Source organism: Acomys minous, assembly GCF_964271855.1.
Source record: "Acomys minous genome assembly, chromosome: 7".
In the NCBI taxonomy this organism is placed as follows: Eukaryota; Metazoa; Chordata; class Mammalia; order Rodentia; family Muridae; genus Acomys; species Acomys minous.
The window spans coordinates 117,749,646-117,810,593 of record NC_140488.1 but is presented as its reverse complement, the minus strand read 5'-3'; the positions used below and the strand labels follow the sequence as shown (position 1 = coordinate 117,810,593).

The 60,948-nt window shown below is 40.7% G+C and overlaps 1 protein-coding gene across 1 annotated transcript; it reads right to left on the bottom strand.

Annotated features, from left to right (window-relative positions):
* Positions 1 to 1,052: 1,052 nt before the first annotated feature.
* On the bottom strand, positions 1,053 to 29,198 carry RP2 (RP2 activator of ARL3 GTPase). The gene is made up of 5 exons (XM_084789321.1): positions 28,906 to 29,198; positions 21,586 to 22,251; positions 16,104 to 16,218; positions 3,947 to 4,032; positions 1,053 to 3,668 (listed from the first exon to the last, which is right to left on the bottom strand). Exons 1-5 carry the CDS (start codon positions 29,005 to 29,007, stop codon positions 3,585 to 3,587), a joined length of 1,053 nt encoding a protein of 350 aa, XP_084645447.1. The 5' UTR covers positions 29,008 to 29,198; the 3' UTR covers positions 1,053 to 3,584.
* Between the last annotated feature and the right edge of the window lie 31,750 nt (positions 29,199 to 60,948).

Below are 60,948 nucleotides of genomic sequence, written 5' to 3'. Positions count from 1 at the left end.
TAATTGCCATCTATTGCAAGAAGATACTTTTAAAAGCTAAAATGTTCTCCAGGATGGGTTTTGAGAGCACCTTGATTCCAGAGCTTGGAGAACAGTCTAGAATGAGTATCTCAAATTTTAATAAGCACCAAATCACTTTTATATAGAAAACTTAAATATATCCTATATGAGAAAAAAAATTAGACATCAAGCATTATCCAACAGGAAGTAATTTTATTATTGTGTTGTCATTTCTGCTTGTTCCCAATGTTCCAAATGTTCTTAAAGTGCTTGTAGGACCTTTTTAAGTAGAAATAAACAATGTTACATTTTTAAAAAAACTAACCATTTTGCACTTTCAGTAATTGTTTTACGAACTAGGAAAGTATTACAAAGACTGGTAAATTTGACAATAAAAATACCATCTATATTTATAAACATGAAGGAAAGTTTATCATAAATTTTTGTTTTTTGAGACAGGGTCTCCCTAACCCATATATATATATATATATATATACACACACACACAATATATATATATATATATATATATATATATATATATATATTGTGTGTGTGTGTGTATGTGTGTGTGTGTGTGTGTGTGTGTGTGTGTGTGAGTGACAGGCTGGCCTGGAACTCAATATGTAACCTAGGCTGGCCTTGAATTCCCAAGTGCTGAGATGACAACTGTAAATGCTACAGCTAGCCTTTTTAAAATACGGAAGAGGAAAAAGATGCCTAATCTTAGCAAATATTCAGCCATAATAAAATGTGACTTATTTTAGCAAAGAAAACACTGTGCTGGAAATTCCTTATATTAAAATGTTACGTTTCATTTTTTCAAAGTATTCTTGTTTATCTACACATGCATATATATACACATCAAACGCATATGCACCCAGCATGCAGTTCATTTGTCATTAGTGTGAGACATAGATTAGACCACTTGATTTTGTTTTTAAAATTAAAAATTGTATAACAAAACACCCAAAAGCAAAATAGAAATTGTACCAAATTTTGGTATATGTATGAGTAAATACAGAAGTACTCTTCAAAAAATTAGTGTTAAGCCATTTTAATTTTAACTTTTATTGCAAAGCACATTTTATAAACACTGGATAAATTTACATATAAAAGCTACATATAAATATACAGACACAAAAGAAATAGAGCAGTACTATTAATGCAAGAGAAGTAAACTAATAAGATATTTAAGCAAATTAGAATAAAAATCACTTTCCATTGCTATTAATTTTTCAGGAATTTAAAAGCTATTCAAAAATCATATATAATTAGTATATCATGATTACTATCAAAGTTTAGAGTTGCAGAAACAACTAGCACAGAACTACTTATTTTAAAAATGTTTCCAATATTCAATAGACAGCTGACAGTTTTTAATGTCAGTAAATATCCAACATCAGTAAAAGTTTTTATCTAGCTGAATAGAAATTTTCAGGCTTTGGTAAACATACTAAATTTGGTGGGAAAAACTTAATGTCTTCTTTACATTATTATTTTCCTGAGTTTTTACACAATGCCATAGATAAGATACAAAAGTCAATGTATAGCTTTGTATAACATTGCATTTTAGTTCTGAAAAAAAACCCCAAGTATTGAAATTATTTTAAATGTGAATGGCATTTAGTAATATAATAGACAGAAAAGAATGCATTTAATTTAGCTTAGCTAAGGGAAACGTTAATGCTTTTTGACCACTATTTGCAAAGATCATTTGTAAATTACAATCGAAATTCTATTATACCTGCCAGCAGTTTTTATTTGCACCTTATAAGATCATATTCACTTTGTAGAACATGATGCTCTTATAACAGAAATGTTGGAATGCTGAGTCAGCACAAGGCTAGGCACAGTGTAGATGCTCAATATTATTAATTTTAAAAAGTATTATTTCTACACAGTAACAATTCAACATGGTAGTTATAAGTTGGCCTGAAAATATCCAAAACCACTTTAAACATGAAAATACACATTTAGTAACAATCATGAAAGGAAATATTACAAGTGACCATTTTCAATCTCAGCTTTATAAAAATAGAGTTTCAGATCCCTTTAAATGGGCCTATGAAAGCTGTTCCCATTAGCTGGCAAATGTCAGAAGATCAACCTAGCAATACCTTTGACGACAACACACCCTAAAGCACTGAATCTGTGCATCTTTAGCCTGGACCCATCAATGTGTATTTCTGAACAATTCTCATGCCTCCAGGAAATTTACTATGATTAAATGGATTGGAGAAATAATGATTTTAAGTAATCAAAACTTTTTATCATACTTGAACATTAGTTGGCATGAATAAAAAAAAAAAGTTTTGTTTTTTTCTGAGACAGGCTTTCTCTGTCTATGACAGCTTTGTAGACCAGGCTGGCCTCGAACTCACAGCGATCTGCCTGCCTCTGCCTCCCTGAGTTCTGGGATTAAAGGCTCATACACCTGGCTCAGTGTATGGAGATTTTGACTAAGCTGTGTAGCTTATCCTCATACCTAAGTGTTCTTTACCTAAAAGTCACAAGTTTTGCTCTAGGTCTCTTGATAAGTCATAAGAGCTTTCAGACAGCAATCACCTCTGTCAAATCTGCTGATTGGTGTTCTAGAGTTTAATGTTGCCATATACTTTTTCTTACTAGAAAACAAGAATCGTCTGGTAGCAACTGTATTTAAAAAAACAGCCATACTACTTCAGAAGCAGTCCTTAAAACAGCAATGCCAGCATCAGTTAGAAGTATTTGCAAAGCTGGTTATTGACTATCTTAGTTTTTTCTTTCTTTTGAAATAGAGTCTCACTATGCTGCCAAGGCTGGCCTTGAACTCCTGAGCTCAAGTGATTTTTCCATTTCAGCATCCCAAGAAGCCTGGGAGTACAGATGGCAGCACCACCCTTAGATTTCACATACCCATTTCTTTAAAAAAAAAATTCAATTTACAAAATAGTCAACTCCATGTACAAAATCTGATTAGTCATATAATGCAGGATTGACATGATCTAACTGGATATGTATTTTTGAAAAAAGTGCATAGGTTTATTTATCACCTAGTAATAAACTCCTCTAAATTAAAAGAGAAAATAAGTAAAAAAAAAAAAAAAAAAAAAAAAAAGATCCTTTTTTTCCAGTTTTTTGAGACAGGGTTTCTTTGTGTAGCCCTAGCCTATCCTGGACTTCCTTTGTAGACCTGGCTGGCCTCAAATTCAACAGAGATCTGCCTGCTTCTGCCTCCCAAGTGCTGGGATTAACAGCATGCGCCGCCACCACCCGGCTTTGAAAGAGCTTCTAATTAGTATTAAAATCATGAACTGGTATCCACTTCTATTTTCTAATAAGAGTATTATATGAAAAGAAATAAAACTGCAAGCTTACTGTAGGAGGTTCAATAGTTTATACGATGATTAAAGCTAATTAATTTAAATGAACTATTTCAGGTTCTCAAGTAAATCATATGGTATTCAAAGTTCTTTTAAAAAAATAGCCTTTAACAATTTTAGCTTTAGAAAAATTACTAATGCTAGATGACTAATATACATTAAGTATATTATCAAACTCTCTATATAGAGGTTGGAAAGGGCTTAATACCACCGTTCACTTCATATTCCCATCTGTATCTCAGCAAAGTTATAGAAGCTGTCAACATCTCCAGATGCTGTCTCCTTCTTCTCTGATACAAACATCTATTTCAAAAGCAAGACAAACAAAGGATTAGTTCTGTAGCCCTTAAATGTCAAAAGCTATATCTTCACCGAACAAAGTCACAAACTTGGGGTTTTATTTTTTCAAAAGTTGTTTCCTCTGAGGTTAGCTAGAAGAGGGTGGTGGGTCCTGTGGAGTTACAGATGGTCGTCAGCCTACCAGTTAAAGGATATAGCACAGATACAAGTACTATTTGGTGGTAAGGAAAAGGAGGTAAAATGGAAAGTTGCATTGAGGTACAGTCAATAAGATCTAATACCTTTGTCCCGTTGAACATCTTGTTTACAATAAGGTGGCATCCTTCTACAGCACCATCTCCATTAAATTCCAGGGCAATCACAGGACCTGAAAGGCATCCCAAGAATTGTTTTCATAGCATGAATACAAATGTATTATGAAACTGATCCTTATGCTGGGCATGGTGGCACACTCCTTTAATCCCAGCACTCGGGAGCCAGAGGCAGGCGGGATCTCTACGAGTTCGAGGCCAGCCTGGTCTACAAAATGAGTCCAGGACAGCCAGGGCTATACAGAGAGACCCTGTCTTGAAAAACCAAAACCCTTAAAAAAAAAAAAAAAGAAATACCAAAACCCAAAAACAAAACAAAACCAACAACAAAAACAAACAAACAAAAAAAACCCAAACCCAAAACTCCTTGTGTTGTGTTGTTTTAGACTTTTGACACAGGCTCCCTACAAAGCCCTGGGTAGCCTAGGAATGTACTATGTAGACCAGGCTGTCTTTAACTTTTCCTCATCTTCCTGCTTCTGCCTTCTGAGTACTGGGATTACAGGTATGCATTACACCCAGCATTCAGTTTTGGATTCTTCCCTAAGAAATCTCCAGTATCTTCATCAGGAGGGGGAAGAGGGGGTAACTTCAGCCCCTACCCCCCCCATCTCTATCATAAAACACCAAGTCTCATCCTATGATGAGCAGCTCCAATACTATTATAGGACTTGTGTGACATCTTTAAAGGTTATGCATGTGTGTGGGTATGAACATGTGGAGTGCAGGTGCCTTGTGGTAGGCCAGAAGAGGTCACTGGATTCCCTGCAGCTGGAGTTACAGTTTGTTTTGAGCTGCCAGATTTGGGTGCTGGTATCTAAATTCCAGTCCTTTGCAAGCAAGCATCCTTAACTACTGAGCCATCTCTCTCTCCAGCCCCTTTAGTGTCATATTTTTAACTGTTACAAATTGTCTGGTTTGTATTCTTTTTAAAACAGGACTTAAACACACAAAACCAAAGAATCTCCACTCACCTAGCAGTACAAAGAATAGTGGGCAAAAGACCAAACAAGATAAAAAAAAATCCAAGTCAACATAAACAAGTCTTGCCAGGCAGCCAGCCTTCTTTCCAGCTCCCCTACTCACCAGCCAAGTTCTAGCTACCAATGATGGAACTAAACCGAAAGGGAATCGAGGCCAGACACCAAAGCAACACCTCCTTGCAAAGATTTTCCTTGAGTGTATCTTAAAGCTACATTCTAAAAGCAATCATCAAGCCTTTATTTTTAATCCTCTGAATAGAAATATTTGTGCTTCCTTTTCATCCATTAATTTGAGTACTTTTAACCCCCCCCCCCCCCCCGTGACTTACATTTTGGGGTAAAGATTCATGATTTAATCTTTGGTAACCTGGACTATAACACAAATTTGTTGGCAAGCATGGCCAAGGCCAATCAGACCAACAGAACGTGCATTTGAATTCAGTTAACGTTCATTCATTCAGCTATCACTATATTCCTAACAGATCAGCTTTTTCTTTCCTCTGATGACGGAGAAGTTGTGACCTCCAGGGGTTTACAAATGTGTCTTGAGAACAGGTATAAACTGATTAAACAAACATAAAGCAATAGAGAATAATGTAGTACTAAGTATGAGATACTAATATGAACAAATATGAAATGCTAAGTTTAATGTAATCATGTGTCCTGAACAAAGGACAAGAATGAGGAAGATCTCATTATAATTGGCACTAAAATAACGGGGGGGGGGGCCGGCGGGCTGCAATTTAGTACAGAAAACATACAACAAAGGCAAGCAATATGGCAGTCAACAGTGCACTCTGACCTAAAGAACAAGCCAAACTCTGAATTCACAGCACCACAGGGGCTACAGATTGTGATAGATACTGAGTAACAGAAAAGGTAACTGGTTATATTTTCTTGCTCTAGGCAAAAAGACTCTGTGGGTTGTAAGAAGAGGGTATTGAAGGGGCTGGAGAGATGGCTCAGCGGTTAAGAGCACTAGCTGTTCTTCCAAAGGACCTGTTCCAAAGGACCCTGAACCCATATGGCAGCTCACAACTGTCTGTTAACTCCAGGTCCAGGGGTTTCAGCACCCTTACACATACAAGCAGGAAAAATATCAATGTACATAAAATAAGATGAATCACTAAAAAAAAAAAAGGGTATCAAATGAAACCTTACAAGGGAGAATAATTCTAAAGGTAGCTTGGTTGTGATGTAAAAAGGTAAATATCAACCCCCTTCTTCTAATGTTTACCTTTTGGAAGAAAGAAGGGGTCAAGTAGCATGGATGAGGTGAAAATTCTCTCAATGTACCCTTCCATATAACTCAACACTGGAAAGCATGTCAGTGGAGCAATGAACAGCCAAACAATCCCAAGTCTCCAAAGATGCCCCGCCACCTGGTTTTGGCTCACATTTATATCTCCTCCTAGAATCTGTTCAATGATGTGTTTCAGCTGGTAACAACCAAGCTGCTTCAACTTCTAAGGGGATAAATATCACCTGCTCTCTCTCACAAGTCTGTTTCTCATCCCACACTTGGGATCTAAACAAAAAACATGTTGATCTCTCCTTCACATGTCAGCATCTCAAAGCCAAAAGTAAATATGGGGGGGAAAAGCAGTTCTAAAACTTAAAAACGAACAAAAATAAATGAATCTATCAAGTTAGTGATATGACCATACAAAAACTTTATTTTAAGCAACCTTATAAGGCAATGCTTTGTCTGTATACCCTCAGTAGAATATGGCCTAAGAACAAAAAGATAGAAGATCGTAAAGTGTCATTAATTTTACTCTGGTAGTAAAGTTGCGGTTATTACAAAACCATTGTGTTAGAACAATATTGTAAGGAACCAAAACTTCCAGAAGAAAAGTATTATAAAAGAAAAAACATAACTAAGTCTTATATTATTTGGCTATGAGCTGGTGTAATAGTTTGGATTTTAGTCTGTGTGTTAAAAGCTTAGTACCCACCCAGCCCAAAGTGCTAATGGAAGGTAGTAGAATCTTTAAGCAATGGTCCAGAATGGGAGGTTTTACATCCAGAACCCTCAAGGGCTATCCACAAGGAGCCCTGCGGGGCCTCAGCTCTTCCCTTGTTTCAGCCACAGGGACAATGGGCTTCTTCCTGACACATGCTGCCATCACAGTGTTTCTGTGCCACAGAAAGCCAAAGGAACAAGGGCAATCAGTCATAGACTGAAAGCTCCAAAAGTTGCAAGTCAAAATAAAGGGTTTTGTTTTTATTAAGTCGATCATTTCAGTTTTTTTTTATAGCAATGGAAAACTCATGAACACATTTGGTAACTATAAAAACAGGGTGGTAGACACAGGTCTTTGATATACCATTGTCTATCTTGTTTGTTTTTCTCTCTTTTTTTAAAAACAGTCCTACTACTTATCACTAGCTGGCCTGAACTTGGTAGACCAGGCTGGCATCAAACTAACAGAGATCCACCCGCCTCTGTTTCTACCGACCTCCCAACTGGGATTATAGACATGTACCACCATACCAGACTCTTCTGTTTACTTTCTGTATGTTAAAATTTCGCCACTGAAATAAAAAAAAAGATACAGTTAGTACATGCCTATAATCTTATCACATAGGAGATAAGAGGCAGGAAGAACAGGACTTTAAGGCCAGTCTCAACTACATAGCAAATTTGAGGCTAGTATCTTGTCATATAGTCCAGGCCTGCTGGAAACTCACAATCCTTCTGCTGCGGCTTCCTGAGTGCTAGGATTACAAATATGTATCATCATACCTAGCTGAAATATCTTGTGGAGCCAAAAAGCACTGACATTGCAAGGCCAATAGGATATTAAATATTAATATTCAAAAGATATAAAAGATAACCTGAAAGGGGTTCCCAATGGCTAAACATGAGACATAGTGAAGTCAGAAGAATACTTAGAGCTTATTAAAACACACTGACTATATAAATATCTTTGAGTTCATAATGGTATTTAGACAAAAATGGAAGCAAACTCACTAGACATTACTGAGGGTTGCTAGGGTACCAGTTCATTACTCTGAAAATTGGTGCTTGCTTTTCCTCTTTACCCTGCTTTTCTGATATGAAACGTCAAGCAAACACTGCTGGTGTACAAGGTGTTCTCTTAACATCTGTTGATAAATGTAGAGGTGCTGATATAGGCAGAAAGTGACCATTTTGAAACTCTTATTAAAATAGCTGGTTCAGGCAAACCTCCTATGGTTTTGGCATCCTATAGGGAATGTACATTGAAAAGGTCCCACCTGAATCTGTTGATGACTCTTCTTAACATTATTAAAAATCATTTTTAAATTTCTAAGACAATAATACCTATGTATTAAACAGGTATCCATTTACACTAGGATAATCCTAAATTTAAGAAAACTTGTGTATTCCTTAATTAGTCCTATTCTGTCTAATAATATTTAAATTAATGTGATTATTTCAAAGTCAAGTATGAGGTCCACAAGAATACTGGGTTTTTTGGTTTTTTGGTTTTTTTGTTTGTTTGTTTTTTCAAGACAGGCTTTCTCTGTGTAGCCCTGACTGTCCTGGACTTGCTTTGTAGACCAGGCTGGCCTCAAACTCACAGCAATCTGCCTACCTCTCCTCCCGAGTGCTGGGATTAAAAGCGTGCACCACCATGCCCGGCAGGATATTGGTCTTATTTTAGTGCTTCAATGTAAACTTCATATTCAAATACTCTGCAATAGCTTTAAATTTAGGCATCTCAGCTGTCGTGAACAAACCACTATCCTGCATCAATTAGATTAGAACAATAGCCTATATGGTCTCTCTGCTTTCCCCCTACAATAATGAGAGTAATAATAATTGCACTTTAAAGGACCATGGCATTCCTCTGTTAAATATTATCTCTATTTTCTTATTTTATATTGCTCTAAACATACGTGGCAATTCAAAGCAATAACATCAACAATCCATTATAACAATGCATCATAATAAACATAATAGCAAAGGAAATGATAAAGGACAGAAGATGGGAAGGGAGATCCATTAGCAGGTTAGCAGGTTCTTATACTGTGAGTGAAGCTGGATGTAAATTACCTAATTTATAATTTATTTTTATGAAACTAAGTGGTGGTGCATGCCTTTAATCCCAGCACTCGGGAGGCAGAGGCAGGCGGATCGCTGTGAGTTCGAAGCCAGCCTGGTCTACAGAGCGAGTCCAGGACAGCCAAGGCTACACAGAGAAATCCTGTCTCAAAAGACCAAAAAAAAAAAAAAAAAAAAAAAAGAAAGAAAGAAAAGAAAAAAGAAAAAGAAAAAAAAAAGAAAAAGAAAAACATGTACAATCAACAAGTCAATAGAAGGTTAAATAGAATCGTAAAAAATGCTCAATTATACTGAAAAAGAGGTAAAAGCAATGTAACAGAAAAAATGCTAGTAAGATGATATAGTTTGATCCAACTTTACCAATAATCTCCTTCAACATGAATGTTCTAAACCAACAAACAGTTAAAGGAAAGACTGTCACACTGGACTGAAAAGAATTTTAGTTAGTTAGTTAGTTTTGTTTTGTTTTTGTTGTTTGTTTGGTTGGTTTTTGAGACAGGGTCTCCCTGTGTAGCCTTGGCTGTCCTGGAACATACTTTATAGTAGACCAGGCTGGCCTTGTACTCACAGAGATCCACCTGCCTCTGCATCCTGAGTGCTGGGATTATAGACATAGGCCACCATGGCCTGGAGTAAAATTTCATTTTCTAAAGCAGGCTATCGACTAAGTTTTTCCAAAGTGTGAATTGAATGAAGATGAAAATAAAATGTGTTGAAATTCATAGAATACAGATAAAATCATACTTATAGGGGGAAAATCAGTATTAAATACAAATACAGTAGATTCTCAATTGCCTCCTTCTTAGCATTCTTCTGTAACCACCTCTAAGTCCCTAGAGCGTCCACAACCCCCCCTCCCATCGACATCTGCTCGATTTAGTAGCTGTTCTCAGACATACTTGCTGTGCATGTTCCCAACTGAGTGAGGTTCAGCCTTCTTGCTTTATTCCTCCTAGATAAGCCAGAATCCCTGCCTTAATTTTCACATTTCTGGGGTTCCTATTGATTTTGGTGGTGTCCATTGCACCTAAGTGAGGAAGGCAGAGTGCTGTGTCTCATGAGAACATGTATGTACATACGCTTCATCAGGCATGCTGTTACATGTAAGTTTTCAATGTCAAAAACATAATACATTCTGTAACTTACACTCAAGCTTTCAGAAACCAGAGAAAGAATAAATTATACCTCATGCTAGCGAAAGTAAGGAAAGAATAAATATGAGAACAGAAACCTAATGGAATTGAAAAGAAAAGTGAAATGCAAAGCACTGCTTTGAAACTATCAATGAAATTAGAAACATCACATGAAAAGGTACCGAATGTCACTAATCAACAAGAAAATGCAAACCAAACCCACAATGAGAGATCAATTTCTCATATATGTTAGGTTGGCTGTTATTACAAAGAGAAATGTGTTGCTAAGGATGTGAAAAAAAGGGGACCCTTGTGATCTGCCAGTGGGAATGTAAGTTGTTATAGCCATTATGAAAATACTCCAAAAACTCCAAAGTGGAACTACTATATAATCCAGCAATCCCACTTCTGGGTATATATTCAAAAGAAGTCAAGTCACTACCCAGAAAGAATTTCTGCATCCCCATGTTCAGTGAGGTTCACTATAACCAAGAAATGGAATCAACTTTAGGGGATCTGTTGACAGATGAGTGGAAAGAAAAAGTACAGTGTGAGCCATTCTTGGTGACATATGCCTTTAATCCTGGCACTTGCAGAACAGAGGGAGGCAGATATCTGTGTGCTCCAGGTCATCTAGGGTTGTCTCAAAAAATAGTGTCTTACACACACACACACACACACACACACACACACACACACACACACACAGGTAATACTTAAGATTTAATGTATAGCATGGTGACCATAGCTAGCAATACCATATTGCACTCTGGAAATTTGCTAAGATGAGATTTAAAGGTTCTTACCACAAAAAAGGCAATTATAGGGGTCATCGAGATGGCTCACGGGTAGAGTTTGCTACATAAGCCTAGAACCCAGTAAAGGTAGAAACGGAAAACTAACTTCACGGAGTTGCCTCTGACTTCTCTAGCTGTGCTATGGCAATGTACCCACATACATTCATACAAAAATAATAGATTTTAAACAAAAATGCAAAGGTAATCGTATGAGGTAACACTTGGTGGTAATAATCTATAATATATGGCATACTCGCAGTCAGATCATTACATTAGATACCTTAAAATGTAATGTCTGGTAATTATACATCAATAAAGGTGAAAAAAACTTAAAGTTCTGAAACAGAATATAAATCTTTAGCCTGATGGGAAAGTGAAAGTAAAAGTCTGACAACCCGCGTTTCATCCCCGGGGTGCACATGGTAAAAGAGAAGCAACTCCCACAAGCTATCTCCTGACTTCTGCATTCATCCTGTGGCAAATAGCCAGAGCAGACAAACAGCTCTTCACCTCTTCTACAAGACCCACAACCCCTTAGAACCCAAGAAACCAGCAGACAATCCCCGACAGAGCAATATCTTTCAAACTAACCGGACGTGTCTCAACGTTTCAGATTAGGAAAAACAAAAGAAGGTTGAAAACCGTCATAGAGTTGGGGCGATGGAGGAAACACAGCAACTAAAGACAATGTGAGATTTGGAGGTGGATTCTGGAATTGAGATTTGCATGATCAAAATCTGGTGAAATGAGAACAGATTGTATGTGTTAACGTGTTTTACCAATGTAAATTTCTTGGTTTTGACAAGTGTGTCTTGGCTGTGCTAGCATTTGGAGAGGCAGGTAAAGGGTACACAGAAACTCTTTGTACTGTCTTTGCAAATTTTCTGTGAATTTAAAATTATTCTAAAAATTTGTTAAAAATAAAAAGCATGAAAATGTCTAGTAGCACCGGGTTCAGTAGCACATGCCTTTAATCCTAGTACTCCCCAGTACTCCAGGAGGCAGAGGCAGGTGGCTCTCTGTGAGTTCGAGGCCAGCCTGGTCTACAAAGTGAGTCCAGGACAGCCAAGGCTACACAGAGAAACCCAGTCTTGAAAAAAACCAACAAAAACCCCAAATGGAAAAACAAACAAACAAACAAACAAAAAAGAAAATATCTACTAGCTTCTCTCATTCAGATTAAACCACCAAACCTGCAGTGGCCTCCACAGCGCCGTGTTGTCTAACCGCTCTCTATTAACACTCACTGACTGTGTGCGCGGAATAGAAGGAAGCTGTAAAACAAAGCAACAAAGATGCTCGGGGACCATCTGAGAAACTACCAAAAACGGTCATTCCAAAACCACGTCAGAAAGACTTCCAAGTCACTCCCTTTGAGAGAGTAGTTGGAAATGTGTATTTTAAAAACATCCCAGATAGCCGGGCGTGGTGGCGCATGCCTTTAATCCCAGCACTCGGGAGGCAGAGGCAGGCGGATCACTGTGAGTTCGAGGCCAGCCTGGTCTACAAAGTGAGTCCAGGACAGCCAAGGCTACACAGAGAGACCCTGTCTCAAAAAAAAAAAATCCCAGATAGTTTTTAAGATTAGTCAGGTTTGGAACTCTTGGAGTGGACAACAACAGGTTCTCTTATTAATAGCCAAATAGTGATATTTATTAACTACAATTAGATAAATTGTGATTAAAGACTAATTTAGATTCAGCTGTAGATTACAATAACAGTACATTTTCAGGAGTAAGCCTACCCTTTTTTGAAAAATGGTTCTAACTGAGAGCAATTCTGCCCATTAAAGGACACCAGGCAATGTTTAAAAACATTTTTTTGTTGTTGTTGTTGTTGCTACAACTAAAGAAATTGGTATCCTAGTGGGCAGGAGCCAGAAATGCTGGTCAACATTCTATAGTGCATAGGCCAGCCCTCCCCAGGACAAAGACAAGAATGATATGACTTAAGATAATGTCAGTGGTGCTGAGGCTGAGAAATCCTGCCTGAAAAAGACTACTCCTTACCTTAATAGAGGGCCCAGTCTACCCTGTTAGAACATTAGCACCAAGTCGGCCTGCTAGTCCACATGAACTAATATCCTCACTATTGGGCATCCTGACTTGTTCTCCAATTTGGGGGGGGGGGAATGAGAACAAAATTTATAACTAAAAGTTTTTATTTTTGTTTATTATTTTGCGTGTATGAGTCTTTTGCCTGAATGAGTGCCTATGGACCATGTGCATGCAGTGCCTCTAAAGGCCACAAGAGGGCATCAGAACCATGGGAACTGGAATTCTAGCCGGTTGTCAGCCTGGATCCTCTGGAGCAGCCAGCTCTCTTGCCCACTGGGCCATTACTCCAACCCCTCCAATTTTTGTTTTGAAAAAAAAAAGTACACATTATAAAAACACTGAAAGAACAGCATAAATATCCATCTTACCATCTGAAGCCAGCCTGTTTATAGAGTGAGTTCCAGGACAGCGAGAGCTACATAGAGAAACCCTTTCTCAAAAAACCGAATGAGAAAAGACATCAAAAAATTTCATCTTACCTTTAACTGTAGTTACCAAGAGTCAAAATTTGGCCACATAGGTTTTCTTTATTTTACATTGATTATTTACACTGATTACATTGATTGATTTGTTTATCTATTTATTCTTGTACACGTGGGTGCTCCTGTCACGGCATGCTTATGGACGTCAGAGGACAACTTGTGTAAGTCAGTTCTCACCTTCCATGTGGGATGGAGGAGATGAACTCAGGTCATCCAGCTTGGTGGCAAGCGCTTTTACTGACTGAGTCATTTTCCTGGCCTCTACATACACATCATGTGCACAAACATGCTTTATTTTTGTTTTGGTGCTACCCTGATACTCAGTGTGCATATCCTACCCAACTACAACACTATTTCCATACCTAAGGAAAGTAAACAACTCCTATCATCTTCAAACTCCTAGTTTAAATTCTCCCTTTAATAGCCTAGTCCATATCAATCCCATATCCAATCAAGGTTCTCTCACTGTATTCATTGTTACGTCTCTTTAGATTATTTTAATCCAGAAGAGTTCCCTTATCTGAAGAAATCTTACAGGATGCTTTATATTTTGGATTTGCTTCACTATTTCCCTGTGATGTCATTGAACTTTTCTTTCCTATCTTGATTCATACATCACAGGGACTAAAAACAAAAATCCCTTTCTCCAGGTTTAAAAAAGAAAAGAACAGAGCTGGGTGCAGTGGCCTGTAATCCCAGCACTGGGGGAGTGGGTGGAGGCAAGCAGACCTTTGTGAGTTCGAGGCCAGCCTAAACTACAAAGAGAGTCCAGGACAGCCAAGGCTACACAAAGAAACCCTGTCCCAAAAAACAAAGAACAAGAATGAAAGAAAGAAAAAGAAAGAATGGAAAAAAAGAACAAGCAAAGACAAAAGAGGCAGAAGGTAAGAGGCAGCCTGTAATCCTAATACTCACCTCCCGTCTTTGTCTCAAGCAGCCCAAGCTGGCCCTGAACTCGTGAACTCTTTGCCTCTACCTCCCAAGCACAGGGATTACAGGTGTGAACCATCTCACTCGGCCCTCTCCTTTTCCACAGGTGCTGTTGTTACATTACCTTGATTATTTTTTTCATTGGGTTTATTTATTTATTTATCTATAGTAGAAATTGAATCCAAGTCCTCAAACACACTAGGCAAGCATTCTTACCACTGAGTATACCCCAAACACATTATTCTATTCAATGGTCAAACTGTCCCCAAATTTTGCCAATGGAAACTCCTTCAAGTTGGCTCTTTGACCTTATATGACCACGGCAGTCTTTTTTTGAGTGCTTCCTGTAGGCATCTTCTTTTTTTAAGACTTCTGTGTATGATGTTTATTTCCTGAAATTCTTATAACATCTGCTCACTGATTTTAGTTCTGCTTTTGGAAGCAATAAAACATTTTATTATTTCCATGGGAAACGTTATGTTATTTAAAGGCAGATACTGTTTAGGTTGAATCAGTTCTACAATACTTCTTTACTAATTGTGTACAAATACACAAACCCTTGATTCAGATTACTGACTTCAACACTAACCCTCACAACTTTAGGATGCATTAGACTTATATTGCTCAATTCCATTTCTGATAGTTGTTGAGAGTTTCAAGGTTCATTTTCAAGATTTCATTTGAATATTCCCATGTCAGAATATATTCTGAGGTAGATTCAAACACTGTGTAGGAGTAAGTCCCTGCCACTACTGCAATAACTTTAAAAAAGATATGAAATATTGTGCCAACACTTAACAGCCCAATCACACACAGAATTACTGATTAAAATTATCCTAACAGTTCTACAATTTTTTCATACACAATTTTAAAGTTCATTATAACTTATTTATACATAAAGAATACACATGCAGTTGTGCCCTGTCTATAGGGTATACCTAATTAGCATTGCATATTGCTATTCATATCAGCTTGGAGCCTTGAGCAAACAATGTCCCTACTCCCAACAGACAGATAGTACTTTGGCCTCTAGAGTCGGTACACATTTAAGAAAATATAAGCAAGCAGCAGCCCTTCAGCAGGGCATGTACTCCAGCTCCTTTCTTACATACATTTTTTCAATATCTGAAATTTACTGGTAGCATTCACTTACTAGAGAAAATTCTAATTTTTCATGAGAAGTTAATTATATGAAAATAGAAAATATTGACTTTATATTTCTTACTTTTTCTTTTCTTTCGTTTTGTTTTTTGTTTTGTTTTGTTTTGTTTTTTTTGAGACAGGGCTCTCTGTGTAGCCTTGGCTGTCCTGAACTTGCTTTGTAGACTAGGCTGGCTGGCCTCAAACTCACAGCGATCCACCTGCCTCTGCTTCACTGAATGCTGGGATTACAGGCGTGCACCACAGCACCTGGCTCTCTTACTCCTTTTTCAGTACGGCTAAAGCACATCTCTATCAAGTGCTTTGCAACAAAACAAAGATAAAATAGTAATAAAATAAAAACTAAAATAATACAAAAATCTGACTGTTTAAGTACCTAACACAGAACAAGAAAAAAAGTGAGTCATATAGGGTTTCTTAGTTATTGAGAAACAGAAGAGGAAGAGAAGACAACACAGAAGGAAGAGAAAGTATTAAGAGAGTCGATCAAGAAAATAACCACAAAAGTACCCCAGTCATTCAGAAAATACCTTTGTTCAGAAGAAGTACAAAGTCAGATGCCTTTTCCCGGAAAACCCTTTGAGCATCTTCAGCTTTCATTGACACTTCCTTTGTCTCCACCAGGGAGAAGCCTTTACCAATCATCTGTAGAGAATAAATATTTTTTTAGATTTTAAATGAACTTATGGGATGAAAGCAAGATTTTGCTATTTCAGCATTTTTTTTGTATATAATGCAACATAGCATTCTGATTTTTGCTTTAGTGCTGACTAATTTACACTGCTGTGCTTTCTTTACAAGTACTAAATGGAAGCTTAATATAATGATATGGTAACTGTTCAATAAAAAAATACCATAGCTCATTATAATCAATATAATCTGTTAACTACAATAAAGATGTTATAATAAAATGGAAAAATATTATCTCATGTTAATCTTAAAGGCCATCACATCAATTTTTATAGTTTGGTATAAGAATGCTAGACCACAGTTATGGGGGCATTTACTATGTACATGAAGTTTTCTGAATTTTATACATATCTAATATATTTAACTTCTCATGAAATGAGTACTACCACCATCTTCCTTCTAGACATGAGACAAGTAAGACATGATATGGTTAAGAAACTTGTACAAGGCCATATAACTATTAGTCAATGGAGCTATGGTTTTAATTCAAGTTAATGTAACAACCACTAGATTAAAGAATTCTTTATTAGGCCAGGCAATGGTGGCACATGACTTTAATCTCAGCACTCAGGAGACAGAGGCAGGCTGATCTCTCTGAGTTCCAGGCCACCCTGGTCTACAGAGTGAGTTCCAGAGTGAGTACACAGAGAAACCCTGTCTCAAAAAACCAAAAGTTGTGATATGATTCTTTTAACAAATCAGCTATCTACATATTTTTTCAAACTTATACTTGAGTGTGAACATTTTCCAACCCATTTTATAAAATCAGCAGTGACAGCTCATAATATTTTTATGCTGTGGTTATATTACTGAATATCATACCATCAAATTGAATCAAACTCAAATCCTATTTCAGAACTCTCACTCAACGCTGACTCAGACAAAACAATACATTAAAAATTACAAAAAAATCATATGGACAGCACTGCTAGATAGTAACTGTAAAGTTACTTAAAATATCAGAATCACTCTCACCATTGTTTCTAGTGTTGAAGACATTTTAGAGTCATATATATGAAAAAAATTATGCTTAAATGACTGGGCATGTTGGTTCACACCTATAATCCTAGGACTCATGAGGTGAAGGCAGAAGTATCAAGAATTCAAGGCCATCTTGGCTACATACCCAGGTCCAGGCCAACATAGGATGCACAAGACATACTCTCAAAACAAATGGTTAATTAAAAAAAATATTATCTAAAGCAAAACATGAACCATGCAGCTATAGCTATTTTAATATTTTCACTGAAGACATTTAGAGACTCCGTTACATGAAAATCCTATTTCTGAAGACTTATAAATTGTGGTAACTAATCACTTAGATTATAACATATACTTACATAAATCAAACCTTGTTTACCTGAATTTATCCAGTATGTATATATGATTCATATAGAAGCAAAGAAGTAATTTTAGAGGTGAGAAAACCAAGTCTTAGTAACTTCCCTTAACTCCCTATGCAGTGTGCTTTCTGCTTTAATCAGCCTTTCTAGAACGTCCTACGTTCTCAAGTTTGATACTCCCTAGCTCAGACACTCATGTGTCGAGTTTATAAAAACCATACAAAATGCAGTTTTATGATACTACTCAACAAACTAGAGTTGTTTAAGCGCATTTCCAAGACTAAGTTATCCTGACACAGTTGTGCTGTGAGAATACCTTAACTTGAGCTGTTTCTTTGCTAAAGTACTATGTAATCTCTCAATATAACATTTAGGTCTTTCTCCTTTTCACACATCACGGACTGAGTTGTGATGTGACGAAGACCCTCAGTGTGTTAGTTGGGCTCTCCATAACTTCTGTATTCATTAATGGTTTTGAAGATGCAATGAAGATACTCATTGAAAACTCAATCATGCCAGGCGTGGTGGTGCCCGCCTTTAATCCCAGCACTTAAGGAAGAGGCAGGTAGACTGTTGTGAGTTTGAGGCCAGCCTGGTCTACAAAGTGAGTCCAGGACAGCCAAGGCTATACAGAGAAACCCTGTCTCGAAAAATTTAAAAAAAAAAAGAAAGAAAGAAAGAAAGAAAGAAAGAAAGAAAGAAAGAAAGAAAACTCAATCATGTATGACCCAACAAATTCAAATATCATTCATTGGTCACTTGCCAGTATTAGGCTATATACAAAGAAAGCTTATATTCACTTGTGGGGAGAAAAGGCAAAAGAAAATAGCCATGGAACAACAACAACAACAACAACAACAACAACAAAAAATCAACTGAAAAAAATCAAAGTTGGGCGTGGTGGTGCACACTTTTAATCCCGGCACCCAGGAGGCAGAAGCAGGTGGATCACTGTGAGTTCAAAGCCAGCCTGGTCTACAAAGTGAGTCCAGGACAGCCAGAACTACACAGAGAAACCTTGTCTTGAAAAAAAAAACACAAAACACAAAACAAAACAATCAAATCAACATCAAATGGAAAACTCTGGTGCCCTTCTGCACTTTAACCTTCCCAATTAAACATAGGAATTAAACTACGAATTCTGTGGAGAGGGAAGCTGACCAACTATGGGGCTGTGGCTGGCTGCAAAGTGCACTGCCTGTGGGAATCATCTTTAACCTATTCCAAAATTACCATCTTAAATGAAGACCATGCTTTACATCCCACACTACAAACTTTTAGGTGGGAAGGTGGAAGGAACTTTCCCACATTTTAAATCTGTAATGATTTTATTTTTTTAAAAAAATAAAGTTTTACAATAAAAAATGTGCTTGTCTTTTACTATTCAGCATGCTTTGATACACTCCATATGTAATTTTCATTTTCAATTTCTCTCTCTTGCACATTCTTCCTTTTTTTTTTTTCTTTTTGTGTGAACCAGTTAGGTCATTGGGCTTACTTACGGAGCACAGATGAGGTGTTACTTACATGAACACTGCTGACCTCCAAAGAGCTTTATTTTTAAATAATTCATTCCTTAATTTTGTGCTTTCAGAACTAGATAATTGTAGTTTGCACCTCTAGTTTGACGCCCCCCTGAGTCAACATGCATTGGGTCACATTCCTACACCTAACCATCCACCATCCATCAGCTTTCTTGCAGCACTGGGACAGCACAACAGTTTTATGTTTAAGGGTTAATACGAAGGCACACTATCAGCCTGCATGGGTGAATCACAGCTCTGCTGTTTACCAGCTAGCTGAGTGACCTTTGCCAAGCTACTTACCTTGTCTGGGGTTCAAAGGGTTGTTTTGAACACTGTGTTAATTCACGTGAGTCCCTTATAACAGTGTCTGACATACAGTAAAACTATATATCTAACACTATGTAGCAGTAAGCTACTATAATTAGTGTAGGATTTTTCCTTTGCTTTCCAGAAGGACACTTAAAGAACATAATTCTTCTAAGCCATAGTCTTGCAAAGGCCATTTCACACATCAGATACCAAAGGTCAAAAGGTTCTGAACATTCATGACTCATAAATAAAGACTGTGTTGATTTTTTTTCCTGTAAGCATGTTAATGTATCTGTATACCCACTCCTGACCTACCAAAGGAGTTTAATGTAAATGATTACTCTTGTGAAAATTATATAGTAAAAATTCATCATACAAAATAAATTTGCCATACAACATAATGAAGGTATTTACTTCTCAGATATTGAATTAACATGTGACTAGATAGTGCAAAAGTTACCGGCATATTTTTCTATATTTTACAAAACTTACAGGTATAACAGAACAAAACATCAGTATCTGAAGCCAGACAAAGGCTTAAGCCATTAGGACACAGAGGTAGAGGGAGTGCTGGAAGTTCAAGACACAGCCTAGTCTACTTTCTAAGTTTCATACTAGGTAAGGCTACACAGAGACACCCCAAGTCAAAAAGCAAAAAAGAAGAAAATAGCAAAGTTTTAAAATCAAGCTTTAGCTTCTATAATTTTAAAATCTATACCTCAAACATACTTTGTAGATTTCAGACATGGATTCTCTGCATTACTGGTGCATAGCTATATAGAAGTATTCATTTTTACTTTTTGTCAACAAAATCATTCCTTTTGGTATGCTTCAACTTTAAATTTTTTTTATTTATTTAATTTTAACTTATGTGTGTTGGTGTCAGATCTTGGAGTTACAGACAGTTGTGAGCTGCCATGTGGGTGCTGGGAATTGAACCTGGGTCCTTGGGAAGCGCAGGCAGTGCTCTTAACCACTGAGCCATCTCTCCAGGCCCAATGCTTCAACTTTAAAACAATCTCTTTAGAAAGAAACTTACTGCCGGGCATGGTGGTGCACGCCTTTAATCCCAGCACTCAGGAGGCAGAGGCAGGCAGATTGCTGTGAGTTCAAGGCCAGCCTGGTCTACAGAGTCCAGGACAGCCAAGGCTACAGCCAAGGCTACAGAGAGAGACCCTGTCTCAAAAAAAAAAACAAAACCAAAAAAAAAAAATCAAAAAAGAAAAGAAAAAACAGAAAGAAAAAAAAAGAAAGAAAAGAAAAGAAGGAAAAAAGATACTTTCTTATCCACTTCTGGAAGCTTGATTTTTGAGTTTAAACAGATCCCATTGGATAAGTTCTGATTGCTCTTCCTACTGGTGCACCTACCACCAAAAAAACTGCTGCTTCTGGAGACTTAACCTCTCCTTCCTCAAATGTTTTTCAAGGGGAAGCTGTTCTGCATGAACTCTTCTCTACTTAAAGAGTTCACTAAAAGCCACCACTCACAAGTCTTCAGAGCTTTTGCCATTTCAGTTCCCATCTTATCCTTAATGGTCGTCTATTGCAGCAATGGGGCAAGAGAAAAGAAGGAGCCCAGTGTGGAGTGGGCTGGGGATGTGCATTGTCATTGCAGCGTCTAAAAGTTCTATTCGGAGATGTCATTTCCAGCCAACTAAATCTCCAAAGAAATGTCCTCAGTAAATATCAGAAAAGGCCACGCTTCGATATGCAGTCCGGTTGTGTGTAGAGAAATTATTGATGATGGCGATGAAAATTCTGAGGCAGAGAACTGCATCTTCATTTCCAGCATCAGCTGTGATCAATTATTGCTAAGTTGCAACTAATTACAAGGTATTTAAGCAAAGACATGGAAAGCAAACATGCATCAGACAATGAATGAGATATGGTAACAGAATAACCTGCTGAGAATTGGTGCTAATGAATGCTTGCCGAATTGAACTAGATTAAAAAGTTTTCTTGAGGAAGGATTTTGAGGCCCAAGCAATCTGCTTCTAAGGCAAACCTTGAGGAAGCAGGGAATTAGGGGACCAACTTAAGGGCTGCCAGTATTTCTAATAATTAATCTGAAAACAACAAAACCTAGAAACTCTCCAAAGTAGCATGGTCCTGTCTATGTCTATTTCTCTTCTCTTTCTCCTTACCTCGTCAATTAGTTTCCTTGCATTTGCAGTTGTATAATCATCAGCAAATAACACCACCAGACATGATTCATCACTATTCTTCTGTCTCTGGCCCCGGGATATGGGAACAATGCTTCTATTGGCGTCTGTGGAAATCCGTACAGCTTTGAACTCTTCAGTAGCTGGAATAGGAACATAGTCTTGAACCACGGCATTTTCTGGAAGAAGGCTCCAGTTGAGCTCTCCTGACACAGGTGTAAAATCATGAACATGGCTCCATATGTTATTGAAGATACTGAGCCCTGCATCTTTGAATTGCGCTGCTAATTCAGGGTAGTACCACTGAAAACAGCCAAACTTGATGTTTGTGGAAGATTCAATAATGGGTTGCGTGGCACAGCACAGAAAGACTTCCAACTTTCTACAGTCCCTCACACGAAATTGTTGGCAAGCCAGTGTGCACTTGCAATCTCTACAATTTCGGAAAAACACGCTGCCTTTCACTGGTCCCAAAAACAGGACGCAGTTAGTGCAGTCATCAATGGTAATAGTAGCTGAGTGATCAAAAATGTAGATGTTACAGTTCTCACAGTCTTGAATGAGAAACTGTTGCCCTGCCACTTTTCCAGGTAAGCGGCCGACTGTTTCATTCTTCAGTCCACTGAACATGTAATCTTTTGGATCAACCTGCAGAGATAAAGCACATCACATTGAGTATTGTTAACATTATTCATCCAAGTAAGTGCCCATTGGATGCCAGGCACTGCTGTTAATGCTGAAACGTAAAGGGCCCCACTCTCGTTGACTTTGCAGTAAGCTAGAAAATGAATAGGGCACTTTTGTTTGTGTTTGTTTTCAGTAAATAAAATGAATGAGGGAGGAAAGGGGAAAGGAAATCAAAGTTCAAGGGCACACTCACCAAGTACTATGTGTACACATTGCTTGGATTCTATTTTAACCATCTCAACTGTAAATATGCTTTTTTTTTGAGGCAACTAGGGATATTCACACACATATACAAAGCCTTTAGACAGCCTTAAAGTGCTTCCCCCACCCCATTTTCTTTGTTTTGTTTTGTTTGTTTTTTGTTTTGTTTTGTTTTGGTTTTTTGGTTTTTCAAGACAGGGTCTCTCTGTGTAGCCTTAGCTGTCCTGGACTTGCTTTGTAGAGCAGGCTGGCCTCGAACTCACAGCAATCCACCTGCCTCTGCCTCCAGAGTGCTGGGGTTAAAGGCGTGCACCACCACTGCCCAGCTATGCCCCACCCCATTTTCTAAATGTGATAACAGCATTGTGGTTACAAGAGGAGTGAATATAATATAAAGTTTATAACCCTGGTTAATAGATATCTACCTCCCAGGAAATGGATCCACTCTTTCTGCTATCAAATTTCATTCCTGGGCATGCAAACCTAAAAGGAAGTCTGTGCAACACTATGATTTGGGTCTTCCTGTGAGTTAATCCAAGTGACATATGATCATTGCAACTATTAATAGTCTTTCAGCCTATTTTAAATCTGTATAGCAACAAAAATAATATGGAGGAGGATAAGGGTCAAGAATATGTAAAATTGTGTGTGTGTTTTGTGGACAATTGATTTGGAGCAGAAGATTCTGGCTAAACTATCTTTACGTAAGGCACAGATAACTTTGAACATTTGTAAGCATATTTATCTGAGAAGCAAGTAAGTTTTTAAAAAAAGCAATAGGGACATGGCTCAATGGGGAAAGCACTTATAGAACAAGTGTGAGGAAGATCTGAGTTCAGATCCCCAGAATTCACATAAAGCCAGGCATGGCAACATACATGTGTAATCTCTGGAAGCTCACAGGCTAGCCAGCCTGACCTAGGCAGCACCGAACAAGAAGACACTGTCTCAAATGATGTGGAAAGCCAGGAGTGACATCCAAGACTGTCCTCTGACCTTCACAAGCACACCAAGGCATATGTGGGCCCACATTCAAACAAATTAACACACACACACACACACACACACACACACACACACAATCATTACTAGGATACTAGGAGTTAAGATTTCTTCTTCTTCTCCTTCTCCTTCTCCTTCTCCTTCTTCTTCTGGGTTTCTCTGTATAGCCTTGGCTGTCCTAGACTCACTTTGAAGACCAGGCTGGCCTCAAACTCACAGCAATCCACCTGCCTCTGCCTCCCGAGTGCTGGGGTTAAAGGTGTGCACCACTATGCCCAGCTCAAGATTTCTTGTTGCACATACTGACAAAAGAGTTATTGCAAAAAAATAAAAATAAAAAAGAGTTATTGATAAATTACTGAGCTTTTTAATAGGCTTGAGTGTGCTGTGGACTTAATATCCATTCTCCCCCATTTCTGATGCTACTGGGGGTTGAACCCTGGGGCTCATGCATGCGAGACAAGTGCTCTACCACTAAGCTGTATCTCCAGTCTGTTTGCCCAGATTTCTATTTTGAAGCCCTAGCCTTCAATATCAGGGTATTTGGGGGGTGGGGACTTTGAAGTAATTAGAGGCCTTCGTGATGGGGAAAGAAGAGTGATGGAGCCAGAGATCATATAGAACAAAAGTCACAAATGGACACAGCAAAAAGATAGCTATCTAAAGCTAAGAAAGCATTCCCCAAACCTGCTGTGTAGCAGGAGTTAGAATTAATATGATATTAATATCCAAAATTTTCATTAAATTCCATTTCCATAGTTAACTTAGGTAATGATATTCTGAGATATACTAATGGAATTTGCTCACTTTAATGGAAATCCAGTTTGCAAAAAAAAAAGTCTTTTTAAAAAGTAGCTCTTGGGCCGGAGAGATGGCTCAGAGGGCTAAAGGCACTGAATGCTCCTCCAGAGGTCCTAAGTTCAATTCCCAGAAACCACATGGTGGCTCACAACCATCTATAATGTGACCTGATATTCTCTTCTGGCTTGCAGGTAACAGAACACTGTATAATACATAGTAATAAATAAATAATTTTTTAAAAAAGCAGCTCTTAGCGGATACGCTTATTCTAGCATTGATGTCACATACAGCAAAGGTTTTCTTTTAAAATATATGTAATGAAGAGTACATACTGTTCTTGCAGAGGACCTGGGTTCTCAGCACTCATGTCAGATGGCTCATAACTGCATGAAACTCCACCTCCAAAGGCTCTAAAGCTTGCTCTTGCCCTCTACAGGCACGGAACTCATGTGTACAAACCTACACTAAGACACTCATATACACACATAGTTGTAAAATAAAAACCTTAAGATATATATGTAATAAAATATTGGAATCAGAAATACAGTTATTTGGGGGTGGGGAGGGTAAGATGTAGCATTTCCTAGACTCAGTAAAGTCACTAACCCTAACCCTTGGACCTTGAAGGCCAGAATACAAATGGAGAGTGCTTGGCCCTCAGTTCCAGTTGAGCTCCCAACTGAATGCCTACAGCAACCTTGGAGTTAAGGCCCCTGAAGTCGATGCTGCAGCCCCTACTTAAGTTGCCACAGTTGATGCCACATAGAGTCAACCATGTTTAGGCATACACAAAGGGCATAAACAAAGTCAGCATTTGCCAGTGTTTTAAAGTGTTACATTTGGAGATGGTTTAGTTCGTGTCAGTGGACAGCTAATTACCTCATATAACTTAGAAGATGATGCAAATAGCATCTAGTTTCCTACTCACTACAGATATTTCTTCCTAGCAGAGGTCACCAACCTCTGAAGGTTCTAACATAGACACTGGTTCCCCACAAAGTCACACCTTCTACTGATGACCAATTCTGGGAATTATGATCTCCTGTAAGTTATGGTCCAAGTGTGTCTCTGGAGATGGCAATTACTGTCTAATGTCTCTTTCTTTAGGGCAGGCCTCCACCTTGCTAAATTGTGCAGAACTCTTTAGCACTAGCAAACTTTAGAGCTAAGAAACCTGAAATGCACAAATTGGCTAGTTTACCCAAGGTTGCATAGATAGATTTCTGGTCTAAGGCTTTGGCTTTAATAAGTACTATTTCTGATAACCTTGAGACAAATGTAGCAGATACAAGGGTGTTCTTCAGACTCAACCCACAATTTTCATACTTAGGCTATCATTTAGATAACTAATTCTTCTTTTTTCCTAGGGAGTCAAGATCTCAGTCACACAATGACCACACTCATTCACAGTAGCCTGGAACTCAGGAGGCTGGCCCTGAACTCACAAGCACCAATCCTGCCCCAGCCTCCCGAGCTGCTAGGATTATAGGCATGCATCACCTTGCCCAGCAAAGAGAACAAGTTCTTATTTCTATTATTTAGGAGTATTAGCATGAATAACTGGAAATTGAAAACTACCTTTCTGCCACTCATCTTCACCTCATTTTTGCTTCAATATTTCCTGTTATCACTCCAAAAGACCAGTAAGCTCTTGGAGGGCAAACATAATAATTTTGGCTCTTCCTTGGTGTTTGAATACATATACATCAAATAATTTGCTGAACTATTGAATACAGCATACAAATAATGAAAAAAACATTTCTTTTTAAATGATTTAAACAGAGATCTTGCAATCCAAAAATATTTCATCATGTCAGTGTAGTAAGTTTATTTTTTCAAAGTCAGCAGCAATGGAAAATGAGTTTCTTCCACTGTTGACAGCAGTATGTGAGTTGCCATGACACTACTTAGTCCTCAAACATTCTTTCTAATTGAGACAATTTCTCCTAGCTTCAGTCCCTTAAGGCTGACCCAATTACCCAATGCAAAACCCAAAACCCATGGGGTACCCATCAACTCTGATTATACAACCTAACGAAATTTTAACCACCACTTTTCCAATGGTATGGAAATTACAGGCAACTCTTTTTTTAAAAAAGTCTTACAGGTTGACTAATTGTTTGATATTCCATAACATTATGAAAACACAAGACAAAACATTTCTGTTACTAAATATACAATGTATCTGTTATTTCTGTAGGCTGTGTATTTACAGTCAGTTCCTTCTAGTAAAAAAACTCAAAGTTATAATAGATAGCAAAACCAAGCTCAGTAAAAGCACCACTGGAGGGCTGCAGGTACAGATCAGTGGTAAAGCACCTGCCTAGCATTCTGTGTTCTATTCTCAATACCATAAAAGAGATTTGAATTTGTATTATATACATATCCAGGAGCACGAGCTTATTTTACACATCCAGTAACAGCTCTTAAGTCTCTACAACTACAGGAGCTAGGAATGTTCTCAAAAAGAGTTCTTTTATTATATATATATACATATGTGTGTGTGTGTGTGTAAGTATGCATAAATATATAAATACAACCTGCTGAGTTTGTTTTTACTGTTTGTATGTATGTGGTTTCAGGGCTGACAACTTTGTATTGGATAAAAGTATGTTAAAAAATTTTAAATGATCTTATTACACCAGAAAGTTTAATGCATGCTCATATGGTAGGGGAGGGGACATCTAGATGTTAGTACCCACTATGCTATTTTTTTTTAGTACTTTTACTTAGATAAAGCACACAAGAAAAAGATATCACAGAACACATCCACATGAAAGATCCCAACTATCAGAGTGTGGTAGTACAAGCCCATAATCTCAGTACTCAGTAGGCTGAGGCAGGTGGATTGCCAGAAGTTCAAGGCCAGCCTGCACAGGCTAGCCAGAAGTACCTAACAAAACACTGTCTCTAACCTGAGTTGGTGATGCATGCTTGCAGTTCTAGCAATCAGGAGGCAGGGAAATCAGAAAGGTAGTCAGGGCTGGCTAGAATGACATGAAACCTTGTGTCAAAATACAATAAAAAAAGATCCTGCAAAAAAAAAAAAAACCCAACATAATATAGCAACAAGAACAGAAGAGGCCAACTAATCAGAACTCTGTTAGTAGAAGTTAGCAGAAAGACAGTAACTATGAAATGGCACCACAGCCAACCAAGGCTACTGCAACAATGTACATTTTCAGATTTTGCCTGTTACGTTAAAACAAAAAGCTAAAATAAAACAAACAAAAAAGCAAACAAACAAAACCAATTCTCTCTGGAGCAGGAAGTTCAAGTTAAAAGAGCACTCACTGCTCAGTTAGGGATGCCACTCAGTGGTAGAATGCTGGCCTAACATGGTTCAATCCCTAGCACTGGGAAGAAAAAATTTAAACAGCACTATTAGAAATCCCAAGGCTGTCGAAAATGAATATTTCAAAAATCCACCCACCAAGTAATTTTGACGTGTACAATCTTCTTATAAAACAGGAATTAGATCACTTTCCTACATGACAAAATACTGCTATAAGAGGAACAAAAGGCCACATGGCCCAAGAAGGGTTTCAGAGTCAAAGGCAAAAAGCTGAGCCCGAGAATTCCATCAGAATCTTCCATTTTTAAAAAGACAACACTGTGAGAATCTCATTTATACGAACTGCCTAAATTTTGCTTGCAGTATGAAATGACACAGGATAAATCGTTATACCAAAACATTAATAAGACACTATAAAATATTTTTTATCAAAAGTGTTGCATTAAGCAATAGTTAACTGTTCACGACACCCGTTTAAAAAAAAAAAAAAAACAAGCTCTCTGGTTTTACTTGGGAAACCAAGTATCAAAGTGTTTTACTAAGTAACTATCCTAAGCAGAAATGAAGAACTATGTAGAAAGAGGAACCATTGTGAAATGTATGCCTAAGTAAGTGTGTTTTGTGCAAGATTAGGGTACTTTTTTTTAAAAAAACCTTTTGGGGTTCTAGATATATATATAAGATAAAAAAAAAATAAGGGCGTTTTCATTCATATAAAGCAACTACTTCCTGGTTTGTCTGGGTACTTTCACCTTACACAATACAGTCCACGACTGCCTCACTGTTCATTATTCTTTTCTAGTGAATGGAAGAGGAGGGAGAGTAAAGGTGGACATGAAACAGTCCATTTAGTAACCGAGTAACAGCAAGAGGCACCACAAGCGATTTGCCAAGGGAGGAAGACAAAAGAGTAACAGCTTGGGAACACAAGCCGCATAAAAGATGAGAATCAGTCTTGTGTGTGGAGTAATTCAACCACTGGACCAAACCCCTTTGGCTGCTGCTGGTGAAAAGAGCTGATTGGAGATCCAGCACCCTCCTGGCTCTTTCCCTCCCTGAACTCCATCCTGGGATGGGGAGTCAGGGTGCAGAGCCTAGAGAAAGGCCCTGGGGATCTACTTAGCTTGACCAACTCTAAGCCTCCTTTGAGCCCTTCACAGAGCGCCCCCAAAGTCGTGCGACTTCAGCTGCCTGTGCGCGCGCGAGAAAAGCAGTGGTGGGCCGCCCGCCAAGCTTCCCCGCTCTTGTCTGCTCCTTCGGGACCCCCAAAAGGCATTCGGGGAGGACGCAGAGCCGGAAAGCCCCCAAAACATCACCTTCTCCCGCTGGTCCCAGCTGTACAGCTTGGGCTGCTCCTCCTGTCCCTCAGCCCGCGACTCCTTCTCACTCTTCGGCTTCTTAGAGAAGCAGCAACCCATCGCGCCGGCTTAAGGGGCTCGCTAGTGGACCCAACTTGCTCGGACACCTCTCAGAGGATGGTGGAAACCCAGGGCGACTTGGCCAGCAGCTCCTCGGACACCGCCCAGGAGAGCAGCCCAGCCGCCCGCAATCCTCAGCACTCCCGCCAGGCCCAACACCCTTCTCCTTTTTTTCCACCCCTCGGTTGCCGTGACGACCTATTGCAACCAATAAGCGGTCAGCAGCCACTGAGCCAATCAAAGTCCCACAAGCTGCCCTGCACCTATGAGCTCAGCTGGAGTACCCATTCACCAATCCAAGCCTGGCTCTTACGTCAGCTGCGGGGCTGGCCCGCTCTGGGGCTCTCACTGAAGGTCCTGCCCCCCGTTCTGTCCTGCCCCGCCCCCAGTTCCTCCCCTCCAGGGACTAGGCTAGGCTAGCTGGCTGATATCTTGACTTTCCCTGGCGCTCAAGTTTCCAAAGTTTCCAAATTCTAAGTTCTGGAGGGGATGCTATGTACAATAGCAGATTTGTTTTATGACGTAACTCGCGAGGGAAAAAGAATTCTTGCTGACATTGTAAGATAAATTTATGTCCTTCACTCCTCCCCTCAGCACCCTTCTCCTGGGCCCCATAAGCTGCTGAAGTTGTGGAGGGCTCAAGTCTTCTGGTTAGTGATAGTTGTAAGCCACCAAGTAGGTGCTGGGGACCGAACCTGGGTCCTCTGCAAGAGGGGCAAGTGCTCTTAAACACTTAGCCATTTCTCTAACCCCTCGAGGGCTTCGTAAAATCTTCGAGTTATCGCTTCAAAATTGGACAAGTATCTAGTAAAATAATTGAGTATTGCCTCTTTTCTAGAACAGTAAGGAATTGATTTTGAGAGCAAAGAGATATGGTGAAGGGGCATGTACCTTTGAATCTCTCAGACTAGGTGCTCAATAACATGTCTATCAAATGATTGTAAGTATATAATGACAGAGGCACATATAAGCTTTCCCCTATCTCTTTCCAGTGAAAGTGACGTGGTTGCGGAGGTAAGGTAGGTATGTGAAGTTACCACAAAAGGGATTTTAAGAACGCAAGCAGTGCAAAGTCCAATAAAGGATGTAAAACCTGTCATATAAACAATCAGATCTGTTCAAAGCAAATGGTACAAAGTTTGCCTGAAGATAGAAAAATATACACATGTATTAGCTTTTGTTGTATTTCGGTGGACTTTGAGTATAATACCCATGCATTGCTTTCATAATAGATAAGTTGATTTCTCTGAAATACAGTATTAAACCATCATGATAGGACATCAAAGGCACATCATTTCAGTTTCAAATTTGGTTATCATTTTACTTGACCATACCTGTCAAACTTAATGTGGATTATAAAGGAGCATCTGACTTAATTGGGACATTAAGATTGTTCCTTCTTTCATTTCCTGTCCTTTTTGCATAATCAGGAAAAAATGTACAGTGCTTAAGAATTATAAAAGACTCAAAAGTTAAGTTCCAAATCTTGGACAATAAAAGCTGTCCATTATACCTTTTTTCTGTAGTCAGATTAAAGTTCTATGTGAGGGTAGTTTTGTAGTAGAGCCTTGCTGCTGGTTTATATTCATAGAATATAAAACTTTGATCACTGCAGAGTGTACAGTAAGAAGCAGAGATCCAAGGATGACTCTGTGGCCACAGTGAGAAGAACTGAGCAGGAACTAGAAAAATTCAGATCCTGTGGTGCCTGGAGCCTTTTCTTATCTTCATCTTCTTCCTCTCAAATTTGTCATTGATAAAGAAATAGAAATGCATCTGCCTTGGCCTTCTAGTGCCTATGGGAGCTCTGTCCCTCGTGGATAATGCTCTACACAAAGACACATCTCAATAAGACTAACTTTGGAGCAGTAATCTCTAAAACTTATTGCTTTGAAATACGTTCTCTTGGGCCCAGGGGTCCTGCTCAAACTGTGGCACCAGCCAAGGACAATACAGACTGTAAACTTCAAACCCCTACCCAGATCTAGCCAATGGTCAGGACATTCTCCACAGTTGAGTGGAGAGTGGGGTACGACTTTCTCCCATACTCTGGTGCCTCACCTTTGACCATGTCCCCTGGAGGGGGAGACCTGGTGGCACTCAGAGGAAGGACAGCAGGTTACCAAGAAGAGACTTGATACCCTATGAGCATATACAGGGGGAGGTAATCCCCCTCAGGAACTGTCATAGGGGAGGGGAATAAGGGGAAAATGGGAGGGAGGAAGGAATGGGAGGATACAAGGGATGGGATAACCATTGAGATTTAACAAGAGTAAATTAACAAAAAAAGAAGAAAAGAAAAAAGAAATCAACAAACAATTAAAGTAAAGCAAAAAAAAGAAAAAAAAAAAGAAAAGAAAAGAAAAAAGAAATACGTTCTCACCGGGGGTGGTGGCGCACACCTTTGATCCCAGAACTCGGGAGGCAGAGGCAGGTAGATCGCTGTGAGTTCAAGGTCAGCCTGGTCTACAAAGCAAGTTCAGGACAGCCAAGGCTACACAGAGCGATCCTGTCTCCAAAAATCACCATCATCACCGCCAACAACAACAACAACAACAAAAAAAATACGTTCTCATGAGAAACTCAAACATGAAACAAAACCTGAATCAACCTGTAAGTTTTTTCAGAGATCTTCAAGTGAACTAAAGGCCGAAACTCCTCTCTGTTAACTCTCATCCCACTGTCAGTCTAATCCCAAATTAAATTAAACTAAAATTACATTGAAATTGGGTGTGGTGATATATTCCCACATTCAATAGGTAAAAGCAGGAGGGAGTTCAAGACCAGGCTGGGCTACTTGAGACAATGTCTCCTTTTTTCCACATAGCCCTCTACCCACTCAAGAATATCCAAGACTAGAAGGCTAATAAACAAAGGTAGGATTAGTGATCTCTTTTGTTCCCTCTTACTTTTTTTTCTTTCAAGGTACTAGAGATTGAACTAAGGCCTTGCACATGCTAGGCAAGTGTTCTGCCACCAAGCTGTATCTTCAACATCTCCTTGTGCCTTTAGAAAAGACTTAAAAAATTTTTTTTGTTTTGTTTTTTTGAGACAGAGTTTCTCTGTGTAGCCTTGGCTGTCCTGGAGTCACTTTGTAGACCAAGCTGGCCTCAAACTCACAGTGATCCGCCTGGCTCTGCCTCCCAAGTCATGGGATTAAAGGCGTGCGCCACCACGCACAGCTAACACTTTAAAATTTGAGTTTGAACCCCAGACCTCCAAACTTAAAGTCTGATGCTTTACCAACTGAGGCACCTGAGGCTTCTAAAATTTTCTGCTTGTGGCCTATATGGGGATCGAACCCTTGACCTTGGTGTTATTAGCACCATGCTCTACCCAAACCCTAGGAAGGAGATCAGGGTTTGTCCCTGCCATGGATTCTGTTGCCTGCTCTTTGATCGCATCCCCTGGTGTGGTGCCTTACAAGGTCACAGAGGAAGAGGGTGCAGGCAGTCCCTGATGAGACTTGGTAGGCTGGGGCCAGTTGATAGGGGAGAAGGGCTCCCTCTCTCTGCGGACTAGGGGAGGGGCATAATGGGGGAAGAGGGAGGGATAGGAGGGTGGAATCGGGAAGAAATGAGGGATGAGGCTACGATTGCCATGTAAAGTGAATGCATTTTTTAAAAATTCAAATTAAAGAAATTGGCTAAATTGCCCGGTAATCGGATAGGTCTTAAACTGAGTCCCCCTGCTTCTATATCCCAAGTAGCTGGGATTATAGGCCTTTGTCATCTGGCCTAAATCTTTCTTTTTTTTCTCCCTGACTTTCTTTAGCTCTTCCCACCACGAATTCCCAAGACTATTTTTTTTGCAAACCAGCTCTGTACTTACTAATCAGCATATACATTGTTGCCAACTGCCACTCCGAGACTTCCTGGCTTTTCAGTCCCAGTATTACAATGAACTCTTTATATGTTAAATCAGACTCTGAAGGGAGCAAATCAGACAATTTTTTGCCAGTTAATTGTCTATAGATGCATATGCGTGCATGTTCTAATTGTCACAATGGAAGGAATGAGTTCCATATTATAAAAGTAGGTGGTGGCCGGGCAGAGCTGGCGCAAGCCTTTTAATCCCAGTACTTGGGAGGCAGAGGCAGGCAGGTTTCTGAGAGTCGGAGGCCGGCCTAGTCTACAAAGAGAGTCCAGGACAGCCAGGGCTCTGTTACACAGAGAAACCTTGTCTCGAAAACAAAACAAAAGAAACAAACAAAAAAGTAGGTAGTGAGCAGGGCTTAGTGGTCCATGCCTTTAAATCCTAGCACTCTGGTAAGTAGGCAGATCTCTGTGAGCTCAAGGCCAGCCTGGTCTACAAAGCAAGTCCAAGACAGCCAAGGCTACACAGAGAAACCTGCCTCAAAAATGAAACAAAACAAAACAAAAACAAAAAAGGCATAACATAGGTGGTAAACAACTCCTGGAAAGGTACTGTTCTAGGCACAAGCAAAGTTCAATTATTCCTTCTGCCTGGACCCTTCTCATTATTTATATCCTGTTACTTCTTTCTGTGGAAAACTTCCCTTTATGTTTAGCTTTATACACATATTCGTCTGTATTACAATGTTGAGTAGTGCCTGGCCACAAACTTCAGAGATAGTACTGGTTCTCCTATGTCTTTCTTTCTTTCTTTCTTTCTTTCTTTCTTTTTTTTTTTTTTTTTTTTTTTTTTTTTTTTTTGAGACAGGGTCTCTCCATGTTAGCCTTGTCTGTCCTGGACTCACTTTATAGACCAGGCTGGCCCCAAACTCACAGTGATCCACCTGCCTCTGCCTCCTGAGTGCTGGGATTAAAGGCGTGCACCACCACACCGGGCTTCTCCTATGTCTTGACCATAGACGTGACCTAGTTCTCAGAAGACAGCTTTGAAGTCATTATTTTTTCCATTAATTAATTACTTAATTAATTTTACTTTCTGGTAAGAAGTTACCCTCCCTCTTCTCCTCCCAGCCCCTCCCTCTCACCTCCCTTCTCCTCCCTTGATACCCCCTCCCTTTCTTCTCAGAGAAGGGGAGAACTTCCATGGGTATCAACTTACCTTGGCATATCAAGTAGGACTGGACGCATCCTCTTCTATTGATACTAAGCAAGGTTGTCCAGTTAGGGGAAAGGGATGCAAAGGCAGGCTGTTGAGTCAGAGGCAGCCCCTGCTTCTGCTGTTAGAGGTCCCACATGAGGACCAAGCCGTACATCTGTTACATATGTGTGTGGGGCCTAGATCTGACTCACAGATGCTCTCTGCTTGGTGATTCAGTCTCTGTGAGTCCCTATGGGTCCAGGCTAGTTGATTCTGTAGGTTTTCTTGTGGTGTCCTTGACCTCTCTGGCTCTTTCAATCTTTCCTTCCCCTCTTCTACAAGCTTCCCTGCCAAATGTTTGGCTGTGGGTCTCTACATCTGTTTTCATCAGCTGATGGATGAAACCACTCAGATGACTGTTATGCTAAGCGCCTGTCTACAAGTACAGCAGAATATTATTAATAGTATTAGTGGTGGCATGTGACTCAAGTGGAGCCGGTCATTGGTTGGCTGGGTCAAAGGTTTTCGGTATGGGTTGGTGTCCCTCTCCCTCTACTGGAAGTCCCGCCTGGCTACAGGAGGTAGCCACTTCAGGCTCCATATCCTCGCTGCTATGAGTCTCAGCTAGGGTCACCACCCTAGACTCCTGGGAGCCTCCCCCATCTTAGAGACGCCCCCACACCTATTTCAGTTCTCTCTTTCGGCCCTCCTCCTTTTCTCCCACACCTGATTCTCACCCCTGTTCTCCTCCCCACCCCCTCTCTCACTTGCTCCCTCCCTCCATCGACTTCAGATGTCTATTCCTCCCTTGGGCCCTCCTTGTTACTTAGAAACCATATGTTTTTACAGCATGAAGAAATCAGTAACCCTAGAAATGTTAGCTAGAAAATTCCCTCTGTTGACAAGACACGCCCTTGTTCAGTCTGCTCTCATCTGAGGAGACATACTTTAAATCAAAGAAAGAGGAAGGAAGAGGAGGCGCATTTCAGTTATCTATTCATGCGTAACAAACCATCCAAAACCTAATGGCTTAAAAATTGCTCCTTTTACTCATGATTCTGTACTTTAAGGTACAAATTGACAGCAACAACTCAACTTTGATCCATAGTGCGTCTACAGCCTAGGCTTGACTAGCTCTAATAGTCAAAAGGCTGGTCAGGAATTATTCTATATGAAATCTCAGGGGCTATCTTTTTCATCTTTTCAGCAGAATTAGACTTCATATGTTGTGCTTAGGCTCCAAAAGTGAATATTCGTCATACCAAAGCAAATGCTATAAGGCTATGTACGCCATCACCTCAGAAGCTACACATCACTTCCACTGTATTCAGTTGGCTACCTAAGACCCACTGCGATTCACAAAGTCTAAACAAGAGCAGTAAGTATTATAAAGTATAGATTTTTTTTTTTGGTTTTTTGAGACAAGGCCTCTCTGTGTAGCCTTCGCTGTCTTGGACTCACTTTGTAGACCAGGCTGGCCTCGAATTCACAGTGATCTGCCTGCCTCTGCCTCCCAAGTGCTGGGATTAAGGGCGTGTGCCACCAGGCCGGGCTATCCCTTCCGGCTTTTAATGTCTTCATTGAGAATTCAAGTATAATTCTAATAGATCTGCTTTTATATGCTACTCAGTCTTTTTCTCTTGCAGCTTTTTAATGTTTTTTCCTTGTTCTGTATGTTTAGTGTTTTGATTTGGGGTGAGGGGATTTTCTTTTCTGGTCAAGTCTATTTGGTGTTCTGTATGCTTCTTGTAACTTTATAGTCATTTCCTTCTTTAGGTCGGGAAAATTTCTTCTGTGATTCTGTGGAAAATATTTTCGGTGTGGTGGCGCACACCTTTAATCCCAGCACTCAGGAGGCAGAGGCAGGCGGATCTCTGTGAGTTCCAGGCCAGCCTGGTCTACAAAGTGAATTCAAGACAGCCAGGGCTACACAGAGAAAGCTTGTCTTGAATAACAAAACAAAAAAAATTTTTTTTTCTTCAGGGCCTTTGTGCTTGGAGTCTTCTTCTTTTATTCCTATTAATCTTAGATTTGGTCTTCTCAGAGATTCCTCTCGTTTTCACTGGTTTTGGACTCCCCTCTCCCTAACTACCTGATTGCCACCTTTCTGCAGCAACACCAGCTGACAAGCCCGGTCTGCATGACTGACTGGAGGGGAGGAACTGGCTTCCACTGTTTCTGCTTCTGCTGCACCCCATGAAAAACAGTCTTTACACTTTTTCTCCAGGCTCCTCTGGGATGCCTTCTGAGAATCTCAAATCCCTATGCCCACATTAAGGGTTTTTAAGCTTACATGCCTCTGTAACCAAACTTAGATCCAAAACTAAACTGTTTAATTATTGCCAACAATCGGGTAAAATGAAAGGAAGCTCCCTATACCCAGACCTTTTTTTTTTTTTTTTTTTTTTTTTGCTCTCCCAAAATTCTCACAAATTGTCAGCATTGTCTCAAGCTTTTTCTCTTTGCTCTCCCAAGAGTTTCAAATGTACCCCTAAAGGGAAATTTCTCCCTAACCTACTAACTGTGTCTTCTGCTACATACATGTTCCAGTATCCTGCCAGACTTCCTACATCTGGGACATCGTCAAAGCAGCTACCCACAAGTGCTCCCGTCCAAACTCACAGATCATGCCAGCTGGAACTGCATTGTTCCTCCTAGCTGGACCTGCATTGTTCCTCCTAGCTGGACCTGCATTGCCCTGGACAGCAAATGCAACAGCCTGTTCTTCGGGAAGCTGGCCAACATGTCAGCTTTTTAAACCCTCTAGCGCCACCCTACTGTCAGCAGGAAGCAGTTAAGATGATTACTTTGCCCCTTATCCGTTTGCAAAAGGCTGAAATGGTGTGCTCCAGGTCCAGGACAAACAGCTCCAGGTTTCCCAAACACTCCTCGGCAGAACTTTTCCTTCCCCTTCACTATACAATCTGGACATTTTGTTGCTATTGCTTTTTACTCTCTGTCTTTTCCCCTCACATGGCAGCCAAAAGCTGCCTCCAATGAACCTACATTTATACATTTTAACTTACCTTATAAAAAACAGCCCAACGTTCCTCATTTTTTTTTAAATTATAGGAAAAGGTAGAAATGTTAGCATTCTGCTTCAGTCTGTCTACCTGTGATGTTATCACTTACCTGCCATAGGGGAGTGGCCCTGCCCTGGCCATATAAAAGACAGATCCTCCACGTTCTCTCTCTCTCTCTCTTTCTCTCTCTCTCTCTCTTGGGTACTCCTTCCCCCTTTTCCCTCTCCCCCCATGCTCATTTAATAAACTCCTCTACAACATAATATCTGAGCCTAATATCTATCATTATCTTATTCTTTTTAAAATTAATTTATTATTTATTAATTAATTTAATTAATTTGGGTTTTTGAGACAGGGTTTCTCTGTGTAGCCTTGGCTGTCCTGGACTCACTTTGTAGAGCAGACTGGCCTTGAACTCACAGATATCCACCTGCCTCTGCCTCCCCAGTGTGGGGATTAAAGGCGTGCGCCACCATGCCTGGCTTGCTTTTGTTTTTTGAGACAGAGTTTCTCTGTGTAGCCTTGGCTGTCCTGGACTCATTTTGTAGACCAGGCTGGCCTCGAACTCACAGAGATCCGCCTGCCTCTGATTCCCTGAGTGCTGAAAGTAAAGCCATGCCCCACCATGCCTAGCTTAGATTTAATATTTTCTTTGACTGATGTCTCCGTTTCTATGGTATCCTCAATGCCCAAGGTTCTTTCGTGCATTCTGTTGGTAAAGCTTGACTGTGTAGTTTCTGTTTGAAATGCTAGATTGTTTTTTCATTTCCAGAATTTCCTCAGTTTGTGTTTTCTTTATTGCTTCTATTTCCATCTCAGGCCTTGAACAGTTTTATTAGTTTCCTTCACTTGTTTGTATTTTCTTGGGTTTCCTTAAGGGGTTTATTCAATTCCCCAATTGTTTGGTTGTGTTTCCTGGCATCTTTTATGGTATTTATTCATTTCCTCCAATTGTTTGTTTGTGGGAGTCTTAGGGTTTCTTTAAGGGATTTATTCATTTCCTCTTTAAAGACTTCTATCATCTTCATACAGTAAATTTTAAAGTTTTTTCTTGTGCTACAGCTGTGTTGGAATATTTAGGGCCTGCTGCAGCAGGCTAGCCAGGCTCTAGTGGAGCCATACCACCCTGGCTGTTATTGGTTGTGTTTTCATGCTGGTGTCTAGCCATCTGGGTTTGGGGTGATTATAGCTCTAGATGCTGATTTCTGGGTTTGTCTTTGTTGGGTGGATGTTTTCTTCCTTGTTTTTTTTTTTTTCTTTTGTTTCCTCTTTGGATTTTCAGAGAGTGGGACAGCTGTGTGTTACTTGTTTTACTGCCCTGCTCCATTGGGCTGGTGTGTTCCTAGGGAATGCCTGCTGGGGTTTGAGGCTGGGAAACAGTAAGCTGGAGGAAAGGGAGGGGGGGGAGGTTCGGAAGGGAAGGTCTGTGGAAGCCACGAGAGGCATGGAGTGGGGGAAGGGAAGCTGCAGCTGGTGTTCTGTTGCAGTGCCAGAGGGATTGGGTCTGCTCTGGAACAGATAAGAGAGAAGGTCGGACTGCAGGCTATCTGATTTTCTGGCAGATGCGGCCTGTGGTTGAGCAAGGGGGTGTTGTCCTGAGCTCAAAAATCTGTTTTTGTCCTTAGGATTTTGCTTTATAAAAAAGAGAGAGCTGCTTCTCGTTTCATTCAACCTATAAAAGATTTTGCTAGTTTCCTCTTCCTGTGTATATAGTAAAATAAGTTCTCATCCGATACCTAGAATCTCAGTTGACATGATTGTCACCCATCAACAGTTATATAATTTGAAAACAGTGTGTGTTGCAGGGAATGATTGGACAATATAACTGACGTCACAATACAAAAGTTTAGTTAAGGAAATATATTATAAAAGTCAAATGTGGCACATACCTGTAATCCTAGCATCCAGAAAACTGGGGCAGGAGAATCACAAGGTATAATTCAGCTGGGACTACATAGTAAGTTCAGCTGCCCTTTAAAAAGTTATCTCTAATAATAATTCCAAAAACTCTCTCTCACACACACACAAACTGTTAGCATTATGTAGCTAGCCTATACCTAAGCAGACCCAGTCACCCGGGTGCTTATAAAAAGTAGAATTTGTTTTCTTTCCTTCCCTCCCCTTTGCTTTCTAACAAAGAAAAACAAAACAAAACATAAATGAACAAAACACACCAAGGGTTATCCTAGACAAACATTTTCCCTCTGAGCTTTTCTGCTAGGTTTGGTACAATTTTCACTTCCGCTTCTCCCCACCACAACACCCAGCTGCACAGCAAGCACATTTTTTCAGACAAGGATGCACATGTGAGTCAGGGAGGGGCGTGCAGAAAATGGCGTGTAATCAACAATAACTCACTCAAAGACCGGAAGAAACTCAAGACTTAGAGAGTCTGAAGTTTTTTTGTAATGTGTACCATGTCTTTTTAAAGAAACATAGTTCAAATGATTATGGCAAAATAACCAGGGCTTTTCCTAGGTTATATGCAAGATTCATGCAAGCAAAGGACTCTAAAGTTTACATTTCATTAGCTGTACTGTAAAACTACCTGTCTAGCGGGGCATGGTGTTACCCATGCGCTTTGGCAGGGGGAACAGTCAGATCTCTGAGTCTGAGGCTAGCCTGGTCTACATAGGAAGTCCCAGGTTATGTAGCAAGGGCTACATAGTGAGACTCTGTCTTCCAAAAAAGAAATATTGAGGCTCGAGGGATGGCTCAGTCATTAAAAGTACTTTACTGTTCTTGTAGAGGATTCTATTCCCAGCATTTCCATGGCAGCTCACAACCATCCTTAACTCCAGTTACAGGGGATCAGAAGTCCCCTTTTGGTCTCCATAGGCACTAGGCATGCACATATTACACATACATACATGCATACATACATACATACATACATGCAGGCAAAACACTCCTACACATGAAATACAAATAAAATACATGGCCTGCCCAAAGGTATCAGATATATTATTTCTTGAGGCATCTGGATCTAAATGTACACATGCTCTGTATTTTTTTTTCACATACCATTTGGCTTCTGTATCCTTCCAATTTTAGTATATGTGCTGCCGAAGTAAGCACACCCTTTGGCTTCTGAATGCCTCCATGTGAGCATAGTACATGGTTAAAGAACAAAGCCTGTTTGCCTACAGTATCTCAGATCTGCCACAGCTCATGAAATCCTCAAGTGGCGGGGGGCAGAGAAGCAAAGAGGTGTAGGCTGATGAAAGCCAGTCAGTGATTAGCTATTAGAGCCAGATAGTCCCAAGCAAAATCCCAATGCATACATCCTAGACTCACTAGCAATCTGTAAAGGCAAATGCACAAACATTCTGATGACCAGAGGCACACATTTAATCAAATACTTTCCAATCGTCTGCTAAGAAAGCTAAGTTAGTACCTTGAAATTTATGTGCAGGCCCAGTATTTCAGATTTAAATTAGTATGACTACAAGCTTTTCTTTTCTCTAAACATTTACAGACTGACACTTCTGCTTCCTAATTAAGAAAGTCTGAGTTCTTATCATTTTTTGTTTCTTTGTTAGCAGAAAGAAACCCACTCCTAAATTTCATCCATACTTTGCTTTCAAGTTGATAAGAAAACTCTACCAAATGTATTAAATGTATCAAACACATTGAATTCCTGGTTCAGAGTTGGCTGAAAGTTTACTGGGCTTGTTGTAGGATGCTCCAGAACAATTTTTAAAGTTCATGCAAGGCAAACATCATGGCACACGCCTGTAATGCCACCATTTAGGAAGTCAGAAGCTGAAGGCCACAACTTCAAGGCCAACCTGGGCTACATAGTGAGGCCCAGTCTCAAAAAAAATCTAAGTGGGAGGGGCTGGAGAGATGGCTCCTAATATAAAAGTACTAGCTAGACAAACACAAAGACTCAAATTTGATACTTAGTTTACTTAACACATAGAACCCACATTAAAAAATACAAACAGATGCAGAGTCAGTGAGATAACTCAGCTTGTAAGGCTGCTGTCAACAGACTGATAACTTGAATTTAATCTCCAGGACTCTCATAGTGTATGGAGAGAACCAACTAAAAAGCCAGATACAGTATCTCATGCCTGCAATGCCAGCAGTTATGATGGAATGGGAGGTGGAGACAGGCCCCTAGAGTTACAGGTGGTATGAGTCACCTGACAAGGGAGCTGGGAACCAAACTCTGGTCCCCTGAAAGAGCAGGAGTGCACCCAACAGCTGAGCCATCTCTCCAGCCCCAAATCATTAACATACTCTAGAATAATCTGATCAATGCTCTTGCCATTCAGGCTCCACCTCCCCTAGCAGCTTGGATCAACTTGCCTCAGCCATTGATAGCTACTGGGGGATCCTCAGAGGGGACAAGGTGGAACAGCTGGGAGCAGAAGAGACCTCAGGTGGCTGTGAATACAAAGAGAACAAAATCTTAGGCTACAGCTTTAGTGAGACAGCTCAAGTAATGAGGGGGAATGAAAGAAACTTTAAACCTTTGGGTGTGGGTAGGGACTTTTGGGGTGAGTGTACACTATTGACCAAGGTCAGGGCACTGTGGGTGCCTTATTTGCATAAGGAGGAATTCCAAATGCTGATGGACATGACTTTATAAGGGGAGAGGAGTTTTAACCGGGCTACCAGGCTACATGACCTGTAGCCCGGACAATGGGTATAGCTTGCGGTTGCTCCTGATTATTCATTTTAATACCTTTCCCAGAAGCATGTGCCATTTCACCCCTAGCTTCATCATTGCTTATCTCTGTAATTGCAGGAATATTAATCTGAGTACCCTATTGTTGTAAGAGATCCCTTCCCCATAGATTTATGGGTATGTCAGCCACATAGGGTCTCAGCTTCCCTGTCTGCCCTTCTGGTCCCATACACTTAAACTACCATATGCTTTGTTGTATTTGGGATAATTTACCAATCTCTATAATTTCTGTATAAACCTTTTGAAGTGGCCAACTTGGATTACAAAATTGTTTGAAATAATTGTGATGCCTGCATCGGTATCCACCAACCCTTGTTATCCAACACCATTCGTTTGTATTATTAATTTAGGTAGGGGTGCCTGCCTGGGGCAGAGAGGGATTGGTCCTACTCCTGCCAATCTCAGAACGAGATTTCTGGGGTTTGGACACACCTCGACTGTAAGACCTGGAAGCTAGGTCCTAGTTCCCGGAGCCCAATGAGACACCAGAGTCCAGTCTGATGCAAATAGCAGGGGATGCTTTATTAATCCATCCCAACGGGATCTACCAAGCTCTATTGAGCTGGAAGACCCCTAATAAGCAAAGCTTGGGTCTTTTATACTCTTATAGAAGCAGAATTGGCAGTTAAGCAGAGTTGTTGGACCATGGTTGGGTCTTAAGAATGCCCTTTAAAATGATTGGTTACTAGTTATTTTATCCCGGAGGGGGCAAGAGCTCAGCTTGGGACATCATGTGCTGTCAGGTGTTTGGGACAGGCTGAGCTCAGGACATCATGTGCTGTTGTCAGGTGGTCGGGACAGGTATGAGGGTGTGATTTTTCTCAGAAAGTATAGAACATCCCTGAGGCTATCTCAGAACATACCGAGTGGCCAGGGTTGAAAAACAACTTTTCTATCTTTTCACGACAACATTCTTACTCCAGGCCCACTCCCCTGGTCTCATGACTTCTTGCTCCACAATTATCAGTAATCTACAGCTGAATCACAATATTTGAGGTTTGCCATTAGGGTGTCCCTCAAGAGCCTGAAGGATCTTGTTTACTTTTGGTTTTGTCTTCTGTGCTAGAGATGGAACCCAGGGTCTTCTGCTAATCGTGCTCAATAAGCTCCATCTTCAGTCAGGAATCTGGAGTTTAAGGCTAAATTGACTCTTTCCTTTGGTTTTCAGAAAATGTGTTTCATGCTATACATTCTAACCTCCTAGTCTAACTATACTGAGCACTATCAACTAGGACAATGAAGCAACAGTGCCTTTCAGTGACAGAACAAGGTGAGTCCCTGCTAGACTGTGTAGTAGTTAAGCAGAGTTTCCCCAGAACTTTTATGTTGAGGTTCTAACCCTCTGTACCTAAAAGATGTGATATTATTTAGAGGCAATCTTTTTCCCCCGATACAGGGTTTCTCTGTGTTAACCTTAGCTGTCCTGGACTCACTTTGTAGACCAGGCTGGCTTCAAACTCACAGAGATCCGCCTGCCTCTGCCTCCCGAGTGCTGGGATTAAAGGCATGCACCACCACGCCGGGCTAGAGACAGTCTTTACAGGGGTAACTAAGATAAAGTGAAGCTTTTAGAATTCATCTAATAGAATTAATGTCTTTATATAAAAAAGGGAGATTTGCACACAGGTAGATCCATGAAAAGAAGGCATGATGAGACATGGAAAATATAGCCACCTAGGGAAGGAGATCTACACCAAATTTTGACCCCATGGCCTCAGGAAGAACTAACCCTGCCAATATCTTGTACTTGGACTTCTAGCTCTGTCAGACAATGCATTTCTGTTGACTAAACTCCCTTCCCCAGGCTGTGTCTCTTTGTTAGGGCAGTAGAAACCACTCACAGATGTATGTATGTGGGAGTTTCTTTTCACCCATATGGAATGGGGATTTGGTTTTGGTCAGGCTTGTGATCAGAATGCAAAATCTTCCTGTGTGAATGGTTTTACGCATTTATCAAACAGGAGCCATGGGACCTTTTAGAATGGCCTTTTGGGCCTAGAGAATTTCCCAGAGGACAAGAAATATTTGCACACAAGCTTATTACACCAGATGTAATAAGTACTGTACTTCAACTTTAAAATCCCATTTCACTCCATCTGTGACAAAGAAGTGTTTCATGTGGCACATTAGCATGCTAATTTACATGTGCCATCCATTCAAGAAAAGCCCTACCATGGTGGGTGAGGTGCTGCTTCACCAGACCTATGAATATGAAGTGATAATCTTAGTATGGCTCCATACATATGCCATCAAGATTGCTTTTGCTATTTGAGATATATAAATGTATATATATACATATATATATATACATTAGTTATTACACAGATATGTAAATGTATAAATCCATTTACATTTGAGGAAATTTTCCACTTCTTTAAACTTCACATGGAAGTATACAGTCGAGAATCTGGGAAATGGATTGGTAACGTCAGAGTAGGCAGGGACACAAACAGAGCTATGAGTTGGACTCAAGAAGTGTCTGGGAAAAAAGGTATAATATGGTCTGGCTGACATGTCAAAAGGCTCACGTGAAAATGCAGAACAGAGGGAAGGCCAGAATGAGAGCCTGGGAAACAGACTGCTACTGCAGTGATCCGGGTCACAGTTGATACTGGGATGAACCAGGAAGGCGAGTGGACAAATGCTGAGGAATGTGTTCTTGTTAAAGGCAGAGTCAATGAGAAGTACCGATGGGCCCAAATAGGAAAGGCATAAAAGTGAAATAAAGAATGATTTGAGCCCCCTGTGGAATAAGATTTTTATTTACAGAGATTGGAAAGTATGGGGGAGGAAAAATGTACTTCTGAAAGCATTTACTTTGGTGCTGTTAGGTCCTGCTGCGGGGCGTGGCTAGCATGAGCTGCCCTCTACCTGCTGCCAAAAGGCACCGGGTGCCGATTTGGGGTGTCCAAGACTCCCTTGGATTTGGCTCTGTGAAGATGCGGCCATAGGATAGGAGAACGAGTCCTCCGGAACAAAGCCAGACCTTTGTTTCGAGGTAATCTCACATTCCAGAGATATCTGTTCATGGATTTACCTCACCAAATTTAAGCAGTCACAGGATATCGAATAGGGACACCACTTCCATGGTCTTGTGATTTGGCAAAGGCTGGTAGACAAGATTGCCACTGGGTATCTGCATGAAAAATTTCCCAAACTGCATCTGTCCAGGGTTTTTTGTTTTGTTTTGTTTTTAAGTGTGCCTTTACCCCCTCCCCCTCCCCCACATGGTCCCAACCCCTCTCTCCAAACCCACCCCTCCAAGGGAAGCCTATGCATTTCTGGCATTCCTGAAGACTGCCCTACCCCCCACCCCCTCACCTGGAGCTACCTTTTGTTTAGATCAGCTGTGTTTTTATAGATGATGGTCCTCAACCCTACCAGAGAATCTGTAGAATAAGCACATTTAAATGCTTAATAAAAAAGCTCAATGTGACAGAGACCCCAGCTTCTAGCCGTGACCCCAAGGCATCCAAGAAGACTCAGATGCAACCAGATATGACGCCGCCTGGTCTATGATACTGGGCAAATCTGCCCCAACTGGCCTGCTACAAAGGCCCTGCCCAGAACTGTGGACACCTAGAGAGATGACAACCCCAATTTGCCCACACAAAATAAGGTCGGTTATCCGCCCAAAGTCCTCTTCCACAGAAAGACCTCAGATTTGCTGGGCCAGGACTGATGCTGCGATGCTGCCCTAAGATCTGTGCCCAGAATGGAGGCACTGACTCCATAGAAGCTTATGGGGAAGGCCTTCGGGATACGGGTAAGCCTCTGTCATCTTAATCAATACTTAGGCCGCTTGGAGTATGCTCCCCGTGGCAGTTTATCTTTCTCAGGTCTCTGGGTTTGAAGATTAGTTTAACAGCAAAAACCAAGGCTTCAGCTGCTGTAAGGCCTGAAGGCTAGGTCCTACTTCCCGCCTAGGTCCTACTTCCTGCCTAGGTCCTACTTCCGGGAGCCCAATGAGACACGAGAGTCCAGTCCGATGCAAATAGCAGGGGATGCTTTATTGATCCATCAGGACGGGGTCTCCCAAGCTCCATTGAACTGGAAGACCCCGAATAAGCAAAGCTTGGGTCTTTCATACTCTTACAGAAACAGAATTGGCAGTTAAGCAGAGTTGTTGGACCATGGTTGGGTCTTAAGAATGCCCTTTAAAATGATTGGTTACTAGTTATTTTATCCCGGAGGGGGCAAGAGCTCAGCTTGGGACATCATGTGCTGTCAGGTGTTTGGGACAGGCTGAGCTCAGGACATCATGTGCTGTCAGGTGTTCGGGACAGGCTGAGCTCAGGACATCATGTGCTGTCAGGTGTTCAGGACAGGCTGAGCTTGGGACATCATGTGCTGTCGTCAGGTGTTCAGGACAGGTATGAGGGTGTGGTTTTTCTCAGAAAGTATAGAACATCCCTGAGGCCATCTTGGAAGGTACTGAGTGGCCAGGGTTGAAAAACAACTTTTCTATCTTTTTACTGTCTTCTCAGAAAAGTGGAAAGTTTATGTAAAGTCTGAGGATCTAAGACGTGTTTGAGAGTGAGAAGGTTGTTAGTAATAAGCCAGTGATACAATCATCCTCAAAAGCCCTGATGACAGTGGGAAAACAGGCAACACCAAAGCCACTCCAGAAGCATGTTGGTGGAAACACGTCACCATCTACCGGCAGGACTCAGGCCCTGTAAACCGCGTGTGCACCCTCTGCGCTAGGTAGTTTATAAAGGGAACTCCTCCCATTCCTCTCTCTCTCTCTCTCTCTCTCTTTTCTCTCTTGTATTTCCAGAGACTGTCTCTGTATTCCCTAATGAACTTCTTAAGTGGGTCTGCTTCGTGGAATGATTCTATTCCTCAGTACAGCTCTGCCATTCATATCCTAACCAAGGTGGTTTAAGGTTGGTAATATGAAAGTGATTTAAGGGACATAAAAAGTTTTCCATCAGTATACTACTGTTGTATTTAGAATGTTCAGAGCTTTAACATTAATCAAATGTTAAATGGTCTAACTTAAAAAGATTATGGAAGCTTCAGGAGAGCCACTGGAATCCATAAGTATTTCCTTATTTCAGAGGGTGGGATCCTCCCCCATTCCCTGGGTTTGGGACTCCCCTCCCCCAACTGCCAAACCCAGAGGCCGAAAAGTTTCCCATGTAAACTCCTGAACTTTATCTTGCTCCTATCATACATGTGTTTCAGCATCCTGCCAGGCGCTGCATCCAGAACGCAGTTGCAGTTTCTTAGCCACAGCTGGGCCTCACAGATACTGGACAGCAAATACGACAGCCTGCTTTTCCTGGACTTGGCCAACATTTCAGTCTTTTGACACCCTGTCGCTGCCCTAAAGGTCAGCCGGAAGAAGGCAAAAGACCAGATTTCTATGTCCCTTATTCACTAAATAGCAACAAAAGGCTGGGATGTTAGGCCCTGCTGCAGGGCGTGGCTTGCATGGCTTGCCCTCTACTGAGGGGTGGGGTTTCTTTTCTCCCAGACATTCACTATATAAACCAGATGTTTTGGGTTCTCTCTCTCATGCGCTCTCTTCTCTCTTCCCTGCTTCCCTCTCTCTCCTTCCCTTCCCCCACCCTCACCCCCAGCACACACTCTCCCTTCCCTTCCCTCTCCTGTGCTACTTTTGTATTGCTTTGTTCCGAGACAGGGTTTCTCTGTGTAGCCTAGGCTGTCCTAGCCTCGCTTTGTAGACCAGGCTGGCCTCGAACTCACAGGAGACGTGGAGAATGAGGATAAATCAGCAACAAACTCTGATAGTGGACTTTGAGTTCTAGACAAGATGGAGTAACATGCTCCACTCTACTCCTCTCATTAATTAAAAATAAATAATCTGGACGAAGTTGATAAAAGAGTTTTGTGGTCATCAGGAGACTCAGAGGTGTGCTAAAGAAAATTGTGGGACTTAAGAAGTACACTGGTAGCCAGGCATTGTGTCCCATACAGAACATTCTAGCACTTAGAAAGCTGTGGCAGGAAGATCACCATGAATTCAAGGCAAGCCTGTGTTATACAGTTGAGTTCTAATGCCGTCTGGCCTATAGAGTAAGACTGTCTCAAACAAACAAAACTCAACAGTGAAAGAGAAGCACTGGGCTAGAGAGATGGCTCAGAGGTTAAGGTCACTGACTGTTCCTCCAGAGGCCCTGAGTTCAAATCCCAGCAACCACATGGTGGCTCACAACCATCTGTAATAAGATCTGGTGCCCTGTTCTGATGTGCAGGCATCCATACAGGCAGAACACTGTATACATAATAAATAAATCTTTAAAAAAAAAGAAAAGAAAGAAAGCTATACCTCTCCCTTTCAACTTGGAAGTGACAGGGATATTACCAAGAGAAGGGAACTAAAGAAAGTAATTTTTAAAATCTGCCTATGAAATTCTGTGCTGACCTCTTAGCAGCTCAAGTGTGAAATTGAACAGAAACAACAGAGAAATTCTGGGAAACTGAGCACCACCCAGATTTCACAGTAATTTCTGCGTAGTACATATCTGAGCAGAGACCGAAAAGTAAATGTGCATTTGGACCACGGCCTGAAAAGGTAAAGTAAGATTGTGTTTCATAAACTAAACAGATTATCTTCTAGACTAGAAGACTCAAATAGGAACCACAATATCATAAAGTAATATCTAAATTGTCTAGGACATAATAAAAAACCACAAACTCTACTGTAGCTATGAAACTTTCAACTTGTGCAAATGAACACAATCAACAGTCACGAACACCAAGATGATAGAGTTTCTACTTGTAGGCTTCTAGGACCCTCTGGATCCTTCTACTTTGCCATTCTCCCATGCTTCTCTCATCTAGAGTCCCAATAGGATGTCCTCCCCTCTGTCTCAGTATCCTGGTAAGTGAAGGCTTTCGTGGGACATGCCCCTTGGGCTAATATGCAGATATAAGTGAGTATATACCATTTGAGTCTTTCTGCTTCTGGGTTAACTCACTCATTATGATCATTTCTAGTTCAATCCATTCATCGACAAATTTCGGGAATTCCTTGTTTTTAATAGCTGAATAGTATTCCATAGTGTATATGTACCACAGTTTCTTTATCCATTCTTCTATTGAGGGACACTTAGGCTGTTTCCATGTTCTGGCTATTATGAATAAGGCTGCTATGAACATGGTTGAGCAAATTTTCTTGTTGTGTGCTGGAGCATCTTCTGGGTATATTCCAAGGAGTAGAATAGCTGGTTCTTGAGGAAGCCCTATTCCCATTTTTCTGAGATAGCACCAGATAGGCAGATTTGGGCTCAGGGATTCCGCTCAAACTAAGGCACCAGCCAAGGACAATACAGGCGGTAAACTTTAAACCCCTACCCAGATCTAGCCAATGGTCAGAACACTCTCCACAGTAGAGTGGAGAGTGGGATATGACTTTCTCACATACTCTGGTGCCTCACCTTTGACCATGTCCCCTGGAGGGGGAGACCTGGTGGCACTCAGAGGAAGGACAGCAGGTTACCAAGAAGATACTTGATACCCTATGAGCATATACAGGGGGAGGTAATCCCCCTCAGGAACAGTCATAGGGGAGGGAAATAAGGGGAAAATGGGAGGGAGGGAAGAATGGGAGGATACAAGGGATGGGATAACCATTGAGATGTAACAAGAATAAATTAATAAAGGAGAAAAAATGAAAAAAAAGATGATAGAGATTCGGATCTCTTTCACAATGATTTAAAAATACTTGCCATATAAGTATTCCAACAAGCAGTCCTGAACACTATTCAAGCTGTTGGAAAAATAGAAATTCTCATGAAAGAAAAAAGATACAGAAAGTTCAGAGCTGCAAAATCCAGCAGCTAAAATGAAAAGTTCACTTGATGTATGCAGAATGGAGACAGAGGAAAGAGCCAGCAAAACAAAAGATAGATCAACAGAAAATATCTAAAATGAACAATGGAGGGAAAAATTGAGCAGGTTTGGGAAACGATAAATATTAAAAAAAAAATGCAGAAGCCTAAAAAGTCAAGGAGCCACACAAACCATAAAAATGCACCTCGGAGCTGGGGAGGTGAAAACAAGCATCTCCTGGGGGCGTTCTGGTCAACCAGCTTAGCTTGCTCTTCAGGCTGTAGGTTCAGTGAGAGACCCTGTTTCAAAAGCAAGGTGGGGCCAGGTGTCATGTTGTGTTTCCTTAATATTAGAACTTGGGGGGGGGGTCAGAGGCGGGCAGGTATCTATGAGTTTGAGTCCAGCTTGGCCTATACAGCAAGTTCCAGCCCAGCGAGGGATACAGAGTGAGGCCCTGCCTCAAGAGAAATAAATAAAGGCAGAGAAAACCCACCATTATTTCAGAGACGTCACAGTGACAGGAGCTGGAGACAGTTGATCACATTGCATGGTAGTCAAGAAGCAGAAAAGAAAAAAAATATTATATGTATACTTGTTCTGAGCTTGCTTTCTCACAGTTAAGAATCTTCTACCTAGGGAATAGTGCCTCCTACAGTAGGCTGTAGTAATATAATCTTCCACATCCATGTTTACAAGCCAACCTCATCTAGATAATCTTTCACTGGCATTTTCTTCCCAGGTTAATAATTAAAGCTAACTATTCCTTCATTATACTATGTCTCCATCAATAGATTAATACAATGATAGATTCAAATTTTCAATAGACTATTGGGATGTGGTAGAACTGTAGCAGGTGAGGTTGTTGGGAGTATGTCCTTAAAGATTATATATGTGGACCCCAGTCCTGTTTTGTTTCTGCTTCTTAGCTACTGTTAATATTACCAAACTAGAGTAAAAACCACTACTAAAATTAGCCAAATATAAGTAAGCTTTATTATATATGCATACTATAGCTAGTCTGGTGATTGCCTCTCCCCAAATGCAGGATTTGATAGGACAGCTCCAAATATAGAAGTGGGTTTTTTATAGTCCCCAAATTGCAAAGCTAGGGGGTAATCAAGGATTGGAGAATTTCTAGGAATTTTGGTTATAGGAACTTAGCAGACTATTTCAAAGTTATTTGGCTGAACATCTTATGAGGGTAGAGGTGTATAGGGCAAGGCACAGTCAGGGTTCTAGACCAAGTCAAATTCCAAGAAGGTTCAGGGTATGTTCAAGTCCAATTCCAGGAAACAGAAATCTAAATTTTACAGCAAGCAGAAAGAAACAAACTTACCCTAACCTTGTAATAAGATGGCTTCTAATCATAATATGGAGTCAGGCTGGTTCATCACTACCAGGAAGTGAGCCGACTTTGCCACAGGTTTCTGCTTGCTGCCATAAAATTCTGCTTTTCTTCAAGCTAAAAGCGAGCAAAGGATCCATCAATCTTGGAATAAAATCTTTAATCAAACTAAACCTTTCTTCCTTTTGTATTTCCTGCAGGGCTAGCGATTAAACACGGGGTCTCACTGGCCATACTCTAACCCTCTGGCTTTTAAGGAGTTTTTTTTTTTTCAGATATTTGTCACAACTACAGAAAGCTAACTAGCACAAGTATAAGGAAATAGCAAAGTAAATATTTTTGTGGTTACCCCCCACATTTTTGTGTCTTGATTGTAAAAATGATTACATGAGCATACTGTACATTATCCTCTCAGAAATAAGCACACGTAAAAACAATTTAAAATCCCAACAATATCTGTAATGTCCCTTTGATTATATAGTATGTTCATATGGACATCTATCTAAGGATAAAGCTGGCTGCACAGGGCCACTCTAGAGTATTTGTGTTGCTGCTTTTCAAGATAAAATATTAAAAAACCAAACTGTCGAGAAATTGGTGAGGTAGAAGAAGACTTGAGAGGCCAAAGGAATAATCTTTTATATAGACTTAAGTAACCTAGGATTTGTTTGTATGGGGGTCGTTAAAGGACTTAGATGGGAAGGGTTGTGACACCGAAGTAGGGACAATACCCTGACTGGAGTGTGCTGGAAAGAAACTGGTAGGGGAAGAACCAGCAACAATGACTGTAGTGTGGAATGCTCAAAGTGTGCTTTGTAAGAAACACAAGCAAACAAAATAAAGCAACCAAAAACTCACTCAAAGCCCAAAACACTCCATCATTTTCTTCCCGGTTTCCATGTTCTCTAAGTTGCACGTTAAACTGTAAATTACAGTTCATTGTCATCAAATACCTGATTAACTTTCTTAGCAGGCTTTGGTGTAAAATATGTGATTCTTCCTGTTTTGTTTTGTACTTCTGAATTATGTCACTCCCTGGGCCTCTAAGGGATAAATTAAGCTACTTGTTAATAACCAGGGTGGCAAGGGACTGGGTTTGAAGATAAGACGGAAAAATGGTGCTGCAGATTAATTAATAATGTGACACATCTGGATGTTTTCAGCTCCTAGACGCCAGTAATGATACTATCTCCTTGACTACTACTTGCTCATGCCTCAAAAACAAACAACAGTCTTGCAGCAGCTTAGGTATAGTACATAGAAAATTGCCTTTTCTTTGCAAAAACAAACAAACAAACATCCCTACTATGATGGTTTCTCCAATGACAATAACATATTTTTAAAAATTAAAAATTAAGTCCCTCTAAAAGATACAATTTAGATATTTATGCATCACTTTCAGAGGTAGAATTAACTAAGATCCTAACTGAAGTATCTGTGTTGGAAGAAAATAGTACAAAAAAAATCATAACCAAGGAATCAGATCAAGCTGCCTATGATCCCATGAGCTAATTAGGACCCTGAGACAACTTCACCCCATCATTAAATAAATGGAGCTAACACATACCTAAAGCCATGCACTTAAGGAAGAAGTCAACATAACCCACATATGTTTTACTACTTCTATTCATTCATTCACATATTCATCAATTATGTGCATCTAGAACGCTGGTCCCCAGAGATACAAAGTGTGCTGTTCTCATAGAGCGTGTTCTAGGTAGAAAATAGACAAGCAGTTAGAACACAAGATAGTAATTATTCTAATTTTTCTCTGGTGCTGGGATCAAACTCAGGACCTCTCAGTGCACTGTACCACTGAACAGCACCTCCCTGTTCCATTCTGTCATTATTAACATTTGCTGTGTGCTGCTCACACACGATCTCAGCACAGGACCATTCCTATTATTGCATATGAATAAACTAAAACCAGGAGAATTTGGCTAAGTTAGCCCAGGCCACAAATTGACACAAGCCCATGTCTTACTACAAAGGCAAGAGCAAGGCAACAGAAAGGAAAGTTAAAGAGATGATGATTGTGAGTTAGCTCATCTTGGGCTTGTCAAGTTTTTTTTTTTTGTTTTTTTTGTTTCTCGAGACAGGGTTTCTCTGTGTAGCCTTGGCTGTCCTGGACTCACTTTGTAGACCAGGCTGGCCTCAAACTCACAGTGATCTGCCTGCCTCTGCCTCTCGAGTGCTGGGATTAAAGGCTTGTCAAATTTTAACAGCATTATCAAAGCAATTTAATGGTATATGTTTTTGTTACCTATAACCTTGTAACAATCTACTCCAAAATTAGGGACATAGTCAAGCCCTATTTAATTGCTCATAGTTAGGAACTTGCGAAAGTGTGGAGGGATGCCTTAAGTGGATGTAGCAGCTGTCAATAAAGCCCTGTTTAGCCCAGTGTATTGACTATTCTTGGTTGGCAACTTGACTACATCTGGAATGAACTAAACTCCAAAAATGGAGGGCACACCAGTGGGGGATTTTTTTTTTTTTTTTTTTTTTTTTTTGCTTAATTTGAAATCGGAACATCCACTTCTAATCCAGAGCTTGAGGTAAGGAGACACAACTTTAATTTGGGCCACACCCTCTGCTGGAAGAAGAAAACTTTTGTTCTTTGCCTGCTTGCCCACCCACCTTGCTAGTAAGTCCATTTGTTCACTGGCGTTAGAACGTATTCTTCGGGATGCTAGTTTATACTGAAGACCAGCTGGACCATCCAGTCTCCTGGACTGAGCAATACTGGAGTCTTGGCCATTCTGTTCACTGGCAGCCCGGTTTAGATTAGCTGGACCACACGGCCTGTAAGAGGGAGAGATACCAAGTATGTAAGTTCTGTTATTCTAGAGAACCCGGACTAATGACAGGCTCCTCTAGATTCGTCTTTGTGTGGTGTCAGTTGAGGTGGCCCCACAGTGGTAAAGGAGTCTAGATGACCTTGGTCTTACAGCTATGAAGTTGGTGGAGGGTTTTAACTGGGCATCCCAGTTCTCCTATGTATAATTTCTAAAATTAAAAAAAAAGAATATTTCCAGGCTTCTTAAGAACCAGGCATTGAACCCAAGTAACAGAATGAAATCTCTGTTTATGTATGCAAAGGAATTTGTTAGAATGACTTAGAGTTGTGGTCCAACTAATCCAACAATGACTGATTATGAATGGAAGATCCAAGAACACATGGACCTGACACATTACTCCCATCCTTCTACTGGTATAAGAATATTACAAGATAGGGCACGATTAAGGGGAGAGAAACAGGCTGTTCCCTTTTCCTAAAGAACTGACAACAATCACTGAAACAGGCCCATAAGCAGCCATGCGTGGCTGCACACACCTGTGATCTTCACATGTTGGAGGCTGAGAGAAGCAAATAGTAACTTGGAGGCCAGTTTAGGCTGTAGTGAGACTTGAAAAAAAAAAAAGAGATGGCACACAGGAAAGGGAAGTGACGTGTTACTACTTAGATGAGAGGCTAGATGGCCTGATTGGATTATTGTTCCGAAACTGGCTGGTGAGCGTATTGGAAACACAAGTTCCTGGCCTGGAGAGATGGCTCTGATCCAGAGGACCTGTGTTACTGAACCCACATCCGATGCCTGTAACTCCAGTCCCTGTAACCCAATGCTCATCTTGGCCTCCTCAGGTACCTTACACGTGTGGCCTCTGCCACCATAAATAAAAATAAGAATAAAAAAATGTAAAAAAACATACAGATTTCTAAGACCTATCAGAGACACACTGAATTCTGAAGGGAAGCTTGAAAAATAACATTTTGTCCTGCAGTTTTCTTATACTTCCTTTTATTATTATTATTATTATTAATTTTATTTTTTATTTTTTGGTTTTTCGAGACAGGGTTTCTCTGTGTAGCCTTGGCTGTCCTGGACTCGCTTTGTAGACCAGGCTGGCCTCAAACTCACAGCGATCCGCCTGCCTCTGCCTCCCGAGTGCTGGGATTAAAGGCGTGCATCACCACGCCCGGCCCCTTTTATTACTTTTTAATGTTTACCCTGTTTTGGCACCATTCTGTACTCTGGATATGAAGTAGTATGTGACACCTATTTTCAAGTTTACAATGCAATGTCTGTTTTCTGTTTTTGGTTTTTCGAGACAATGCAATGACCTTTAAAAAGTTATTAAATTTTTAGTTTTTCACTGTGTATGTATGAGTACAGGTGTGCAAGTGCCATGGCCCATGTGTGCTGATACAGAGGCCATGCAGGGGTGCTGTACACTGGCTAGTTCCCATGGCTTGCCCAGTCTGCTTTCTTATAGAACCTAGGATCACCACTCTAGGGATGACACCACCCACAATGGGCTGGGTCCTTCCCCATTAATCACTAATTAAGAAAATGCCCTACAGGCTTGTGTACAACCCAATTTTATGGAGACATTTTTTTGATTGAGGTCCCCTCATCTCAGATGACTTTAGCTTGTGTCAAGTTGACATAAAACTATCCGACACATGGGGCTGGAGAGATAGAGAGGTTAAGAGCACTGGCTGTTGAATTCAATTCCCAGCAACCATATGGTGGTTCACAAGCATCTGTATTGAGATCTGGCGCCATCTTCTGGCGCACAGGTAGGTGTACATGCAGGCAGAATAGTATATAAATTTAAATCTTTTAAAAATGATTTATTTATTTATTTATTATTATGTATACGGTGCTCTGCCTGCATGTACTTCTGCAGGCCATAAGAGGGTGCCAGATCTCATTACAGATGGTTATGAGTCACCATGTGGTTGCTGGGAATTGAACTCAGGACCTTTGGAAGAGCTGGTGGTGCTCTTAACTATTGAGCCATCTCTCCAGCCCAAAATAAACAAATCTTCAAAACTATCTGACACACTGTCTCAAAAAAGGGGTAGAGGGAAAGAAGAAAAATTCATATATATGTGCTTCTATAAGCATAACTATCTCTGGTCAAAGATAGCAACCTAAGTTGTTTATAATGAGAGAAGTGGATGTCTGGGAGCTGGGGTAGGAAAGAGGCTTTTTATTGTAAACCTTTTTAATTTTGTGCCACCTGAGTTTATTACTGCCATTGTCCGTTTGTAGTATTTTGAAACCAAACTACAAGAGACTGGGTAATTCATAAAGAATAGAATCTTTTGTTTAAGTGTTCTGGAGACTGAGATATGCGAGATCCAATTACAGCCATCAGTGCACATTTGGTTAGGCTGCTCCCTGCTTTGAAGATAGAGCCTTATTGCTGTGTCCTCATATGACAGAAGGTAGAAGGGTAAGAAAAGCAGCTTTTCCAACTGGAGATCTTCTGTCACAGTGACAGTCTCACCCAGGAGGGGGGGCTTTATTGGCCTACCCATGGCCCAGAGGCCACACCTCTTAATACTGTTGCTTTGGGGAGTAAGTTTTGAAATTAATTTTGGAAAGGATGCCATTGTTCAAACTATAGCACCACTCAGACAAACCATAACTAAAAATACAAATGTTAAAATCAGGAGGCTGGAGAGATGGCTCAGGAGTTAAGAGCACTTACTGTGCCTGCAGGACTGGAGCTTGGTTCCCAGCACCCATATTGGGATGCTCACAAGCCACAATGGCCTGAAATTGCAGTTCCATGTGATCCACCTCACATGTACATATCCATACACAGACATACATATGCACAGGATTCAAAACAAAATCAAACCCATTTAAAAAGCTGAAATTCTAATACAGAATGAGAAATTTCCCAGAACCTTGGTAGATACAAGGCTGTGGAATGCTAAAGGGTTAAAAGCTTTTGTATGTTTGTGCTGTTTGTGAATGTTTAGGGCATATGTGATGGTTCATGCTTGTCGTCTCAACACTCGGGAAGAAGGTAGAAAGCCGGGCGTGGTGGTGCACGCCTTTAATCCCAGCACTCGGGAGGCAAAGGCAGGTGGATTGCTGTGAGTTCGAGGCCAGCCTGGTCTACAAAATGAGTCCAGAACAGCCAAGGCTACACAGAGAAACCCTGTCTTGAAAGAACAAAAAAACAAACAAACACCCCCCCAAAACAACAACAACAACAAAACAAGGTAGAGGTAGGAAGATCAGGCAGATCTGAAGCCAGCCTAAGCTACATGACACTGTCTCAAAAAGAGCTACAAGCTTGAAACATCTAATTCAAGGGTGAGTAAAAGTATAATTGAAGCCAGAAGCTACAACTAAACAAACTGATCCCCAAATTCATAGTCAAACCATCTCAAAAATATAAAAGCAAAGATAGGGAGCTGGAGTAAAATAGTAATTTAAAGCCTCCTCTGTGGAAAAGGTGGATTTGGTGAATTCCGGTCATGGAAAGGGGCAGTGAGAATGATTCACCTTAGCTACAAGCAACAAAAGTGTTCATTTTTCTAGAGCATTTCAAAGCTATAATGGGGCTGGAAAGATGGCTCAATAGGTAAAAGCATTTGCTTCACGAGCCTGATGATTTGAATTCAATTTCTAGAATCCACGGTGAAAGGAGAGTACTGACTCTGGATAGCTGTCTTCTGATCTTAATATGTGCACCACGACACACACACACATGCCTACAAATAATAACAATAATAACAACAATAATTATTATTACTATTTAAATAGATGATAAACAGCACTCGGTGATGCACGCCTATAAACCTACAACTCCGGAGATCAGATTAACTAAAGCCTGGTCTACATAGCAAGACCTTGCCTCAAAAAAGCCATAAAAATTTAACACTGATGAAATCAATCTGCTTTTTTTTCAATCTACTTTTTACTCCATCCGACATCACTGGTGTTGAACAATGCCAATGAAATAGTCCCTCCACCTTCAGCTGTTTTGTGGACTGTCCAGATTCCTCTTTGTACTACTACTTGACTAGAATATTTAATACAGCATATTGGGACAAGTGGATAGTACCAAAGAAAAATAGGAACTATTTTGAATAGACAGCTAAGGTGTACTGCAGAAACATCTCAACACTATCTGAGCCAAGGCAGGATTGGAGTTGTCATAGGCAAGGAGAAGAGACCCATACATGATTTTGGTCTCGTTCCAGGTTTATTATTTATTTATTTATTTTGAGACAGAGTTTCTCTGTGTAGCCTTGGCTCTCCTGGTACTCGCTCTGTAAACCAGGCTGGCCTTGAACTCTCAGAGATCCTCCTGCCTCTGCCTCCCAAGTGCTGAGACTAAAGACATGTGCCACATCATGTGACTTTTTTTTTATTTTCAAGTGCTATAAAGTGTACAGCTGGAATGAGCAATAGGTATGGTTTGGGTATTGGATAGGACTTTCCTCTGAGCCTAACTGCCACCATACTCAGGAGATGGACTGGGCCTCTTCTCCAAAGGTCATTCCAGCTTGGCTTGTTGATTGTTAATGTTCCCTCTTGGAAGAAGAGGGCTGGGAGAGTCCTGGGACCTTCCCCTGACTATTCAGTCACCCCTCCCTGCAGTTACATGCACGTTTGCCCTAATAGCATATCATATGAGAGAAGCTGGGAAGGACTAGAGGATATAGGTGGAGAAAGATGCGGGGAGGGGAGGGCACTTTATCTACAAGGCATGGGGGGGGGAACCATCATCAGTGCTGGATTCAGATCTTTCAGTGTCATTTCTTTAAGGTCACCTATCCTTCTCCCCATAAGTCCTCAGCCATTGCTCTGTAAGTCAGCCCAATCAACTCATTGGTTTTCTAGAGTGAACTTTGGTAGACTCATACCTTGGTTTGGCTTCTCATTGGGACAGTTGGAGGAGGGAGACTAGACATTGTTTACATTTCTCCGAGTGAAGGAATCTTAGCAACACTTGGGATAGTTGGTATAAGGTGCAATCTCATTTTGACAACTCTGAGTGTGTGAGAGAGGAGAGAGGGAGAGAGAGAGAGAGAGAGAGAGAGAGAGAGAGAGAGAGAGAGAGAGAAGAGAAGAGAAGAGAATGACAGCAAGACAGAGAGGTGAAGGATGAAAGGGCGAAAGGGTTTGGGGGAGGGAGGAGGAGAGAGAACTATTAATCAAACCAAGGAGCAAATGTCCTGACACCTCTTAGGACATTTGTGGCAAATTTCTAGGGCAATGGTGAATTTATTAGCTTAAGTCTTGGATTTTTGTATCCCACTAAGGGTATTCTCTAGCTAGCCTCACCTTTTCAAGAATTCTCAAGTTGACCCGACATTACCTTCACCCAAAATATAAAGGCCAAACAGATAGGAATAAATAGGCAAAATTTGAAGTCCTTCAGAAAATAGGACAGAAGGTAGCAGGTAAGCGTACCTGAGGACCTGAGTTAGAACCCTGGGCCCCACTTGGTAAAACGAAAGAACCAACTCCTGCATGCTGTCCTCTGCTGTCCACATGCGTATTCATGCATGCATACACACTCCATACATGCATAAACATAGAAAAGAACAAAGAAATCAGGAATTAACACTAGGCGCGTGTGTAACAGCATTGTCTGGTACTTTGTGTTTGTTTGTTAACTATGTTGCTCCCCATGGTCTGCTTGCTATCTTTTAATGCGCTCCAAGTAGTGCTATGTAACCCTGCCTCCCTGATTGGCTGAATAAAAGGCCTGCACCTGGACAGGCCAGAAGGAAGGGGCCGAGTGAAAGTTCCGAGGGCTTTGGGGAAGAGAAGGATCTCGGGAGGAAGAGCAGGAATCAGAGGAGGAAGGAAGAGAGCTGCCATGAAGGGTTGGCATGGAGAGAAGACCTGGCCAGACCACCGTGGATGGAGGAAAGTGGAAAAGAATAAGCAAGTATTTATGGAGTTATGGATGTAGGTAGCCCAGATAGAAATGATAAAGAAGGGAGGGACATGATGGCGATGCACAGGCACAGCTGCTGAGGCTGGGAAACAGACTGAAGGGATCTAATGAGAAGCGCCAAGCTCCCCTCTCATTGCAGCTGGACAGCTTGTGGTTCAGAAGGTACAAACTTCAGACACCCTGCGCTTCTCCGAATACGGGAAAGAGCCCCAACAGCAGTAGGTGGCAGCTCAGTACGGCAAAACAGGTGAGCGAACGAACGGGGCGGGGCACTATCCAAAACACAGACTTGGGGGCTCCTCAATCTAAACAACTGGGGAGGATAAAAATAAGACCCTCTCTGTGATGTGATGATCACTAAGTACACTGAATTGGCTTTGTGATATGCCACTAAGAAAGGGGAAAAAGCATTTGTGTAAGTCACAAGTGTCATAAATACCAGTGAAACACTTAGGATAAGGAAACTGTACAATCGCTGTAGTCTGTGATATGAAGATTATATTTACAATCAGATATCTTAACAGAACATTAAACAGAAACATTAAGGCATGCATTAGATATTGGACATTTACTTACTCATTATCAAAGGCTCAGGTGTTTGAATGCTTCACTCCCAGCTGGTGGCAATGCCTGGGGAGGTTGTGGAATCTTTGAGAGTGGAGGTTTGCTTGGTGAAGTACAACACTGGGAGTGGCCTTTGAAAGTTGACAGCAGCATCCTTTTTTCAGGGTCCTCTACTGGCTTTGTGTTCCTGGTTGAGTATGTGGTTCTTCATCCTCTTGTTCTTTTTGTCATGCCTGCTTGCAGCTGTGACTCCTCTGCCATAATGGGCTCTTATCTTTCTGGAATTCTAGGCCAAAATAATTTCATCCATAAGTTGCTTTTGATCATGACCTTTTTTCACAGCAACAGAAAAATAGCTAATCCAAACCCTGATTTGTTTAACTGCAGTGGTTTCTCTCTCTCTCTCTCTCTCTCTCTCTCTCTCTCTCTCTCTCTTTCTCTCTGTGATTGTGTTTTGACAAATAACTTAAAATAGAAATTGTCTATTCTACCTCACAGTTTCAGAATTTAGTGCACCATGATGGACAGTTTTCATCAGAAGAGGAAGTCAGTTCACATCATGGTTTGCCAGGGAGAAGAGAAGGGGGGGGGGACCAGGAAGAGAGCGGGCATCATATGCCTGTAAGGATCCATATCCCAGTGATGCATTGCTTCCGATTGAGACCTATCTCTAATTGTTCTAGAACCCTGCAAAGTAGCATCACTATCTGATGTGATGCTTTCACAACATGATGTCTGTGAAGAGCATTTCAGATTTAAACAACAATTGC

Coding starts and splice junctions, on each gene's coding strand:
- RP2 (XM_084789321.1), bottom strand. CDS start 29,007: ATGGGTTGCTGCTTCTCTAAGAAGCCGAAGAGTGAGAAGGAGTCGCGG. Junction 22,252..28,905: donor GCTGGGACCAGCGGGAGAAG/GTGATGTTTTGG, acceptor TTATCTCTGCAG/GTTGATCCAAAAGATTACAT. Junction 4,033..16,103: donor TGTACTTCTTCTGAACAAAG/GTATTTTCTGAA, acceptor GATGCCTTTCAG/GTCCTGTGATTGCCCTGGAA.